This window comes from Mobula birostris, chromosome 26, assembly GCF_030028105.1.
Source record: "Mobula birostris isolate sMobBir1 chromosome 26, sMobBir1.hap1, whole genome shotgun sequence".
Taxonomy (NCBI): domain Eukaryota; kingdom Metazoa; phylum Chordata; class Chondrichthyes; order Myliobatiformes; family Myliobatidae; genus Mobula; species Mobula birostris.
Window position 1 is genome coordinate 13,413,948 of NC_092395.1, and position 72,089 is coordinate 13,486,036.

The following is a 72,089-nucleotide window of genomic DNA, read 5'->3' on the forward strand; positions in this document are numbered from 1 at the left end:
TCCACTTTCCTCCCTCTCTCCCTACCTCTTTCACTAAGTTTTAGACACTGGTCAGCAAAAATTACATGCGGCAAAGCTGTCAAATATTGTGCAATAACATGCCTTACATGCAAGAGATCGGGTGCCAGGGTGTATTATTCACAAAAGAATAATGTGCAGATGCAGCCAGTAATTAAGGAAAATAACAGAATGTTATCATTCCCTGTGGGAAAATTGGATTTAAAAGTAGGAACATTATGCCTTAGTTACATAAGGCATAGATGAGACCACATCTGGAATACTGTGTACTTGATTGGGCTCTCTCTTTAGCCAGCGACATAAATAGATTTAAAGCTGTTCCAAAGTGGTTTGTTAGACTAATAACCTTATGAGAAAAGTTTAAACAGGCTAGAACTTGCATCTGTCCAAAGTTAGAAGAGTGGCCACTGAACTCAATAATGGAACCATGTCCACTGTTTTCTATCCTTTTCCCTCACTAACGTCCCCAATCCTTTCCCATTCTCCTGCATATTTTTCCAGTTTCATTAGGAAAACATTGAACACAGAATGTAGAACAGCGCAACAAGAAACCCCTCAGCCCATAACGTCTGTGCTGAACATGATGCCAAAATAAACTAAATTTTTACTAACTGCACAAGATCCACGTCTCCCCCGTTACCGATCACTTATCTATCAAACAGCCTCTTAAACACAACTATTGTATCTGCTTCCACCACTACTTCCGATTCTTGCAATCATCCCATGAGGTCATCCCATATTCTTCTAAACTTCAACAAACACAAACTCAAAACTCTTTGGCCCTAGGGTAGCAGAAATCTTCACAGTACCAGTGACCTGGGTTCAATTCCCACCACTGTCTGTAAGGAGTTTCTACGGTTCTCCCTGTGACCACAAGTGTCTCCTCCGGGTGCTCCAGTTTCTGACAACAGTCCAAAGACTGTACCTCCTATGTCTACATCTACTCCACACTGTATTGCTAAATAAATAAATAAAATGACAGCGGGTCAGCAGTTTCTGAGATACTGCTGGTAGGTTAATAGGGGACTTGATAGAGGTGTTTAAAATTATGAGGGGTATTGATAGAGTTGACGTGGATAGGCTTTTTCCATTGAGAGTGGGGCAGATTCAAACAAGAGGACATGAGTTGAGAGTTAAAGGACAAAAGTTTAGAGGTAACATGAGGGGGAACTTCTTTACTCAGAGTGGTAGCTGTGTGGAACGAGCTTCCAGCAGAAGTGGTTGAGGCAGGTTCAATGTTGTCGTTTAAAGTTAAATTGGATAGATATATGGACAGGAAAGGAATGGAGGGTTATGGGCTGAGTGCAGGTCGGTGGGAGTAGGTGAGAGTAAGAGTTCGGCACGGACTAGAAGGGCCGAGATGGCCTGTTTCCGTGCTGTAATTGTTATATGGTTATATGGTTATTAATTGGTCATTGTCAATTGTCCCAAGATTAGGCCAGGGTTAAATTGGGGATTGCTGGGCTGCAAGGCTTAAAGAGCCAGATGGGCCTATTTGGTACTTTATCTCAATAAATAACATAATAAATAAAAAACACTCTCTCATTCTCAGGAATTAGCCTGGTGAACCTCCTTTGGGCTGCCTCTACTACATCTTTTGTTTTGTTCAGTTGCTTTATTTTCCCGACTAAAGCTAAACAGCAGGAAAGACGCATGGCAAAGACGCATCTACAGTGGAGCAGAAACGTTCCAACTAAATTATGAATAAGGTGTGAAAGGAAGAATGGTCTTCCTGAACACTTCGAAATGAATAAACAGCTTACTGTTTGAAAAGCAAATGTGAATTTGCAGAATAATTGGTTGTTGTAAATTACCCCTCAGAGTAATAAGAGGTAAAAGACTCAATGGAGAGTTCTAGATCGAGGCACTACCCAGCGCTTGGACAATTTAAATGGCGGCATAAATAGACTGGAAGCCCAGGTGTTGGCAATGGAGGTGAAGGTCAGGATGATTTTGCTCACTCTCCTGCGTATGCTTGAGCAGCACACACAAAATGCTGGAGGAACTCAGCAGGCCAAGCAGCATCTATGGCAAAAAGTACAGTCGACGTTTCGGGCCAAAACTCTTCGTGTGTGTTGCTTGGATTTCCAGCGTCTGCAGGTTTTCTCTTGTTTGCTTCCTGTGAATGTTCATTCCTTTCTCCACTGTGCTGAGACTGTGCTCTGCTTTTCTGCCCCGCTGTGGTGATCACCTGGGGCCGATGCTTGGGCCTACTCCAGCTGCTCTGGGAGCAGATTTGGGACTCAGTCTGGTTCAGAATGCTGTTGGCTTGCTTCTATTGTTTGCAAGATTTTTGTTTTTTTTCTCTTTCTTTCTCTACTTAGTGGTTTTTTTGTATTTCTTTTTTTTAATTAGTTATTCAGGTTTCTTGCTTTGTAGCTGCCTGTAAGCGGGCAAATGTCAAGGTTATAATTTATACATTCTTTAATAATAAATGTGCTTTGAATCTTGAATCTTGAAAGGAAATGTGAGGAATGAAATGATACAAAAGGAAATAAAGAAAGGGGGAATGGGGTGGTTGATCTGAGGGCCAGCATGGATCCACTGGGCCAAATAGCCTCCTCCTGCTCCATTGCAAGTGAAAATAGCAGCATCTGAATAAGAGGGGACACAAGACAAGACACAAAGGGCTGGAGGAACTCTATGTGTCAAGAGAGAAATGGACAGTCAATGTTTCAGGATCAGACCTTTCATCTGCACTCTGGAATATGAAACAGCAAACAATCTGGAGGAATTCAGTGGATGTGTAGCAACTGTGGTGATAGGACCCCATGGACCTACTGAACTCCCCCAATGGGTTACAAACAAGGGAAAATCTGCAGATGCTGCTAATCAAAGCAATACACACAAAATGCTGGAGGAACTCAGCAGGCCAGGCAGCATCTATGGAAAAGAGTACAGTCGATGTTTCAGGACAAGACCCTTCATCAGGAAATGTTGACTGTTTACTCTTTTCCATAGACGCTGTCCAGCTTGCTGAGTTTCTCCAGCATTTTGTGTGTGTTCCTCCAACAAGCTGTTCGTAGCAATAAAATAAGTAGCTTTTATATTGCGTCTTTCATGATCTCAGTAAACTCAAAGTAGTATACAATCGGTGGCCACTTTATTAGGTACCTTCCATACCTAGGCCAACTCAGCGTCGTATCACTTAATAAATAAATAAAATCCCCAGAAATCAGCAGTTTCTGAGATACTCAGATCACCCCATCTGGCACCAACAATTTCAAAGTCAGTTAAATCACATTTCTTCCCCATTCTGATGTTTGGCTGAACAACAACTGAACCTCATATTAGTCATATTAGTAAATTAGGATCACAAGCAGGCAATTTGCGAATTCCCATTTACTTCAATGCAGTAAGTGGCAGGTAATACATAGAGTAACATAGTGATGTGATATTCCTGCTTCTCTTTGAGATACTGGTTTAGACAGAGATCTCTGTATACATTCGGATTATATTCAAAAGAAGGTACTACCAACGGTTCTAAACAAAGCAGTCAGCCTCTCTTTCATTATTTATTTTATTTAGAAATATGGCAGGAGTAACTGGTTCCTATGGCCCAATAAGCCCGCACTGCCTGCCTACACCCATGTGGCTAATTGACCTACTAGCCCGTCCATCTATAGAATGAAAGTTAAAACAGAAGTGGCCAGAGGATACCCACACAGTCATGGACAGAACGTACAAGTTCCTGCGGAATTAAACCCGAGTTCTCTGACGCTGGAATAGTATTTTGCCAGCTGCTGTGCTACTGCGTTGCCCAAATGATCTCAGGACATCCAAAGCACTTTCACTTTCTACGTGTAGTCATGAATGAAATATATTAAACAGAGCAGCCAATTTGCACACAGCAGTTTCCATAAATTCGAAACACAAGGAAGTCAGCAGATGCTGGAAATCCAAAGCAACACACACTAAATGTTGGAGGAACTCAGCAGGTCAGGCAGCAGCTATGGAAACGAATAAACCATCGACATTTTGGACTGAGACCCTTCTTCAGGACTGGGAAGGAAAGGGGAAGATGCTACGATAAAAATGTAAGGGAAGAGGCAGATAGATAACTAAAAGGTGATAGGTGAAGCCAGGTGGGCAGGAAAGATAAAGGGCTGCAGAGGAAGGAATCTAATAGGAAAGGAGAGCGGACCATAGGAGAAAGGGAAAGAGGAGGGGAGGTGATAGACAGGAGAGAAGAGGTAAGAGGCCAGAGTGGGAGTACAAGTTCCCAGGAAAGGTATGTGGCTGTGGCAGTGACACTGGAAGAGCACATGGTCGAAGGGTCGGAAGGCAGCAGAGATCACAGGGGAGAGCACTGAGAGAGCATCTCATTGAACTCCCATTTAAACTTCTTCAGGGTTGACTTCCCTCAAGGAGACTTTGTAGTGCTGTGGTGTGATAAAGATGAGGTAACCTGCTGGGCAGAACAATGCGGGAAATCCACTCTCTCTTCATTGGGCCCAGTAACTCCCGTGCAGAGGCTCTGACAAAGTCACCACCCTTGTTCCTCTTCCCGCAGATGCAGGCCAATCCACTAGAATTCCCAGCTTTTTCAGTTCTTATTTCAGATTTCCAGCATCATTATTATTTTACCTTCTTGATAGGTGGTTGAGGGGTGAAAATTTGCAAGAATAGAATAGAACAGAGTAGAACTTTATTGACATTGGTCAAGATAATGTGATTTCAGGGCTACTCCAGTCCACGCAAAACAGATATTTACAATGCATGTGGTACAGTTTATTTCTTTTAATCCCACATTTACACGCAGCAAGTGACTTTGGAAGTCCATAACACTCAAAGGCCATTTGCAAGCCGGGTCTAGCATTATTCAGCTGCACAACAGCCCTCAGGGAGAAGCTGTTTTTCAGTCTGACTCTCTTACATATCTACTACTAGATGGCAGGAAATTGAGCAGACAGTGTCCAGTGTCGGGTCTTTAATGATATTACGAGCGTGCCATAGACATCCAGAGTTGTAGATTGTCACCAGGTCCAGTAGTTGAGTCCCAATAATGTGCTGAGCTGTCCTAATCACCCATTGGTTTGCTTTGTGATCTGTCTTGCTGCAGCTAGAGCACCACACTGTCATTCTGCATGTCAGTGTGCTCTCTATTGCACATTGATAAAAGTTGGCCTGCAATTTTTTAGGAAAGATTAGCTCTGCTTAAGTTCTTCAGGTAGTGTAGTCACTATTGTGCCTTCCCTACCACTGAGGTTGTGCTTACGGACCAAGAGGACCAAGAGAGCTCTTCGATGAAGTTCCTCCCCAAAAAACTGGAAACTGAAGACTCTTTCCTAGTTTCTCTTCAAAGAGTTTTACTTGATCAAAGATTTCACCTGAAAGACAAGACCTTCGACAATGCAGTATTCCCATTGTGCTCTGAAGAAATATCAGATCTGGAAGGGGTTTTACACGAAGAGCAAGGCCGACTGAGCCTATTCACAGTTTAAACTGAAGTCATTTACTGCAAAAAAGAAGTCATGCTAACTGGGTGCTGTTGGCAATAGAGTTTTTCATGATCTAATTTAGTCTCTGTGCTTTTGTTTCCTTTCAAATTCCACACTGTAACAGCCAGACAAACATAATTAGTTAGAGTTCAGCAAGCTGGCTCCACTGCTGTGGTTTAGTAAGCCCAGTTGCTAGTAGCAGCTGCCAGGGTATTTTAACAAGGATATCAATTGCATATTGCCCAGAAAAAAAAACCCTATGGCTTCCACACAACTGCATCCATATGCTATCCCAGGATAATCTGTCAATTTTTGATGCAGTCTGCAGAGAGAAAGCATGTTTGTTCCCCTGACTTTATCTACAGTCCTCATGCCTGGGTTAATCATGGGCAATGTCAAGACCCTGGCTTCTAGGCAAGCGGGGACAGCTGAATAACTTTAAACCAACTGGCAGATCCTCACTGTAGCACTCCAAAATATCCTTTGTAAATGAATTCACTGAGCCTTCATGGGTTCTAAGGAATGAGGGGAGAACCTCATTGCAGCCTACTAGATACTGAAAAGCCCAGACAGAATGGAGGTGGAGAAGATGTTTCTATTAGCCAGAGAGCCTAGGATCTGCAGGCACATAGAACACAGAACATAGAAATTTAGAGCACATTACAGGCCCTTCGGCCCACAATGTTGTGCCGACCGTGCAACCTACTCTAGAGGCTGCCTGGAATTTCCCTAGCGCATAGCCCTCTATTTTTCTAAGCTCCATGTACCTATCTAAGAGGCTTTTAAAAGCCCCTATTGTATCCACTTCCATCACTGCCACCGGCAGTGCATCCCACACACCCACCATGCTCTGTGTGAAAAACTTACCCCTGACATCCCCTTGGTACCTACTTCCAAGCACCTAAAAACTATGACCCCTGGTGTTAGCCATTTCAGCCCTGGGAAAAAGCCTCTCGCTATCCACATGATCAATGCTCCTCATCATCTTACACATCTCTATGAGGTCACCTATCATCCTCCGTCGCTCCAAGGAGAAAAGGTCAAGCACATTCAACCTTTTTCCATAAGGTACACCCTCCAATACAGGCAACATCCTTGTAAATCTCCTCTGCACTCTCTCTATAGTATCCACATCCTTCCTGTAGTGAGCTGACCAGAACTGAACACAGTATTCCAAGTGGAGTCTGACAAAGGTCTTACATAGTCGTAACATTACCTCACTGCTCTTGAACTCAATCCCACATTTGATGAATGCCAAAACACCATACACATTCTTAACAACACTGGCAACCTGCACAGCAGCTTTGAGTGTCCTATCAACATGGACCCCCAAGACCTCTCAGATCCTCCACTCTGCCAAGAGTGTTATCATTTATATTATATTCTGTCTTCAGATTGGACCTACCAAAATGAACCATTTCACACTTATCTGGGTTGAAGTCCATCTGTCACTTCTCAGCCCAGTTCTGTATCCTATTGATGTCCCACTGTAACCTTTGACAACCCTCCAGTCTATCCACAACACCCCCAACTTTTATGTCATCAGCAAACTTACTAACCCACCCTCTACTTCTTCATTCAGGTCATTTATAAAAATCACAAAGAGGAGAGGTCCCAGAACAAATTCCCGCGGAACACCACTGGTCACCGACCCCCATGCAGAATACAAACTATATACAACCATCCATGGGCAAGCCAATTCTGGATCCACAAAGCAAGGTCTTCTTGGATCCCATACCTCCTTACTTTCTGACGGAGCCTTGCATGGGGAACCTTATCAAATGCCTTATTGAAATCCATATACGTGGGGTGATTGATAAGTTCGTGGCCTAAGGTAGAAGGAGTCAATTTTAGAAAACCTAACACATTTATTTTTCCTACATTTACACACTTAGTCCAGCAGTCATGGAGCATACAGATCCCTTCTTTGTAGAAGTCAGCATCTTGGAACTCCAGAAGTGGTCCACAGCAGGGGTGATTGATAAGTTTGTGGTCTAAAGTAGAAGGAGATGAGGAGAAACTTCAAACTTTCTGCATTTTCACTCAAAGAGTTGAACTGCATGTGCATGTAATGAGAGCTGTATAACTCATCTCCTTCCACCGTAGGCCACAAACTTATCAGTCACCCCTGCTGTGGACCACCTGGAGGTCCAAGATGCTCTCATTATATGCATGTGCAGTTCAACTCTTTGAGTGATAATACAGAAAGCTTGAAGATAATAACTCATCTCCTTCTACCTTAGGCCACAAACTTATCAATCACCCCTGCTGTGGACCACTTCTAGAAAGAAGGAATCCGTATGCTTCACGACCGCTGGACTAAGTGTGGATATGTAGGAGGGGACTATGTTGAAAAATAAATGTGCTAGGTTTTCTAAAATTGACTCCTTTTACCTTAGGCCACGAACTTATCAATCACCCCTCATACATTAAATCCACTGCTCTACCTTCATCAATGTGTTTTGTTACATCCTCAAAGAATTCAATCAGACTCATAAGACATGACCTGCCCTTGACAAAGCCATGCTGACTATCCCTAATCAGACTATGTCTCTCCAAATGCTCATAAATCCTGCCTCTCAGGATCTTCTCCAACAACTTGCCCACCACTGAAGTCAGACTCACTGGTCTATAATTTCCTGGGTTATCTCTATTCCCTTTCTTGAACAGGGGAAAACATTTGTAACCTTCCAATCCTCCAGTACTTCTCCCATCCCTATTGATGATGCAAAGATCATGGCAAGAGGCACAGCAATCATCTCTCTGGCTTTCCACAGTAGCCTGGGGTATATCTCATCCAGTCCCAATGACTTATCTAACTTAATGCTTTTCAAAAGCTCAAGCACATCCTCTTTCTTAATGTCTATAGGCTCAAGTGTTTCAGTCCACTGTAAGTCATCCCCACAATTGCAAGGGTCTTTTGCTCTGGTGAATACTGAATCAAAGTATTCATTAAGTACCTCCGCTACTTCCTCCGACTCCATTCACACGTTTCCACTATCACACCTAATTGGTCCTATTCTCACATGGCTCATCCTCTTGCTCTTCACATATTTGTAGAATTCTTTGGAGTTTTCCTTAATCCTGCTCACCAAGGCCTTCTCATGGCCGCTTCTGGCTCTCCTAGTTCCATTCTTAAGCTTCATTCTAGCAACCTTATAATTTTCTAGAGCTCTAACAGTACCTACTTTCTTGAACCTTTAGTAAGCTTTTCTTTTCTTCTTAACTAGATTTTCTACATACTTTGTACACCATGGTTCTTTAACGCTACCATCCTTTCCCTGCCTCTATGGAACATACCTATGCAGAACTCCAGGAAAATGTTCCATGAACATTTGCTATATTTCTGCCGTGCATTTCCCTGAGAACATCTGCTCCCAATTTATGCTCCCAGGTTCCTGCCTAATAGCACCATATGTCCCCAATTTAATGTTTTCTCAAATTGTTTGCTCCTATCCCTCTCCTGCACTATTGTGAAGGAGATAGAATTGTGGTCACTACCTCCAAAATGCTCTTCCATCAAGAGATCTGACATCTGACCAGGTTCATTTCCCAATATCAGATCAAGTACAGCCTCTCCTCTGAGGCACAGCTTCAGTAAAAATGGACATCTTTAAAGCTGAGATGAAAATGAATTTCTTCAGCTAGAGTGTGTTGAATCAGTGGAATTCATTGCCACAGGAGACTATAGAGGAAAATTCATTTAGTGTATTTAAGTCAGAGATTGACAGATTCTTGATTGGTAAGGGGGTTAAAGATTATAGGGAGTAAGCAGGAGGATGGGTTAAGATTATCAGCCATGATTGACTGGTGGAGTAGACTCGATGGGCCAAATGACCCAATTCTGCTTCTAATAGCCAGCCAGTGGTGTAGTGGCATCCGCACCAGACTTTGAGGTGAGTGGTCCTGGGTTTGAATCCGGCCGACTGCTTGCACGCTTTCCACCCGTGCTGGGTTGAGCATTGAGCCCGCAACTCGGTCTCGAAAAACACAGACAAAAATGCTAAAAGAAACGGCGAGGTTGCTGCCCGATGCGCCACAAGGCGCGGAGAGGAACAACAATATACCTTATGCTCTTCTGGTTATGGCAGGGATCCATTCCTGTGAACTGCTCATAAATACCACCATGAACCAGGGTACCACATAGCAGAAGATGCCAGCAGTCCTGCAGCAGCGGACAGGCAAATCCCTTTCGCTGGTCTTCAAACAATTTTTTATTATCTATGTGCTGGACAGAGTCAGGCACTCCAAATCTGAGAAGACCTGTAGTTTGGAAAGAAACTGTTTTTTCATGATGAGGAGCTCTGCACTAATTAATAATCCAATGTTCACAGAGACCTTGAACAACCTTAAGCCTTCCATTAGATCTGTGCTCTGCTTATAATATTTGTTTAGAAAGTTTAGTGGATCTTTTTTTACCAGAGTTTAGAGGCAGTATTCTGCAATCTCTGGTTTCTCATTGTGTTTAAGTCTCATTGCTCTGACAGTGACATTCACTTTATTAATTCTACATTTACTTGTGAGGCAACGCCATTCTTCACTTTTTGTTTAAAAACCACTTGCTGTTCACAGAGCCATTCATATGTACCTGAAAATGATCTAAGCTCATTCATCAGAAATAAAAATCAATTAGACCTGACATGAGCTGGGGACCACCTCTGTGTGCTTGCTGTATGGAAAGTTAAGGATACGGCTAAGCCAGCAGTGAATAATTGATCCATTTATCTTTCTGTCCATCTACCTATTACTCTTCAGCATACCAGTTTATCAGTCCCTTCATCTACCCATCTTCCAGTTTGTCACCTTTTAGGATCTGCCATTCAAGTCCATGTGACTGAGGAATTGCAGTGGTTCTGGCTGACAGATATCTATTCATTATCTGCATTAGGAATGTAGCTAAGACATTGTCTATTATTTTTGCTTATGCTCAGCATTCAACCGTACATCAAGTTATTACTAATTTAAAACAGAGGATCTCTTTTATTGTTTGCAAGACCTAGAAGGGTTTTAACTAAATATTTTCCAAAGAATCACAGTTTTTCACAGTTGATTTTTATGATTTTGATTTTTTCAATTTTGTCAACTTTTGGCTGCATTAAATACGAGTCTAGTTGGAGCTTCCTTTTTTAATTCACAAGGAAATGTAAAAAGGTATAAACTGATAATGAACATAATATTTACAATTTGTGTATTGCCAAGCAGAAGATATAGTGGAGAACACCACACACAGAATGCTGGTGGAACTCAGCAGGTTAGGCAGCCTCTGTGGAAGAGGATAAACAGTCGATGTCTTGGGCCAAGACCCTGGTGAGGTCCTGATGAAGAGTCACTGCCTGAAATGTTGATTGTTTTAATCCCTTCCATAGATGCCACCTAACCTACTGAGTTCCTCCACCACTTGTGTGTGTTGCTCTGGATTTCCAGCATCTGCAGAGTCTCTTGTGTTTAAGAACTGGGAGAAGTGTAATATATTTGATCACAAACGAGAGAAGGTGCCCTCCCCCCCATCAATCAAATCTACTCCTCAGCTTTTTTTCTCCAGTCCTGCTGCAGGGTTTTGGCCTGAAATGTCAACTTTACTTTTCACAGAGATACTGCCTGGCCTGCTGAGTTCCTCCAGCATTTTGTGTGTGCGGCTGTAATATATTTGAGGCAGGATTTACCACCATTTTACTACCTAATCTGATAGAATTTTCCTAAGTGCGAATAAACATGCAAGGTGAAATGGTTTTATAAATAAATCTGGTGTAAAATGATGCATTTCCTGAAGAATTGGATGCCTGGAGAAGTGGGGTGGGGGTAAGGAAATGGGTAATGAACCATTCTCGGTGTAGTAGAAGATACAATATACAACGAGTATAGAGAAAATTTATAAGGATGTTGCCAGGTCTTGAGGACCTAAGTTATATGGAAAGATTAAATAGGTTAGAACCTTGTTTCTTGGAATGTTGAAGACTGAGAGGAGATTTTTCAGAAGTATACAAAATTATAGCGGGTATAGATAGGGTAAATGCAAGCAGGCTTTTTCCATTGAGGTTGGCTGGGACTCCAACGAGAGCTCATGGGTTAAGGGTGAAAGGTGAGAAGTTTAAGGGGGACATAAGGGGACACTTCTTCTCTCAGAGAGTCGTGACAGTGTGGCACGAGCTGCCAGCATAAATGGTGTGTGCAAGCTTGATTTCAACCTTGAAGAGAAATTTGGATAGTTACATGGATAATAGGGGTATGGACAGGCATGGTTGTGATGCAGGTCGATGGGAGTAGGCAGCTTAGGTGGTTTGGCACAGACAAGATGGGCCTAAGCATCTGTTTGTGCACTGTATTTTTTCTATGACTCTTTACAACACCTGATTAGGAAAATTATCCAAACAAGTTTAAATTGTTTAGATATAAGCTAATGTTAAGCTAATCATTAAAGATTAGCTTTATTTGTCCCAAGATATTGAAACATCAAAGCATACAGTGAAATGCATTGCTTGTGTCAAATCAAATCACTGAGGTTTTACTGGACAACACACAAGTGTTGCCATGCTTCCGGCATTGACGTAGAATGCCCACAATCACTAATTCGAACTGTGCATCTTCGGAATGTGGGAGGAAACCAGGGCTGCTACTACTACTACATCGACTCAGGCCTAAGAGGCCGGCGTCGGGCACGATGACAGACTCTCCACTTCCCCCTCTCCCTCATCAGTGTGTTCAGTTCATCTACATTAGCCGCGCCGCTATCTTCTAGGAGCGTGTTGACCATAGTCTTGGGAGGGTGCCCAGGGTTCATCCTCCCGTGCTTGGGCTCCCATATGATGACTAGGCTGGCAGGTAGCTCGGGGTGGTGTAGACAGTGCCCCGCTAGTTGCAATCTTCTTGCCTTGATTTTAGTGGAGAGCATCGGTAGGTTGTTATAGAACTCAGCGTTCGTCATGTGCTGTTGCCAACTCACGTCAAGAGCCATCCGGAGCCAGGCACCTGGAGGAAACCCACGCAGTCACGGAGAAGTGTACAAGCTCCTTGCAGGCAGCAGCAGGAATTGAAGCCCAATTGCTGACCACTGGACAGTGCTGTAAAGCTATCATGTTAACTGCTACATTACTGTACACCCTAGTTAATCAGTTCAAATTCAAGTTATTGTCATGGGCATACACACCCAGAGTAACATCATCACCATTAAGTACAGTGTCGTATGACGTAGGCGATCATGGTCTTTTACCATGACTGTTCTGAGCAAACTTTTCTTCAGAAGTGGTTTGCCATTGCCTTTTTCTGGACAGTGTCCTTACAAGATGGGCGACCTCCCCCAGCCATTACCATAGAACCATAGAACATTACAGCACAGAAACAGGTATTTTGGCCCTTCTTGGCTGTGCCGAACCATTTTCTGCCTAATCCCACTGACCTGCACCTGGACCATATCCTTCCATACACATCTCATCCATGTACCTGTCCAAGTTTTTCTTAAATGTTAAAAATGAGCCCGACTTTACCACTTCATCTGGCAGCTCATTCCACACTCCCACTACTCTCTGTGTGAAGAAGACCCCCCCCCATGTTCCCTTTAAACTTTTCCCCCTTCACCCTTAACTCACGTCCTCTGTTTTTTTTCTCCCCTAGCCTCAGTGGAAAAAGCCTGCTTGCATTCACACTTGGCAAACTAGCAACAGTGGAGCTGAAGGCAGTGTGGACAGGGCCAACGAACTTAACCTGTTCTTTAACAGATTTGACATTGTGGCCCCGGCCCATCCCCCACATGAGTCATCTGTTGCCGGCCCCCAACCAGCACATATTCCACTTTCCCCTCCTACCCCTCCTCACAGTCCCCCACCCTGCTCTCATGACTATACCCTTTTCCCACACGAAACCACCACGGTGGGCTTCACAGCTGAACATGTGAGAAGACAGCTGAAACATCTCAACCCAAGCAAGGCTGCAGGACCGGATGGTGTCAGTACCAGGGTGCTCAAAGCCTGTGCCCCTCAGCTATGTGGAGTACTTCACCATGTCTTCAACCTGATCCTGAGGCTCCGGAGGGTTCCTATGCTGTGGAAGACGTCTTGCCTCGTTCCTGTGCCGAAGACGCCGCGCCCCAGCGACCTCAATGACTACAGACCAGTGGCATTGACCTCCCACATCATGAAGACCCTGGAGAGACTTGTTCTGGAGCTGCTCCGGCCTATGGTCAGGCCACACTTAGATCCCCTCCAGTTCGCCTACCAGCCCCGACTAGGAGTTGAGGATGCCATCGTCTACCCTGCTGAACCATGTCTACAGCCACCTGGACAAGCCAGCGAGCACTGTGAGGGTCATGTTTTTTGACTTCTCCAGTGCGTTCAACACCATCTGCCCTGCTCTGCTGGGGGAGAAGCTGACAGCAATGCAGGTGGATGCTTCCCAGGTGTCATGGATTCTTGATTACCTGACTGGCAGACCACAGTACGTGTGCTTGCAACACTGTGTGTCCGACAGAGTGATCAGCAGCACTGGGACCCCACAGGGGACTGTCTTGTCTCCCTTTCTCTTCACCATTTACACCTCGGACTTCAACTACTGCACAGAGTCTTGTCATCTTCAGAAGTTTTCTGATGACTCTGCCATAGTTGGATGCATCAGCAAGGGAGATGAGGCTGAGTACAGGGCTACGTTAGGAAACTTTGTCACATGGTGTGAGCAGAATTATCTGCAGCTTAATGTTAAAAAGACTAAGGAGCTGGTGGTAGACCTGAGGAGAGCTAAGGTACTGGTGACCCCTGTTTCCATCTAGGGGGTCAGCGTGGACATGGTGGAGAATTACAAATACCTGGGGATACGAATGGACAATAAACTGGACTGGTCAAAGAACACTGAGGCTGTCTATAAGAAGGGTCAGAGCCGTCTCTATTTCCTGAGGAGACTGAGGTCCTTTAACATCTGCCGGACAACGCTGAGGATGTTCTACGAGTCTGTGGTGGCCAGTGCGATCATGTTTGCTGTTGTGTGCTGGGGCAGCAGGCTGAGGGTAGCAGACACCAACAGAATCAACAAACTCATTCATAAGGCCAGTGATGTTGTGTGGATGGAACTGGACTCTCTGATGGTGGTGTCTGAAAAGAGGATGCTGTCCAAGTTGCATGCCATCTTGGACAATGTATCCCATCCACTACATGATGTACTGGTTGGGCACAGGAGTACATTCAGCCGGAGACTCATTCCACCGAGATGCAACACAGAGCGTCATAGGAAGTCATTCTTGCCTGTGGCCATCAAACTTTACAACTCCTCCCTTGGAGGGTCAGACACCCTGAGCCAATAGGCTCGTCCTGGACTTATTTCCTGGCATAATTTACATATACTATTTAACTATTTATGGTTTTATTACTATTTAATTATTTATGGTGCAACTGTAACAAAAACCAATTTCCCCCGGGATCAATAAAGTATGACTATGACTATGACTATACCCATCATAATGTTATATACCTCTATCAAATCTCCCCTCACTCATCAACTCTCCAGGGAATAAAGTCCTAACCTATTCTACCTTTCTCTGTAACTCACTCTTGTAAACCTTCTCTGCACTCTTTCAACCTTATTAATATCTTTCCTGTAATTTGGTGATACTCTTTAGAGATTGCTTGCCTGGCATCAGTGGTCGCATAATCAGGACTTGTGATGTGCACCAACTGTTCATACAACATCCACCACCTCCTCCCACGTTCATGTGTCCCTGATCAGGGGGACTAAGCAGGTGCTACACCTTGCCAAGGGTGACCTGCAGGCTAGCAGAGGGAAAGAAAGCCTTACACCTCATTTGGTAGAGATGTATCTCCACCCTGCCATCCAACCTAAAGTATAAGTGCCATGAAAATTAGCTTTATGCAACAGTAATACATTACACGTTAACTAAAACTAACTTCTGCTTTAAGATATAGCACCATAGAGTTATAGAGAAGTTCAGCGCAGAAACAGGCCCTTCAGCCCATCTATTCCATGCTGAAGCCACTTAAACTCCCTACTCCCATTGACCTGCACTGGGATCATAGCCCTCCAAACCCCTACTATCCATGAACCTATCCAAACCTCACTTAAACGTTGAAATCAAGCTTGCATGCACTGCTTGTGCTGGCAACTCATTCCACGCTCCTTCGACCCTCTGAGTGACGAAGTTTCCCCTCATGCTCCCCTTAATCTTCTCATCTTTCACCCTTAACCAACCTCAATGGTAAAAGGCTGCTTGCATTTATCCTATTTTTAGCCCTCATGTATTTAATATATTATTGGAAAGTGTTAAGGAAAGAACAAACTCTTCACTAAATAGGAAAAGAAAGGATCCCGGGAGTGATTCTTTCTGGACAACTGATACACAACTTCCAATAGTCATTTGCAAAGTGACATCATAGACCTTAGGAGAATCAATGAAATTCGACAACCTTCATTGGGTTAAAACCTGTTATTTGGGATTTTAAAAGTCCATGAAATTCCATTAAGTGATTAAGGCATTTAAATTACAGATAGCTTTCATATTTACAGTGCCTTATTGTTTTGTTCTATCAATACAGTGATTCATCATTCACTACCTTTTTGCTAATTAGAATTGGAATGTCTCTTTATTCAGTCAATGGCTTTGGTATAGAGGAAACTGTCTGGTTTACTGTACACTCAGCAGCCATTTTATTAGGTACACCTGTTTGTTAATGCAAATATATAATCAGCCAATCATGTGCATAAATCATGTAAATATGGTGAAGAGGTTCAGTTGCTGTTCAGACCAAACATCAGAATAGAGAGAAAATGTAATCTAAGCGTCTTTGACTGTGGAATAATTGGGTGGTTTGGGTATCTCAGAACTGTAGAGCTCCTGGGATTTTCACACACAAGTCTGCAGAGCAGGGGTCCCCATGGACCAATACCATTAAACCAGAGGTCTGTGGACACCGGGTTGGGAACCCCTGCTTTAGAGTTTACAGAAAATGGTGCAAGAAACAAAAAAAAATCCAGTGATTCCACTCCTGTACCTAATAAAGAGGCCACTGAGTGCATATTCAAGGTTTGCGAAAGTGCTCAGTGTGTATTGATGTACTGGAACATGCAAATGTGAGAATTAAGTCTAATTAATACAGATCATTAGCGGTGAGTCTTTGGGCTACATGGAACTGAATAGGGCTTAGGGCTGAAGAAGGGTCTTGACCCGAAACGTCGATTTTCATTTCCACGGATGCAGCCTGACCTATTGCATTCATCATGGGAGCTGCTTTTGATTTCCTGCATCTTCAGAACTTCTCATGTTTAGAGTCCAGAACTAATCGTTTTATTGCTAGCATTCCAACGATATATGAACTTCTGGCCGTAAATAATAAAAACAGCACTTTGAAACTGCAGCCTTGGCTGAGATTGGGCCATTCTTGTTAAGCTGCAGTTCATTTTGAAGACAGAAAATTAATAATAAGTTTAGAGTGTTGTTTTTGCATAAAAATGCTGTTTAGCAGTAGTCTATATGCAGGAATTAGCATAACGGATAAGTGATCAGAGCATCCAAGATGGGGGCAGAAGAGCAAACTTGTGAGCCTCACAGATACAGGTGTAAACCAGGCGCAATATGTTCTCTCCTCTGGTAGCAAAGTCCACAGTGTTGATAAAATTCTGGTAGGTCGGTTTTAAGTTTGCATTGATTGAAGTTCCCAGCAGCAATAAAGAAACCATTGGGGTGTAAGGTTTCCTGGTCACTGATGGCACTACAGATCTCATGCAGTGTTTCCTCAGCTTTAGCATAAGAGGGGATGTATACAGCCACAATCCAACTGCAGCGAGCTCCCTTGGTAACTAGTAGGGGCAGCACTTCATGGTTAAGAATTCTACCAATGGCGAACAGTGGGTCGCTACAACAGGACAGAGATTAGGAGGAATGTCTTTAGCCAGAAGGTGGCAAACTTATAGAATTCATTGCCACAGATGGCTGTGAAGGTCATTAATGTTATTCCTAATATAAAGTAGAAAATACTCAGCAAGTCAGTCAGCATCAGTGGAGACAGCAACAGAGATGTTGTTATAGGACAGTGAACTTTCATCATAACTGAGAAAAGTTAGGGGATGTGGACAAGATATTTCCTATATTGGAGGAGATTAGGACAAGAGGAAGCAGCCTCGGAATAGAGGGATGTCTCTTTAGAACAAAAATGAGGAGGAATTTCTTTAGCTGGAGGGTGCCAAATCTGTGGAATCCTTTGCCACAGATGACTGTGAAGGTCAAGTCATTGGGTATACTTAAAGCAGAGGTTGATAGGTTCTTGATCACTAAGGGTGTCAAAGGTAACAGGGAGAAGGCAGGAGAATGGGATTGAGCAGACGCAATGGGCCAAATGGCCTAATTCTGCTTCTCTGCCTTATGGTCTAAAAAGCTGTAGGATTTACCTTACAACATTTCCCAGCTTGCTCGTGCATTTGGGACATTTAAATAGAACTACAATCCGTGCATGCTTGCTCACAGATCTACAGCAGAGTTTACAGTTCAAGATACAATCAGCCACTGTTCACATAGCCCTCACTGCAAAAACCGCACATCTTTCAAAAATGCAAATAGCAATCAGCTCCTCACCAAGAGGATGAGCTTTACACTTGACCTTAACTATGTGACATTAATGCTGTCTGTAATTGTAATTAACATGATTAATGCAAAGGCTCCTAGTCAATGGGCATAATAAGCAGAAAGGTAAATTAACACAATAGTTTTTTTAAAAAGGGTTGATTGCATGGATTAAAAAAATTAGCCTGGATTTCTGATTAGCGATGAGCTAATCACACTCCTTGCTGACTCGCGCACGGTCTTCAACTAGCTTGCATGTTCTCCAACTTTCAGTAAATGCTTCCCCTCTATCTGTTATCTTTTTTTCTCTCTCTTCCTGATCCATCTGCTCCCCATCATCATATCTCTTCCCCTTCCCCACCATTTCCATCTGCTCATCACCCACATACTCTTCCCACTGGTTGCCCATCTCACCTCTCTGCCTTTATTCCTTGTTCTGCCTTCTTCTCTTACCAGATTTTATCACATTCAGCCCTTTGTCACTTCCAAGCTTCTGATGCCATTCTCTCTCTCCCCTCCTCCGTTTGGAAGGCCTAGATAGATTGCATTTGGAGAGGATGTTTCTAATAATGGGATAGTCTAGGACCAGTAGGCCCAGCCTCAAAATAGAAGGATGTCCCTTTAGAACAGAGATGAGGAGGAATTTCTTTAGCCAGAGGGTGGTGAATCTGTGGCCACAGGCAGTTGTGAAGGATAGTGATTGGTTGGATTTAAAGCAGAGTTTGATAGATTCTTGATTAGTAAAAGCATCAAAGGTTATGGAAGAAGGCAGGGGAGTGGAGTTGAGAAGGATAATCAATCAGCCATGATGGAATGGCAGAGCACATTTGAGGGCTGAATAACCTAATTAGGCTCCATTGTCTAATTTGCTTATTATCCCCATCACTTGGATCCACCTTTCACCTGCCAGCTTGCTCAACAACTCCCCTCCACATTTTTTATACTGGCTATCTCCCCTGTAACTTCATTCCAGATGAAAGAATTTGACTGAAGTATCAACTCTCCATTTCTGTCCATGGTTCTAGCACCTGCAGTCTCTTGTGTCTCCAGTTACAAATCTTCTTTGGCAAAGCATCTAGATAGCAATGTGGTCACACAGAGAGTGGTGGACTGGGCTCAAGAGGGTCGTGACCACGCTATGGCAGCCAAACTACAGGGAAAACACGGGAGCCGAATAATTGGTACCTGCTGTTTAGCCATTTTTCAAACTCACTACAATATATTCAGTACATTTAAAAACTATTAAAAGTTAATAAAAACATTTCCAAAAATGCAGTTGAGTTAGCTTCGAAAATAAAGGAATCATTAATTAAAAATCAATGAAATTAAAACATGTAAATTGTGAGTAATCTATTATTTAGAGAGATGATTGAAATTGTTATTAGCTCACAATTAACTTCTTAAATTGCTTGTTAATCCTGCTTGACATGATAATGTCCAAGATCATGTGATGCATTCATATAATAGTAATTTTAAAATTACTCTTTGTTTATCTGCACTTCACATTTTCAAAGGTTTGGTACTTTGTAAATGAAAAATAGAATAATTTGCAAATTCACTGTTCATGCTTTGCAGGTGGGAATCCTGTGTGCAGGAACAAAGGGATAGAGATCTGAAAAAAACTCTTCTGCTGCATTCGATTGTTCACACTGTTACCTGTCCCTGTGAGGGCTGCTGATGGAGGGAGCATGGGGTATGGGCACTTTCTCCAGCAAAGTTCAAAGTTCAGAGTAAACTTATTATCAAAGTAGATACCCCAAGATTCATTTTGTTGCAGAAATTTATAGTGGAACAAAGACATACAACAGAATGAATGTAAAACTACATACGAAGCAAAGATTGGACAAACAACCAACGTACAAAAGGCAAACATGCAAGTACATATAAAACTAAAAGAAAATCATAAATAACTAATACTGAAAACTTTTTTTTATTTATTGAGATACAGTGTGGAATAGGCCCTACCAGTCCTTCAAGACGTGCCACCTAGCAATGCCCTGATTTAATCCTAGCCTAATCACGGGACAATTTACAATGACCAATTAACCTACAAATTGGTACATCTTTCCACCTACAGTCCAAACTGGAGCACCCAGAGGAAACTCACGCAGTCACAGGAAGAACGTACAAACTCCTTACAGACAGCAGTGGGAATTGAACCCAGGTCGTCTGTACTGTACTGTATGCTGCCGTGCTAGCTCAATGAGTTATAGAGTTCTAGAAAGTGAGTCCATACATTGAGGAATCAGTTCAGTGTCAAGTGAAGTTATCCGCTCTGCTTCAAGAGTCTGATGATTGAAGGGTAATAATCATTCCTGAACCTGGAAGTGTAGGTCCTTGCTTTTTAGTGAGTCGTTCAAATAAAGTTCCAATCTTGTATTGCCAAAGTTTGGTCTATTTCTTTCATGGATAAAGAAATAGAGGGAAAAATAAAATGAATGAAAGAAGGCTTTGAACAAACTTAAAATGTTTCCTCGGGCACAGTGGAGGATGAGGGGAGACCTGACAGAGATTTTTTTAAGATTATGAGCGTCAAAGACAGAGTTAACAGCAGGTAACCTTTTCTCAGGATCAAATCTTCTAATATCAGAGAAAATGCATTCATACATTTAATGTGGAAGGGAGCAAGTTCAAGTGAGATATGTGGGGCAAGTTCTTCGGACAGAGAGTGATGGGTGCCTGGAATGTAACACCAGAGGAGGTGGAGGAGGCAAACATAATGGATGCATTTAAAGGGCTCTTAGGCACATGAATGTGCAGAGAATAGAAGGGCATGAACGTTGTGCATGCTTCAATGGGAATCATCAAACATTCTCATTCAGGACTACAGCTGAAATACACAGTCACAGTCATGTGTACTTCAATAAGCAACATCATTTTAAGATGTTTAAAAGATCCATTGATAATCAAATCTAGTGGTATCGGCAGTCCCGAAATGCAGCCTTAGGTCCTTAGGTTGTGATGCACTCAACTGCACATTCCTTCTTAAGAAAATGGAAGTGTGGAAGGTGAGCTGGTCTTCAGACACGATTGAAGTCATTGGAATGGTTGACATTTTCAATTGAGACCAATAAAACGGTAGCTTGCTTTCTGAGCCTCATACCGATACCAATTGCTCAACAATTAAAAATAAAGCTTAGCTTTATTTGTTGCAAGTACTTCGAAAGATGCAGTGAAATGCATCGTTTGCATCACAAAGATGCTGGATGCAGCCTGCAAGTGCTGCCATACTTCTGCCACCAACATAGCATGCCTACAGCAGACTAACTCTAAGCCACGTCTTGTTGGGATGTGGGAGGACAACGGAGCACTTGGAGAAAACCCAAGTGGTGATGGGGAGAACAAACAAAAGCCTTAAAGACAGCAGTGGGAGTTGAACCCCGATTGCTGATTGGTGGTACTGTAAAGCATTGTGCTAACCTCTACTCTACAATGCATTCTCTTTCGAATGCATGCTCTAATTGTCATTAAACTGAAAAATATTGGATAAAGCATTATCTATATAGAGAGCTTCAGAGTGTAAAACGCACGCTATGTTATTTACGACTTATGTGTATTACTGCGAGCATGGGCAGTCTGTAGCTCCCTGTTTGTGCTCTCTACAAATGGTAGTACTGTTTTCATTTAATTTTTAGAGATACAACACAGAATTGGCCCTTCTGACCCTTCTAGCCGCACTGCTCAGCAACCACAAACATTAGAGTTTAAAAACTCACTGACTCCTTAGATGCTACAAATGTGCATTATTCCAAATCATAAGTTTGTCACTTTAAAAAATCTATTGATACTCATAATTGGAAGGGACCAGACTCCAGACTCAGGTTACAGTTCCCCTGTAAGAAAAAGGAAGCATGGAAGGTGAGCCTGTCAGCAGCTACGCTTAAAACACAGAGGCTTTAGACCACCACCCCCCCCAACCCCTCCCACACTCCCGACTATGCTGCTGGTGAATGTACAGTCTCTGGAAAATAACACTGTAGACCTCAGAACAAGATTGCAGTACCAGAGGGACATCAGACCCTGCTGTGTACTTTGCTTCACAGAAACATGGCTCACCCCCGCAATTTCAGACTCAGTGCTGCAGCCTGCGGCCTTCACCATCCATCAAAATGACAGGACAGCTGGGTCTTTTTAAAGGTATTGGAGATGGAGTATGCCTAATGGTTAACTCATTGTGGTGCTCAGACATTGCAGATTTGTCTCAATCCTGACCTAGAACACCCAGCAGTCAAGTATCATCCATTTTATCTCCTGAGGGAGTTTTCTGCGATCATCCTGGTAGCGGTGTACATTCCACCACATGCCAACATTAGACAGGCATCAGCATCAGTCACAAAACAGCACACCTGGATGCCTCCCTATTATTGCAGGGGATTTCAACCAGGCTAACTAGAAAAGTCTCTGAACAACTATAACCATCTGTGGAACCAGAGGAGCCAACACACCTGACCACTGTTATACCACCATCAAAAACACTTACTGTGCCATCCCATGACCACACGTTGGGAAGTCCGAGCACCTGGCTATACTTCTAGATCCGGTGTATAGGCAGAGACTAAAGATTGCAGCATCAGTGGAAAGGACCAAGAAGATTTGGCCAAGAGAGCTGGAGGAGCACCTAAAGGACTTCTTTGAGTTTGTCTGCTAGATAATATTTAGGGACTCATCTTCAAATCTGAATGAATACACCATATTTGTCACCAACTTCATCAAGACCTGAATAGATGAGTGAGTGTCGTCGAGAGCACATCGGACATAGCCAAATCAAAATCTGTGGATGGACCAGGAGATTCTAAGTCTACCGAGGGCTAGGTTTGTGGCATTCAAGACTGGTGATCCAGAACTATGCAATAAGTCCTAGTACAACCCTTGAAAGGCTATTTTAAGAGTTAAAAGAACAATTCTGATTGAAGTTAGAGACTGAATTGGGCGCAAGACAACTCTGTCAGGGTTTGCAGGCCATTGTTTCCTAGAAGATAAAACCCAACATCATGAATGGTTGTGATGCTTCACTCCCAGATGAGCTCAACACCTTTTATGCACGCTTTGGAAGGGAAATAAAACTATACCTGTGAAAATCCCCAAAGCATCTGGTAAACCTGTGAGCTCTGTCTCACAGAACAATATCAGAACATCTTTCAAGAGTGTGAATCTTCACAAGGCGTCAGGCCCTGATAGTGTAACTGATAGGCATTGAAAACCTGTGCCAATCAACTGGCAGGAGTGTTTATGGACATCTTCCATTTCTCATTACTACGTTTGGAGGTTCCCCCCGCTTCAAAAGGGCAAAAATCATACCAATGCCCAATAAATCAGGGTGAGCTGCTCAATGTCTGTTGCCCAGCTGCACTCACATCTATCGTGATGAATTGCTTTGAGAGGTTGGTCATGGCTACAATCAACTCCTGCCTAAGCAAGCGCCTGGGCACGCTGCAATTTGCCTACCGCTGCAATAGTTCTACAGCAGATGGCAATCTCATTGGCTGCCCACTCAGCCTTGGCTCATCTGGACTGTAGCAATACTTAAGAAAGGCTGCTCTTTAATGTCTACAGCTCACTATTCAACACGATCATACTCTCAGTTCTCATCAACAATCTCCAAAACCTGGAGCTCTCCCTGCTAGTGGATCGTTGACTTCTTCACCAAGACACCACGGTCAGTGCGGTTTGGAAATAACCTCTCCTCCTCACTGACAATCAACACTGGCACACCTCGAAGTTGTGTGCTTGGCTAACTGCTCTGCTCTCTGTACACCCACGACTGTGTGGCTAGGCACCGCTTAAATGGCATCTATTAATTTGCTGATGACACGACTCCTGTTGGCAGAATTTCAGATGGTGATGAGGAGGCGTACAGGAGCAAGATAGATCTGCAGATTGAGTGCTGACCTTGCACGCAATGTCAATAAGACCGAGGAATTGACCATGGACTTCAGGAAGAGCATGTCGGAGGACCACACACAAGTTCTCATCGAGGGATTAGCAGCGGAAACTCTACAGCCACACTCAGTTTGGAGGTGCAACACCTTATATTCTGTCTGGGTAGCCTCCAATCTGATAACATGAACATCAATTTCTCGAACTTCTAGTAATTGCCTCCCTCTCCTTCACCATTCTTCTTACCCATTTCCCTCTCTCACCTATCTCCTTACCTGCCCAAAATCTCCTCTGGGGCCTTTTCCCCTTCTCTTTCCCCATGGCCTTCTGTCCTCTCCTATCAGATTCCCCCTTCTCCAGCCCTTTACCTCTTTCACCAATCAATTTCCCAATGTTTTCCTTCACCCCTCTCCTGTTCTCACCTATCACCCAACACCTTGCACTTCTTCCTCCCTTCTCCCCACCTTCTTACTCTGACTTTTCATCTCTTTTTCCAATCCTGAAGAAGGGTTTCAGCACGAAACATCAACTGTCTACTCTTTTCCAGAGATGCTGCCTGGCCTGCTGAGTTCCTCTAGCATCTTGTGTGCATTACTAGTTTAATTAGTTCAGTACAACATTGTGGGCTGAAACATCTGCTCCTGTGCTGTACTGATCTACGTTCTATCATTGTTTTTATTGTATTGAATTACTGGAATCTGGAGCATACCGTCTCCAGATGTGGTGGAGTTAGGTTACATTTTGGCCTTGAAGAAGAAATTGGGGAAAAAAAAAGTACTTAGGGAAAGTTTGCAAAACTATAGAGAATGGTGATGATGTGGAACTAGTTAACCACTGAGCTAGAGGATTGGCGCAGATCCGACAGGTCTACTGGCTTCATTCTGTACCCTAAACATATTGTTGGAGTGCCACAGTAGTGAAGTGGTTAGCACAGACTATTAAAGCTCTGGGCATGGAAGATCGGAGTACAATTCCAACACCGTCTGCAAGGAGTTGGTATGTTCTCCTCATGACCATGTAGGTTTCCTCCAAATGCTCCAGTTTCCTCCCACAGTCCAAAAACATAACAGTTAGGAGGTTAATTGGTTATTGTAAATTGTCTTGTGATAAGGCTAGTGTCTAGTAGATGGGTTAGTATGGCACAGCTCGATGGGCCAGAAAGGCCTGTTCTGCACTGCATCTCCAAATCAATCAATCAATCAATGGAAGTTCAAACTCAGGTCACCAACAGGAGTTTTATGGAGTACTACAGGACAAATTTAGAGACATCAGCTCAGTCAAGTCAAATGCAAGCTTATTTTCAACTGACTACATATATCCAAACCAAACGAAACAATGTTCCTCCAAACCTCAGTACACACACAAAACATATATCACACGCAGCACATAAAACAAAAAAATAGCCTAAATAAATCAATAAAATGTCATTCAAAATGCATGTAGTGGGCAGCACATATAAATAGTGATTAGCTCACTATCCTAGTGACAAGGCCTCGGTGGTGGCAGGGTATTCATTAGTCTCACAGCCTGAGGGAAGAAGCTGTTACCCAGTCTGGCAGTCCGAATCCTGATTCTGCTGTACCTCCTTCCTGACAGCAGTGGGCTAAAGAGATTGTGGGATGGGTGGTAGGGATCCACAATACTTCGAGTCCTTTGTCTGCAATGCTCCCCATAAATGTCACGAATTGGGGGGGGGGGTGGAGGAGGGAAACCCCCATAATCCTCTCAGGTGGTTGGTACATATTTTCAGGTACACCATCAAGGTCTGCCGCCTTGCAAGATTTTAACCTCTTGAAAAACATTCTGACATCGGTCTCCGAAACAGAGACCACAGGGTTACCAGATGCTGCAGGGATTTGCACAGGTGAAGTTTTAGTCTCCCTTTCAAAGAATGCATAAAAGGCATTGAGCTCATCTGGGAGAGAAGCCATTCAAGGTGTGAGATTTCTCCTTGTAAGAAGTAATGGCCTGTAGACCCTGTGCTTCAGTACTTAACTTCAATCAGGATCATTTTTCCTTGGTCTTTAACAGGCCTCCCACAGGTCGTCTCTGGACTGCTTGTATAGTTCTGGATCAGCAGTCTTGAAAGCCACCGATCCAGTCCTCAGCCATATACAAATCTCCTGGTTCATCCATAGCTTTGGGGTTGGGTATGTCCAGTGCGTTCTCAAAGGCACACATTCATCCACACAGGCCTTTATGAAGATGGTGACAACTGTGATATATTCATTCAGATTCGAAGACGAATTCCTGAATATTGTCCAATCCACCGACTCAACATCAGTCCAAAGTGCAGGTGTGGGATGGCACGGTAAGCATTGTTGATGGTGGTCTAACAGTGACCAAGCTCCTCTGGTTCCACAGGTGATGTGTTGGTGGTAGTTGTTCAGAGATTTCTTCCAGCTGGCCTGTCTGAAATCTCCCGCAGTGATAAGAACAGCATCAGGTTCAATATCTAATATTTATGCTATGTTGTTGGGAATGAGAAATGCTCCTTTAGACAAAATTAAAAATCTCTGGGAACAAGACTTACAGGCTTCAATTTCTGAGGAAATTTGGAATGAAATTTTTAAATTGGTTAACACTTCTTTGTTATGTGCCCACCACTTTCTCCTACAATCTAAAGTGGTCCATAGGGCTCATATGACTAAGGATTAGCTATCTCATTTTTATTTGCATATATCTTCCTTTTGTGATAGATGTAACAATGGAGAAGCTTCATTAATTCACATGTCTTGGACATGTCCAAGTCTTGAAAGATATTGGAAGGAAGTATTCCAAACTTTCTCGGTACTTTTTAAGGTAAATTTTAAGCCTAGCCCTTTGACTGCCCTCTCTGGTATGTCATGTTTAAATTTAGAGAAGATCCGTTGTTCAATTTCTGAATGTAGCCAGGACTTTCAAACATTGTGAGGACCATTTTTGAACTATTTTCAAAACCTTTGACTTGCTGTTAAAGTACAGATGGTGGCTAATAACATTCCACTTTATGATAAAGGATTTTTTTTCCCTTTTTCTTTCTTTACCAAACAGCTTTGATCTTGGTAGCGGGTTTAGATATTTTTCTGTATAATAAAATTATTACATTTCAATATTACAATTTAATTTAATTTACATGAATCTAGGGTAATGTGATTGCAAGTGTGATTCTAATATAATGTATTTGGTATTATTTTATCTTTCTTTTGATTTATAATATATATCTTCTTGTACTCTGTATTTTTATATGTAGAAACTAATAAAAATATTGAAAGAGAGAGGAAGGCATCAGGGTGTGTAGTTTTGTGCCTGCTGATTACATTGCTCAACTCCACCAGTGCCTGCCTGACATCGGCCTGAGGTGGAATGTACACCGCCACAAATATGACGGCGGTAAAATCTCTTGGTAGGTAAAATGGACGACATATGACTGCTAGATGTTTCAGGTCAGGTGAGACAGAACTGCCATGTCTGAGCACCATAATGAGTTAATCGTAAAGCATACTCCACCTCCAATACCTTTAAAAGTTGCTCTGTCATTTTGGTGAATGGTGAAGCTCTCAGGCTGCAGCACTGAGTCCGAAATTGGGGCGGGGGGGGGTGTGGTGAGCCATGTTTCTATGAAGAAACGTATACAGCAGTCCCTGATGTCCCTTTGGCAGATATCCCACCTCTCCCGGAAGTTCCGGGAGTCTCCCGCATATTGATAGTGGCTCCCTGATGCTTGCAAATTATATATAATATCCTGGAAATAGATTTTATTGAGAGCGAACAAGCGAGAGAGCACGAGAGAGAGAGAGAGAGCAAGAGAGAGTGCAAGAGAGAGAACGCCATGGCAGTGTTCCAAAAAAAGAAAATATAAAACGTACGTCACCCCAGACTACACTAAAGTGTACCCCTGCCTTATAGGGGTCAAAAATAATGACAGTGTTGCTCACTGCACTGTTTGCAACAGTGACTTTTCTATTGCCCATGGTGGGTTAAGATTGTAAAAGACATGTTGAGGTGAGTTTAACAGGTGTCATTCATTCATTAGCATAGCTAACATTATTTAAACTAGCTGGCTAGCTGCTAAGGAGCTACTCTGTTGCAGACATACCACCTCTCCTGGAATCTCCCACAAAGTGCTACCTCCCTGAAATGAGTTCTTGCAGTGTGGGATGTCTGCTTTGGTACTACAATCTTGTTCTGAGGTCTTCAATTTTATTTTCCAGAGACTGTATGTTTGCCAGCAGGGTAGTCAGGAGTGGGAGTCTAAATGCTCCGCATTTCAATTGTAGCTGCGGACCAACTCACTTTCCACACTTCTGAAATAGTGCACTCACAAAGGACTGGACCCTGGTGTGGAGGAATGGCAGGATCCCCAGGAAGGGACAGAAATAAGAGGTTAAACATCGGGATCAGAGACTCAGAGGAATGACTGAGCGACACCACGAGGTAATTCACCGTCTCCAACACAACCCTATTCATCCCAGGAGCTGCAGACTGCAGGCTCATGACTCAAACCAAGAGCGGAGGAACAGCAGGCTCCCCAGGAAGAGACAGAAACAAGAAGTTAGACATTGGAATCCCAAAAGAGCCTCAGAGGAGCTACTGAGTGATACCACAAGACAATTTATTCTCTCCAACACAATGAACCCCTCAGGCACTTAATAGGAGACCTCCTTAAATAATCATAGAATGCAGGAAATGTGTGCCAGCCACAATTAACTTGACAAGATTAATCTGAAAACACAAGGGCTTAACAATGCTAGTTAAGATATTGATTAGTAAATAGAGGTACTCAAAAACCCTAGAAGCTCAATGCTCTATGGCATGCCACAGGGCCCTTGACAGCTTCCTTTTCCTTACAGGGGAATTACACTCGCAACCTGAGTCTGGTATCTGCCAATTATGAGTATCAATAGATTTTTTAAAGTAATGAGCTTATGATTCAGAGCAATGCATATTTGTAGTATCTAAGGAGACAGTGAGTTTTTAAACTCTAATGTTGGTGGTTGCTGAGCGGTGCGGCTTGAAGGGCCAGAGGGGCTGATTCTGTGTTGTATCTCTAAAAATTAAGTGTAAACAGTACTATCACTTGTAGGGAAACCAGACTAATGCACCTAAATCACAGGGAGCTACAGCCTGCCCACACTCGCAGTAATACACATAAGTCGTAAATAATATAGCGTGCATTTTACACTCTGAAGCTCTCTCTATAGATAATGCTTTATCCAACATTTTTTAGTTTTATGACAATTAGAGCATGCACTCTAAAGAGATTGCATTGTAGAGTAGAGGTAAGCACAATGCTTTACAGCACCACCAATCAGCGATCGGGGTTCAACTCCCACTGCTGTCTTTAAGGCGCAAACAACAGGAATTCTGCAGATGCTGGAAATTCAAGCGACACACATCAAAGTTGCTGGTGAACGCAGCAGGCCAGGCAGCATCTCTAGGAAGAGATACAGTCGACGTTTCAGGCCGAGACCTTTCGTCAGGACTAACTGAAGGAAGAGTTAGTAAGAGATTTGAAAGTGGGAGGGGGAGGGGGAGGGGGAGGGGAAGATCCAAAATGATAAGAGAAGACAGGAGGGGGAGGGATGGAGCCAAGAGCTGGACAGGTGATTGGCAAAGGGGATATGAGAGGATTGTGGGACAGGAGGCCCAGGGAGAAGGAAAAGGGGGAGGGGGGGAGAAAAACCCAGAGGATGGGCAAGGGGTATAGTCAAAGGGACAGAGGGAGAAAAAGGAGATAGAGAGAGAGAATGTGTGTATATAAATAAATAACGGATGGGGTATGAGGGGGAGGTGGGGCATTAGCGGAAGTTTGAGAAGTCAGTGTTCATGCCATCAGGTTGGAGGCTACCCAGACGGAATATAAGGTGTTGTTCCTCCAACCTGAGTGTGGCTTCATCTTTACAGTAGAGGAGGCCATGGATAGACATGTCAGAATGGGAATGGGATGTGAAATTAAAATGTGTGGCCACTGGGAGATCCTGCTTTCTCTGGCTTCTGTTTGTTCTCCCCACCACCACTTGGGTTTCCTCCGAGTGCTCCAGTATCCTGCCACATCCCAACAAGACTTGGGTTAGAGTTAGTCTGCCGTAGGCACGCTATGTCGGTGGCAGAAGCAAGGCAGCCCTTGTGAGCTGCATCCAACACATTTGATCTTAAATACAGATTGAAAATGTCATCCATTACTGTGACTGCTGGATATTAAGTCTGTCAGAAGTGGAGATAACACTTGGGAGTAGAGATCTCCACCTGGTGCAAGAAATTAATCTCACTCAACAGCTTTTGAGTTGGATTTATTTCCTGTTTAGTGAAGTGGCCATCATTTGTAGCAGGTTCCTGTTGTCTGCTGTAGCCTGGTTACTCACAATGCTGATGAAACAAATTGGGTCAGTCCACTGTCTGAGCATTAAGTCGCATTCACAAGGGGCTCTTTTCTAAAGGTCAGAAAATGAAAGGGACAATGTGGTGTCAAATTTGTGCCTGGTCTTTATCAAAAAAGGCTAGCAGGTATGCAAATTTACTGTAAATTTAGAATAATTTGGCTTCTGACTAGTTTTACAGGAAGCCGCATGACCTTTAATTGCGTGAGAATGTGAGCGAGGCTAATGCTTGACCCGCTTATTTGGTAAGATCTGATTTATTATCTGCCAGAGGCTGACTGTGGCCGGGAGAGCCCAATAACATGCTGATAGATAAAAGTGCTTCTTTGTACCACGGACAACACAAAGGAAATCAAATGACGATTACAAGGATCAAGGGTCAATTTTTTTCACCTTATATATTTATTAGGAATTAGAAATGTCCTGTGGTGTGCTGATACAAAATGCTAGAAAAAAAATCAACTTTCAATAATTATAAAGAATAATGAATTATATAATAATAAAGTTGAATACAGATATGGAATAAAATGTGCATAAATGCATAAATATCAGCATGTATATGCAATGTAAACAGCATTATAAAAAATGTTTTAAAGTATTTGCATTGCAGTGCCTGAGCTAATAGATAGAGGTGGGCGGGGTGGCTAATTGGAATGGTTGATCAAATTAACTACCTGGGGAAGAAACTTTTAAAATAGTGTGAAGATTTTATTTTAATAGCCCTACAGCATTTTCCAGAAGGGACCTCCGTTAGCCAATGCACCTTCTAGAGCGGCACTGAGCTAAGTTTAATCCTCTGATCCAGAGTCTACCAGTTGTAACGCCAGAAGTAAAAGTGTTGCAATGGGAGATTAGAGAAATGATTCCAAATACTGCTCTCCTTCCCTGTGGATATGAAATAGAGGGGGAAAATAGAGTGATATGATTAAACTGAGTTCTTGTTGGAATCTGGGCTGCACGTCCTGAAGATGTGAAAATATAAGATTCAAGGTCAGATTTATAGTGCACTAAAAGACACAATGAAATGTGTCATTTGCGCTAACAACTAACACAATCTGAGGATTGTGCTATGGGCAACCTACAAGGGTTACTGGTGTAAACGTGAGCAAAGTCACCAGACAGACATACAGCGGCTGGCAGTCTTTCTATTCAACAACGTGAGACATGGCAGGCATCATATTGAGAAGCTTTCGGAGCAAGAGACCTGCTCGACCCAATATTATATGACATTTTATATGCTAAAGATCAAAGGACAATTCTATATTTACAATGTAGCTGCAATGCTCCCTTTGAATTATATATAACTTTCACACCTCCTACTTTACACCCACACTCCGTACAATGTTATTCAACTTTTTCTGGTTTTTCAATTCACAGCTCTAGGAAACCATTGTTCAGAGTAGCATTTTAAATTTTATCTACAGTCCATATTCAGATCTGAAGATTGGTGGCTGAAGTTAGTTGATGAAGTTATTTGCTGTATGTCCTAACCCCAAAAACGCCCTAATATTCCACACTTTCAGCACCAACATAGCTGCCTACAATGTTTAGCAGGACCACACACAGCTAATATCCAACAAGACAAAGACAACAACAGCAAAACAGTAGGTTCCAATGTGGCCTTAGAGAGGGAATTGGTAACTATAAGGAGAAGAAGGCTTTGCAAGGTTACAGCCCTGGAGGTGTAAACAGAAAATTACTCTCATGGAGAGCTAGAATAGAAACAAGGGAACTAATGATTTCCTTTGGGTGTTGCAAACTTTCTGAGATTCTGTTATTCTACCAAATTTGAGGATGTTTAATTGATCTGCAGTCAAAAGATCAAAAGTCTTAAATACACACCCATGTTATCACAATGACTACATTTCGGATGGAATGTCGCTCCCCTGAAACAGGTGGGAAGTCTGAAGGACTCACAAGGTGCACAAGTATGGTGAAGTTCAGGTGCAGTGGAAAGCTTACTACCAGTGGCATCACAGGCACACGGATTCAGACAACGCACAAGACACAAAATTATACAAGACAGTGAAGAGAGAAGAAGAATTCTGTGCAGAACAAGACATTTATGTGCAAAAGACACAGAGAGCAGTCCAGAATTGTGCAAGCAGAGGTCTGCAGTGTTCTATTGTTGAGGTTGCGTTAGGGTTGTGAAGGCCAGTTCAAGATGCTGATGGTTATAGGAAAGTCTCTGTTCCTGAACCTGGCGCTGCAGGACGTCAGGCTTTTGTACCTCCTTCCTGATGGCAGCAGTGACAAGAAGGCATGACAGGATGTTGGGGTTCCTTGATGAGGGGGTTGTTACCTACCTGAGGCAGTGTCTCCTGCACAAGCTGACAGTGGTGGGGAGGGCTGTGCTGTGATAAACCCGGCTCTAAACCCTGCAGCCTCGTGCATATCTGTACTTTAGAATTACCTTGCCAGGCCACGATGGCAGCTGTAAGGGTAATTTCACCAGTGCATGTGCAGCAGTTTGTTTTGAGTATTAGGTGAGATATTGAATCTCCTTAAGCTTCTAAGAAAGTAGTCAGCTTCCCCTCTATGGACTCTGTTTATACTTCTTTCTTCCTCAGTAAAACAGCCAGTGTTCCCCCCTCCCCACCAGTATAATCAAAGGTATTCCCCCCCACCAGTATAATCAAAGGTATTTCCCCCCCCCCGCCAGTATAATCAAAGGTTTCCCCCCCCGCCAGTATAATTAAAGGTATTCCCCCCCCCCCACCTACCCTGGACATTCTGTCTCCTCTCCTCTCCCAAATGGCAGAAGAAACAAAGCCTAGCAGGCTCAAGAATGGCTTCTATCCCATTGTTACCGGGCTCTTATCCAACAGAATAGACTCCTGGCCTCCCAAACAACCTTGTTATGATCTTACACTTACCTAAACCGTACTTTCTCTGTATCTTTTATACTTTATTCTGCACTGTTATTGTTTTACCTTGTACTACCTCAATGCTCTGTGTAAGACAAGCTTTGCACTGCAGCTTGGTACACGTGACAATAATACACCAATACTAATATCAGTAACAAAGATGCAGACGTGCCTTCTTCATGATTGCATCTGCTGTATGTGCTGGGCCCAGGTCATCTGAGATGTATCACCAAGGAAGCTGAAGTTGCTGACTCTCTCCATCTCTGAACTGCCAATGAGAACTGGCCAATTCCTGGACTTGGTTCACTAATATCAGACCTCAGGATACAGTGTCCACCGCATGCAAAACTAAACAAGGTCAGGGCCAATGTTTTCAGAAATACGTAAACTCAGTGCTAAAGTTTCTGGTTCTGGTTTCAGGTTTCTGTCTTTTTGTAATTTTAATTAATAGTTCCACCTCCATTCTGACCTTTTGAGGATTACAAGAAGCAGCCAAATGAGTAGGCCAAATAGCCCCTTGAGCCTTCTCCACCTTCAAAAACATTTTGGCTGATCTAATCTTGGCCTCAACTCTGCATTCCCCACCTGCTTTCCATAATGATTAACTCCACCTGGGTCAAAACTCTGCCAGCTACAGCCAATAAAGGATTTCATCCACCGTAGTTCCATAGGATAAAAAACACAAGGATCATAACCCTCTTTGAAGAAATTCCTCCATCATAAGTGGTGATCCCTGATTCTGAAACTAGGCCTCTGATTTCTAGATTACCCCAGAGGAATCAAAATCTAAACATGAGAAAGTTTGCAGATGCTGGAAATCCAAAGCAACACACACAAAATGCTGGAGGAACTCAGCAGTTCAGTTTGCATCTACAGAAATGAAATGTCGACATTTAAGGCTGAGATCCTTCTTCGGGATGCATTTCAATAGGCCTCTCAATCATCTCAATGTTGAACTTCTCACTCATTCCTGAGAAGATAATCCTATTATTCCAGGCATCAACTGAGTGAACCTTTTCTAAACTGCTTCCTCAAGGCCAAAATACTATACACAGGAGTCTCGTTGTGGCTGTTTACAACTGGGATGAGGATAGATCTCTTTCAGAATCAGAATCAAATTTGAAAAAATGATCTCGTGCTTTCCTGTAGTATATGACGAATAAACTCTTCTTGGGCTTCCAGCCAGGCACAGGTATCGATTTTAACCAACTTTTCAATGACAAACTCTGCCATCTTCATCTGGGATGATGCCTGGGGATGTCTAGTCTGGTGGTATTTCAAAGGTTCAAAGGTACAATTTAAGGTCAAAGAATTTAATGTCGGCAGTAGCAGAACATTGCATTAACAATTGCCATAGGATTGGCTTCGCCCTGCTGTGCTGTGCCAATTGCTTTAGGGACCACCTGATAAAGGAAGCCATTAAAGTAAAACTAGAGGAAAAGAATTTTAACAAAGATGAAGGTCTCACTCTAAGTACAAACTGGAATTCGATAGTAAACAAGGTAGGACAGCAGAAACCTGATTGGATGAGGACTCACCAATCAGGAGGGACAAGCAATGGGGGTATAAATACCACTGGACTAGATACGCCCAGGCATCCTCCCTGATGAAGATGGCAGACTTTGTCTTCAAAACATCAGTTAAAATCAATATCTGTAACCGACTAGAAGCCTGAGAAGGGTTTAAGAATCAGATTTATTATCGCTCTCTTACAGCTCGTAAAATTTATTGCTTTATGGCAAAAACATAAAATTGCTATGAATTATTTTGGTACTGTTCATGGGTTCATGGACCACTCAGATATCTGATGAGGGAGATGAAGAAGTTGTTCCTGAATCATTTGGTTTTACAGGTTACTCTATTTCCCCCATAATGGTAGTAATGAGAAAAAGTGCATCTCCTACATGGTGAGGGTCCTTAATGATGAATGACACCTTCTTGAGGCCCTGCCTCGTGAAGACGTCCTCAGTGGTTGGGAGGGTTGTGATGGAGCTGGCTGAGATTACAGTCCCTGCAGCCTCTTGCAACCTTGGGCATTGGAGCTTCCATACCAGGCTGTGATGTAACCAGTCAGAAAACTTTCCGTTGTACATCTACTGTGCATGTCTTTGGTGACATACCAAATTTGCTCAAAATCCCAGCGAAGCAGAGCGTGGTGTGTTTTTGGAATTGTCTACTCCAGAGAGCTGAGGAGTCTCAGTAATTGTATTCCTCCAAAACAGAGACAGATTTATGATATTATAGGACATGGGATTGTGCAGAAAGAGACACCAAGATAATTCACCCATGACAGTAATGAACGGTGGAGCAGGTTCAAAGTTGCAAATGGTTGATTTTTAGAAATACAATTTTTAAAAATGATTCACATCATCCCTTTGTTCTACTCTCCTATTTTCCCAGAGTCTATGCTTATTAAATTGTGAACCTTTTTCAGTTCTGTCAGGAGTAACTGACCCTCTCTATCAGATGGTGCTTTCCTGCTTTCCAGCAATTTTTGTTCTTGTTCTAGTTTTCCTCAGCACTTTGAGATTCAGTATGAATCAATCAAGTTATCTGGTTTCATGGGAAAAAAAGCACAGAAAGCCAACAAAGAGGCAGCCCAAAACCACCCATCAAAACATTCAAAATTTCTCCAACAATCTAGAATTTGCAGTAGGAAAAGTTAAGTCTGTTGAATTGCAATTGAATGGAGAACAGCTGTCATCGGGAATTAGTTATTATGCCTCAGCCATCAGCCTCCTGAACCAGCATGGATAACTTCACTCACCCTAACATTGAATTGATTCCATAACCTGTGGACTAATTTTCGAGGATTCCACAGTTCATTTTCTCAATATTACTTACTACTTCAATTTATTATTATTATTATTTTGCTTATCTCATTGTATTTGCACAATTTGTTGTCTTTTGCACTTCAGGTGTTAGCCTGTCTTTGTGTGTAGATTCTCATTGTTTCTATTGTGTTTTTTTTTGTATCTACTGTGAAAGCCCGTAAGAAAATGAATCTCAGGTAATATACAGTGACATACATGTACTTTGATAATAAATTTACTTTGAACTTTGAACATGGGAAACGAAATGGAAATTCTATGTGAATGGATGGGGGTGGCAGTTAAATGTGTATTTTTAAAGTAATCTTATAGCATACAGAATAATTATTAGAATGAAAGACCACTGGACAATAAGAGCAGGAGCAGGCTGTCTGATCTCTCCAGCCTGCCTTGTCCTTTAATCTGATCATATCTGACCTGCCACAGGCCTCATCTCCTCCCCATTGGCCGCGATTCCCAATCTTTCTAAAGTTTATCTACTTTCTTCAAATACCTCCAATAATCAAGCTTCTCCAAGCATAGTGAATTCCAGAGATTCACCAACTTCTGTGAAAAAAAGTTCCTCTATTCTTGAGTTTTAAATTACATCCTCCCAACTGCATATGCATCCAGACCCTAAACACTCTCTGTGTGAATATTTTCTCCACATGTCAATTGCCTTCATTCATTTCCCCCTAATTTATCTCAAGCACTCTATCCTTACCCTTCCTGATTTTAAATACATCTGTCTGATCCCTCACAACCTCCTCAGTTCCAGGAACAACAAATCCAGGTTTTTTTTGGTCTCTCCACACAACTAAAACCCCCTTTCTCTGGAATCATTTGAGTAAATCTTTGCTGTATGTCCCCTGGAACCTTTCCTAGTTTCTAGCTTTCAGTGCTACTGAATCAGTCGATGTTTAGAAGATTAGGGCCGGGGCCTCCGTACTTCACACCCCTTTTGTATTCTGCTAACAATCTAAAATGCATTTCATCTGCATCAGATTATTTATCTACTTTAACCACTGCGCTTCTCCAGTACCTCTTCTTGATTAACTTTATTCTGTACACTTTAATCTCAATTACACTTTCCTTTGCTGAGACTCTGGCATTTCTTCTCCCTTGGTGAAGACTGATCTAAAGTATTCATTTAGTACCTCAGTAATATCATTCATGCCCAATCACTAATTGCCTCATTATTGCCTTCAGAATAAAAATGATTTTGTCATTATTTTTAAATGTGAACTTCAAAGGGCAAAATATTCTGATTTAGTGACGAATCCATCATGTTGAGTTCATATGTAGATCCCCCAGTTGTTATTCAGGACATTACTGGGGATAATTGGATTTATGCCAAGTTAGGTAAAGGAGAGAATACTTAATAGAACATAGAACATTACAGCACAGTCAGGCTCTTTGACCCACGATGATATGCCAACAGTTAACCTATTCTCAAATCAATCTAATCCTTCCCACCTACATGGCTCTCCATTTTTCTATCATCCATGTGCCTGTCTAGTGAGTTTCTTAAGTGCCCTGAATGTATCTGCCTCTACCATCACCTACCACTCTCTGTGTTTAAAATTTACCTCTGACATCTCTCTTATACTTTCCTCTGATTACCTTAGAAGTATGCCCCCTCTTATTAGCCTTAACACTGCGGCGACCGATTACAATCATGGTGCCACGGTAGTATAGCGGTTAGTGTGATGCTATTTGGAGTTTGGAGTTCAATCCCAGTGTCCTCCCTGTGGAATGCATAGGTTTTCTTCAGGTCGTCCGGTTTCCTCCCACTGCCTACCCATTGTGCTTTCCCCTATTCCTTCTTCACCTTTCCTGCCTATCCCCTCCCTTCTTCCGCTCCCCCACCCCTTTATCTTTCCTCTTACTGGTTTTTCACCTGACACTTACCTGCCTTCTCCTTTCCACCCACCCCCCACCTTCTTTATAGGGCCTCTGCCCCTTCCCTCTTCAGTCCTGACGAAGGGTTCCGGCCCGAAACGTTGACTGATCGTTTCCACGGATGCTGTCCAACCTGCTGAGTTCCTCCAGCGTGTTGTGAGTGTTACTTTGACCCCAGCATCTGCAGAGTATTTTATGTTTACCAGGGAAGTTAATTGATCATTGTAACTTGTCCCACGATTAGGTTAGGATTTAAATCGGGGTTGTCAGGGGTTGCTTGGTAGTGCAGCTTGAGGGGCCAGAAGGGCCTATTCCACACTGTATCTCTAAGTAAAATGAAATAAATAGATAGTCTAACTATATCACCAAAATATAAGGAAGATTAAATTTAAATTCAAGTGTCAGAAAGTTTTGCTTAGTTGACGCTTATTTGTCTCAGAGACAATTTATCATTCAACAGGGGATTAATTAGTCTCTTGCATAAGACAACGCAATGTATTTCAGGCCATGAAATTATATATAAATGTTTGCTTTGGAGCTCAATGCCTTACCACAAACACATTACAAATTCATAAAAATATATCATGCATTTCAAATAAGAATTACCTGGGTTGATTGGGAAAATATGTCAAAATATTTGGATTTTATTTTTGCATTTTTTGGTACCAATTAGATTTATTGCCTTAGTTCAAGATACATTTTAATACCTGCAAATGATAATTCATTTATTAAGTGATTTTATTAACTATAGGTGATGAGGAGTTTTCAATAGCACAGTAAAATTAACAAAAAGTAAATAAGATACCAATCTTTTGGGACTACAACACACATTCTAATTACAAGCAGAATCAAGTGAACTCACATCCCATCTAAATTCTGCATTTCTGGAATCTCCAGGTCATGAATGTTGAGGGACCAATAAGTAGCTAGTGGGAGAAAATCTTTGCATAAGTATTCCAATTCAGTCAGAATATATGCATGTAGCACTGCCACAAGAAAGTAATACTCATCAGCAAGGATACCCCACCATCCAGGTCATGCTCTCTTCTCAATACCACCATTGGGAAGGAGGTACAGGAGCCTTAGGTCCCACACCACTAGGTTCAGGAACAGTTATTACCCTGCAACCATCAGGTTCCTGAACTGGCGTGGATAATAACTTCACTCACCTCAACTGATTCCATAATCTTCAGACTCACAACTCATTTTCTGAATATTATTTATTTTTATTTACACAATTTGCCTTCTTTTGCATATTGGTTGTTTTTCAGTCTTTGTTTATATATAGCTTTTCATAAATTCTATTTTATTTCTTTAGTTGCCTGTAAATGCCTGCAAGGAAATGAATCCCAAGGTATATGGTGATGTGTACATAAATGTACTTTGAACTTGACTTTGACAAAAGACAATACTGAAGCACTTGCCATAGATAATGAGTGAATAAGCCCTAATCATGATGCTCTGTGATCTCTACCATCATAGGTGCCGTTCATTAACTCAACATGATGTCAAGAAAAGACCGAACAGAGCTAAGGTCATGTTTCCATTAACAACTCAGATGACCTGTGCTCGGGAATTGGCTGCTCCTCCAGCCAAGCTGTTCCAGAGCAACTACAACCTGGCATCTGGCCAGGAATGTCCAAAATTAACCAGCATTGTCTTATCCAGAGGATAAATGAAACATGGCCAATTACAGCCTCATGAGTCTGTCAACCAAGTTGCAATTAGAGTTGCTGCCTTGCAGTGCCAGAGGCCTGGGTTCAGCCCTTACTATAATGTTGACTATCCCCTCAATTTTACAACAAGAAGGGTGTGGGGTAGAGTTCATGGTCTACCTTGTCATTCCCACCTACTAATGTTATACATTTATACATTCATAAAGCATGTATACATAATCAGCATGTGGTAGAGTAGGTTATGGAAATGAACCTCGGAGAATTACATTTTCAATTGATTGCATGCAGGAGAATAACCATCCTGGTGACATTCAGTGGGCAGACTTTAATCAAATAGCGACGACAAATAAGCCTCGATCTTTTCACTTTAAATTGTATTTCATGGCAAACTCACTGTCTAGAGAGAAATCAAGGGCCGATTTGGGAATCTCGTTAATTATAAACGCAAAACCAAAGCTGACAGAATCTTGCAGCTGTCACAATGTACGTACCAATAAAACTGGAGACACACACCATTCCTAAAACAAGAATGCCTTGGCAGAGCGCGTGGGAGGTGAGTCTCTTGATTTACCACTACTGGGATTTAAATGAAAAATGTCAGCCGTGTCTTTGAGTGTTAAACTCTGACTGAGGTTGATGCATTCTGAACAAGTCGAACTATTTGTGGATTTTTGACTGAGCACAATGAGAGAAATTATTTCCAATACCAGGAACATTGGCAAACGATGCAGATCGAGCTCAGAGTCACAGAGCAATATAATATATGTACCAGGCCATTAAGCCCAATTGGTCCATGCTGACTATATATAAGAAAAAAGTCTAAAGTAAACTTATTATCAAAGTATGTATATCATATACAACTTCAAGATTCATTTTCTTGCAGGAGCCCACAAGAAACAAAGAAATTCAATAGAATCCACGAAAAATCACAAGTAACAACTGCTGACAAACATTCATTGTGCAAAGAGGACAAATTCAAATGGTTTAATTTAATATCAGAGAATCTATACAGTATGCAACCTGAAATTCTTACTCTTCACAGACATCCTTAAAGCAAGAAACCCCATAGAATGAATGATAGAAACATTCTATCAGAACTCCAAAGATACTCTCCCCCTCTCCCATCGCATAAGTAGAAACATCGACCCTCCCTCTCTCTCCCCCATCCCCCAGGAGAAGGACCAACCCCCTCCCCCCAACCCCACCTTATAAGAAATAGCAAAGGCTCCCCAAAGAGACCTTGATCTAGAATCCATCAAAAGCTGCAGCCCATGTCCCAGCACTTCAGTACCTCAGACAGGCCTAATGTTTCAGTATCCCACAACACTTGAGTCGACAAATTTGGCAAGCAACCTGGTCGTGTACAAGGCACCTCCCTGAAGGCACACATCTTCCAGGCCATTCCTGGAGAAGGCAAATCACCAAGCCACACAGCCAGTCCGAAAACCCACCGCTCGCAAAGAACCGTAGTTTTGAACTGTAGATCACAGGCTTCAACCCTGAAAAGAAAGAAAAGACATGCGAGAAGAAGAATAAGCCGTTTCGTGGTTGAACTGGAAGACGTCACCTGAGTCTGCAAAAGCCGCTAGTGGCATCTTTCCCAACCCCTCCCATGTGTATGTGCAAATAATTAAATAAAGAAAACAAATAATATGGAGACCATGAGCTGCAGTGTTCCCAGAAAGTGAGTTGAAAGGCTGCGGAGAAAATTCAGCAGTGACACAAATGAAGGGCTGCAGGGCAACAACAGCCCCCCAACCTGGCAGTGTGCCACTCCGGTATCATCAGAAATCCAGATGATGAGAATGTTTGTATTGCTCAGAGAATTGTTATTATCCTGGTAGAGCGGTGGAGAACAGCTTCCATAGCCAGCATCAAAACAGAAATTTAAAAAAAACTACACCCTCCTCCCAGCCAGTTGCTCAGCAGGACGCAAGGGACTGATGTCCTTTTCAGCCTGCATCTTACAGGGAACTCAATGTTCCAAACCAACATACAAGAAATTCTGTAGATTCTTATCATTCCATGTTAAACACTGCAAATATATTGGGAAACATTGTAGGTCACTGCCATGGGGTCACTAACAATGACGCAACATTTATTCTGGAAATTTTCTGAGAACTCCTAAAAGTCAAAGTCTGTTATTGTTCCAATTTATTAGCACATCATGCAGGAGAAAGATGTTTCATTATGCTGATTTTACTCAGAGGGGAGAGGAGACTAAAGTTCAAGGTACATTTATTGAAAGACCATAAGATACAGCAGCAGAAGTAGGCCATTTGGCCCATCAACTCTGTTCCGCCTTTTCATCATGGCTGATCCATTTTCCCCGAAAGCATTTTTTTAAGGTGTGTGTACATTATACAATCTTGAGATTCATCTCCTTACAGGCAGCCACAAAACAAAGACACCTCAAAAGAACCCATTATAAAGGGTCAACAAGCACCTAATGTGCAGAGAGAGAAAGAAAAATCGTGCAAACAATAAAAGTAAACAAATAACTTCAGAACTGAAGTTTTCCGAAAGAGACAAAGCCAGGCGTCACTGCTGTTTGAGCAGTCCACAGCCTCAGTTCATCGCAAAGCCACGTAAATGTTGTGAGACCACAGACACGAAGCCAGACATCAACGCAGCCAGAGCAGGCCATTGCCTCAGTTCAGCACGGAGCTGTGTAAACATCGTGGAACAGCAAGCTGAACTCCCGTTCTGCCAGAGATATTCTTCATCTGCATTGCTCCTCGTCTAGGTCCCCCCACCAGAATTTCCATTTTAGTGTCCACAGAACCAACACATCCTTGAGCCAAGCACAAGATCTACTGCACATTAGATTTCAGATTCAGAATTAGATTACCTTTATTTGTGACACCTACATCTAAAACATCGAAACATGCAGTGAAATACATCGTAAGTGTCAAATAAAATCAGCGAGGATTGTACGGGACAGCCCACTTGTGCCGCCGTGCTCCCGGTGCCAACAGAGTAGGCCCACAACTTACTAGATCTAACCCGTACATTTTGGAATGTGGCAGGAAACCAGAGGTTACTGGGAGAATGTGTAAACTCCTTATGATTAGATTAGATTCAACTTTATTGTCATTGTGCCGAGTACAGATACAAAGCCAATGAAATGCATTTAGCATCTGACCAGAAATGCAAAGAATAATGTTATTTACAAAATAACTGCGAATAAAAGAAGTGCTACAGCTCACAAATATAAAAGTAGTGAGACAGTACAATACGGATGCAATACTGCTTAGCGCCGTGAAGAGAGGTTCAGTGGTGTCACAGCCATGGATATCGGCATGAATTGTACCTCGATCAGTAATGCTGGCACTAGCCGCTATGCTGCCATGCCTCCCCTATAGGAGACAGCATGAATATTCAAAGAAAGGTTTATCTAATTATCGGTTCAGTGTTACCTACGGGTGTCTGATTTCACATCTCCAGATAAATTCAATCTAGCTATCAGAGGTGGCACAATGTTGGAGCAAATAGAACCCACTGCCTCACTGATGCAGTGATCTGAATTCAATTCTGACTTCAGATACGGTCTGCATGGAGTTTACATGTTCCTTTGTGACTGTATGAGTTTCCCCTTGCTGCTCTGGTTTTCTTCCACAAACTAAAGCATGTAAACAAATAAGCTAACTGGTTGATGTTTTGGACCGAGACCCTTCGGTCCTGTGAAATGCTGGCTGTTCACTCTTTTCCGTAAGTGCTGCCTGGCCTGCTGAGTTCCTCCAGTATTTTGTGTGTGTTACCTCAGGATTGGCAAGGACATAGTGTGTTAAAGAATCTCCATGCTGTAGGACTATGAGTAGGACCAAAACTGTGTTTGAAGCACAAAAGATTAAACACACTCACTACTCATCTCTCATCCCCATAGAACATAGAACAGTACAGCCCAGGAAAAGGCCATTCAGCCCATGATGCTGTGCTGAACTAATTAAGATAATAATGCCTAATTACACTGATCACTTATGCTTGCATAAGATCCATATCCCTCTATTCCCTGTATCTTCCCTTTACACAAAACAGTCCTTAAATACATTGTTCATAAAATATTAAACATTAATAATATGGTTACAATTGTCAATTAGTAACAATTTTAGAATAATTAACATGAATGATAACACAAAAGCAATGAATGAATTAATAATAAATAAATTAATATAAATAATACATTAATAATAATAGTTGAAAGTTTAACCTAAATTCATTATCAAAGTACATGTACTGTATGTCACTTTATTTATTTACTTATTGAGTTACAGCGTGAAGCAGGCCCTTTTGGCTGTTCGAGCCACAATACCCAGCAATACCACAATTAATCCTAGCCTAATCACAGGACAATTTACGATGACCTATTAGTCGACCAACAGGTAAGCATTTGGACTGTGGGAGGAAACCAGAGCACCCAGAGGAAACCCATGTTGTCACGGGCAGAATGTACAAACTCCTTACAGGATATACTACCCTGAGATAAATAGATAAATAAATAAAGAAATTTTTTTTTAAATCAACAAACACAGGATAATATCCCTCGTGCCAATGGGTTATGAGAACTTGCTCGACACTGCCTTGATGTTAGGAGCAGCACGGGGTTGACACACAGGGGTTTTCAAATGGGCACCCTCCTTTCTCAATGTTTCATCAATTAGTCCACTATATCTCCAGAGGACTCAACGATGACTTCTGGCATCCCAGAGCCGTTCCCCCCCACCCCATTGTGTCTTCCCACTCTCTTGATGCTATCTTGGAGCCCAAGCAAGGTCTTTTCACTTGATCCAAAGCCAGTGACTGCTTCTTTCTGCTGCCTCTGATGTGGCTCTGACGGTTTGCAGTAGAGTCTGACCATGGATTCCCAGCTCCTTCAACAGTTTGATGGTGGATGTGGCTATAAATCCCCTACAACCCACTGCCAGAGGACAAGCTTTGGTTTTCCTGCCCCTTCACTGAGCTTCAGCTGCTAGGTCTGCATAGCATAGCCTCTTGTGTTCAAAGCCTTCGGCCACTAAACTCTCCCTCAGGACTGTGATTTCCACGATGTAAATGGTCAGTAATGAATTGGACCAGAGAACCAAGCCTGGTCTAAGGTTGGTAGTAGCAATTTCCAGTGGAAAGGTGAGTTGTTATTGACATGCACCAGCATTTTTCAGTCACAGGCCACGTCCATCTGTCCTGTTTCTGGTTTAGGAGGGAGATTAGTTGGTCTTTTCCCTCCCTCCTGGACGAATGTTGCTGATGTGAGAGCATTAGTCATTCTGGGGGTGTAGGGGAGGAGTTGGTTGCTATCCTCTTGGTCTTGATTGCCGCTGCCAGAATCTTCAAGACCTGGTTGTGACGCCGCGTGTATCTGCCTTGTGTGAGGCTTGTTTTGCAGCCTGCCAGGATATGCTTGAGGGTTACCCGAATCATGCACAGGGCACAAGCTGGGTCTCCACCGAATCGCTGGTGGAGGTTTTTTGTGAGGGAAGCACATCATATGTTGCTCTGATGAAAAAGCCAAGTCTGATTGCTTCCATCTCCCATATATCCTTCCAACTGATCTTCCTCCTCTCAATACTTTCCCACTGCATCCATTGCCGCTGCTTAGCCAGGGAGACAGCCTTTGCACTTCTGTCTGACTCTTCTTGTCACTGCACTTCCTCGACAACCATCCTCCTTCGCTCTGGAATTGCGGCCTTGTGCCAGCTGGTCCGCTTACTGCCAGACTGAAGCCGCCCCTGCCCCTGCCCCGTTGGACTTGCCCCACAAAGTCCCTATGTCTAAAGGCTGCTGCTGCTTGCTGCACCACATAAGCTGGGGTCCATTTCCGCCCAGTCTGTGCAGCGTTACTGATGGTCTTGTCACGAGAGTCTTTGAGTGTCATCTGTAGACGCACCTTAGAACACTTGAATTCCTCTGTAAGGCCAGAGAAAGGTACTTCAAGGACTCCTTTACCATAGAGAGTGACGTTACTGATACACCTTGGGGCACCGAGCCACTTCTTTATGAACGACGTGACGGTTTGCTCGAGCTTCTTTACGGTTGTTAGTGGGAACTCATTGACAGTGAGTGACCACATCACCCAGGGTAGGAGTCCAAACCGTAAGCACCAGAGCTTCAGTTTTCCGGGCAGCATGGTCTTGTCGGTGTTATCCAGGCTGTGGCGATGTGTTGCTTTCGTTGTGGCACCTGCTCTTTGTCATTGAGGCTGGCGTTGTACCATCCACCCAGGCTTTAGACAGGCTGTTCAGACACTGCTGGAATTGGGTCATCACCGATGAAGAACTTTATGCCTTGCAGTCTTCCCTTGGCTATGGAGGTGGTTTGTGACTCGCTGGCATTCTCGCCCACTTGACGTTTTCCTGCAGCTTTCCAAGTAGTAGTGGTCAGTGTTGTAATATTGTCCATGTACGTCTCAACAGGGGGAAGATGAAGTCCAGCACTTGTTCTTTCATCACATACCACCCATCTTGATGCCCTGATAATGACCTCCACGGCCATTGTGAAGACCAGGGCCATAATGCCTACTTCCAGACTCTGCCATGTTGTGGTAAAACCTACACAATTGTAGGTCCTGAAAGCACAACCTTACCAGTTTTGTGATGGGCTCTGGTATCTGGAAGAAGTCAAATGATTTCCCGAGAAGTCCATGGGGAATTGAGCCAAATGCATTGGTGAGGTCCAGGAAGATCACAAAGAGATTTATTTTATCCTTCCTAGCTGCTTGGATCTGGTGCCACATCATGCTTGTATGTTCCAAACACTCGGAGAACCCTGGAATTCCTGCTTTCTGTACAGATGTATCAATGTACTTGTTCCTCTCCAGGTAGCTGGCCAGCCTCTGTGCTATTACAGTGAACATGTTCCCTTTGATGTTCAGAAGGCAGATTGGTCAAAACCGGCTGATGTTTTCTGCATCCTTTCCTTTTGGACTCAGGGCACCTCCAGCCCTTCACCATACTTTGGGTATTATTCGCCTCTGCCACACTACTGTCATGAGAAACCACAAGATATCCGGTGCGTGCTTATAAAGCCTATACTGTACTCCATTAGGCCTGGGAGTAGATGTCGCTGTTGCCCGTCAGACTGCCTTCTCCACTTCTCTTCATTTTTGAAGGTCAAAATCCAGGTGGTAGGTGGGGGGCTGAATTGGTAGGATGCTGGATGGAATGATCATATGTTCCTGCCTTTTTAAGTCCTTATGAATCTTTTCCAGCTGCTCTTCTAGTTCCTGCTTTGATGTTTTCAAAGTTCCACTTTTTTCCAGTGTGAGGAGACCTTTAATGAATACAAAAGGGTCTTTGAGGAATTGTGTTCTTGTTTGTTCTTTCTTTCTGCGCAGCTTCTTTAGATTCTCAGCTCTTCGCAATGTTAACAGCTGGCTCTTGATGTCTGCTTGAAGCTGGTTGAAGCATCCCCTCTCACTGTCTGGGGCTTTCTTCCACTGTTTCCTCAGCTGTCTCCTTTCTCAAACTAGTCACTCAATCCGCTGCTGTCTCCTGGACTTTATTGCTGGTGATGAAGTCTTTCCACTCTTCCTTGCGCTGACTCCAAACCGCCCTTCCCCCGTAGCAGTAGGTAATGTCTCCCATTTCATCCAACTTCTTTTCCGCTTTTCCTTTTAACTGCTTCAAAATTTTCATCAAGTCGTTGTTGATAGTTTCCCAGTCTTTCTTATCAGCAGTTTTGGGCCACTTCACGAGCGATCTGTGCCCTTTGATCTTTCTCTCCGTAGGTTGTGTTGGTAGTTGGGTGTGTCCCTCAGCTGGGATTTCTGTGCTAACCTCCTCAGTGACAGGGGTGCTGATGCTCCGAGAAAGTCAGCTTGTGTCCAGTTGCTGCTCTTCACTCAGCTCAGTTGATTGACTTTGCAAGAAGTACTGGTCAATGCGAGGCCCCTGTCTCTGCTTCCTCAAGCACCCTTTCCTCCCTTGATGAATCTTCAATCCCCTTTCTGATGTTACCTTCTCCCACCCACAGGTGCACATCCGACACTTGTATCCCACTACTCATAGATAAGTAGGTAGAGAGAAAGAAAGATAGATAGATAGATAAATAAATGGATGAATGATTGAATAGATAGATAAATAATTAAATAAGTTGAATGAATAAATAAAGAAATAAATGGAAAGATAGGTAGATAGACAGATAGATAGATAGATAGATAGACAGATAAACATTGAAGATATAAGTTGTGGAATCCTTGAAAGTAAGTCCATAAGTTGTGGAATCAGTTCAGTGCTGAGGTGAGTGAAGTTATCCATGCTGATGGTTGAAGGGTATTAACTATTTCAGAACCTGGTGGTGTGGGACCTAAGCCTCCCTTACCTCCTTCTGATGACATCAGTGAGAAGACAGCATGGCCTGGATGGTTGGAGTCCTTGTTGATGGGTGTTGCTTTCTTGTGGCAACGCTCCTTGTGGCTTAGATATATCTTCAATTCAAAAGGGACTCTGTGCAGTTGGAAATAAATGCAATTTATAATACAATTGTCTCTATTTTAAAGGTGTCTGTCCCTTTAAAGGTAAACTGGGATGCACAAACAAGTTGTAAATGTTGGAAGCAATGTAGGGAAAGGGAAATGTCCAATTCCTGGTAGCACCATAACATTCGTGAGTTGCAGGAAATGAAGTGGGGAGGTGAAGAGATATGCAGTTCAAATACATCTCTGTGAAGTGCACTCAATAATTGATCTTTTATTTAGATCAATATTTGGAATCAAGTTTTTCACAGATTGTTTCATCTGTGACTAGATAGACTCATTCTTCACTCTGTTCTGGGACATCAGCTGTCAGTTTGCCTTCCAACATCCAAAGACTAAACCCTTCCTACCCCACACGTACAGACAGGAGTCCTGATGAAGGGTCTTGGCCCAAACCGTCAACTGTTTATTCATTTTTGTAGATACTGCCTGACCTGCTGAGGTCCTCCAGTGTTTTGTGTGTGTGCCATCCCTCTGTGCATCTCAGAAAACACACACACACACACACACACACACACACACACACACACACACACACACACTCATTTTAACTTTAAGAAGCTTACACTTTAATCTGAAGCCAATCCTCACCTCATCAATGTTCATTATTGAACAAGAATTTGACAAATATGCCAAAGATAGAAAATACAGCTATTAACTCTTTACTTGCTGGAACAAGGAAGCTTCATCACAGAAGGCCAAACAACTTTTCATTAATCCCCTCAATCCACCTACCTTTTTCCACCCCCACCTCAATAATTGTATCCAACCCAATTTCCTTACAATATCACCAATATCATCTGCCCCAAACCCCTGCTTTTCCCAGATCTTCCAATACTTCCTGCCTGATCTCCACTTCAGCCATGCCCATGCACACCCATCTGCCTCACCTCAGTAGAGATTTATTCAGCCTTCTCCCTAATCCCGATACCTTTTCCAATCCTCACAGCCCCTACACCCTCTTACATACCTGTCTCCGTCCTCTTGTGTTCTCCATTCCTCCCCCCCAACATCCCCTCCCCTGTCATCTCTTTGGTCCATTCACTTTTATAGGAACTTGGCTCCATTGTTCTGTGCAACACCTCTCCCAACATTTCCCCCTCCACCCAGCTCTCAGACTATCCACGGTTTTGAAAAAGGCCACCCAATCGAAGATTAGAGCTTTCCGTCTGTCCCCGGTTTCTAGCCTAAGCCATGTTCCTTCACCCGGGGAGAATGCCAGCATCTCAGTCTGGAGGTTTCAGAACAAAAGTCAAACCAAAGGTTTTGACTGTTAACTACTCCTGTTTCTCTGTAAATATTGCGAATAACTTTTCTCAAATTGTAATGGAAAACCATTTCATTAATTCTAAACAAAAACACCTTTGGAAATAACAGGGACCCAATGTAGCAAAGAATATAAAAAGTTCCTTTAAGTTCCAGTGACCCAGGTTTAATCCTGATCTCCAGTGTTATCTATGTGGAGTTTAAATGTTCTCCTCATAGAGTTAGAGAGGCATAGAAAACTACAGCACAGAAATGGGCCCTTCGGCCCACCTAGCCTATGCTGAACCATTTAAACGGCCTAGTCCCATTAACCTGCACCCGGACCATAGCACTCCATATCCTTCCCATCCATAAACCTGTCCAAACCTCACTCAAATGTTGAAATTTAACCTGCATCCATTATTTGTGCTGGCAGCTCTCACCACTTTCTGTGTGAAGGAGTTTCCTCTCATGTTCTCCTTAAGCATTTCACCTTTTCCCCTTAACACCTGACCTCTAGTTGTAGCCTCACAGTGAGAAAAGCATCTTGCATTTATTTATTTATTGAGATTCAGCACAGGGTAGGCCCAGCCAGCCCTTCAAGCCACATTGCTCAGCTATCCCCCAGTTTAATACTAGCCTAATCACGGGACAATTTACAATGGCCAATTAACCTACCAACTGGTATGTCTTTGGACTGTGGAAGGAAACCCGAGTACCCAGAGGAAAGCCACGCGATCACGGTGAGAACGTACAAACTGCTTACAGGCAGCAACGGGAATCACCTGTACTGTAAAGCGCTGTGCTAGCCATTACGCTACCATGCCGCCCCATCTATACTTCTCATAATGTTTGTACGCCTCTGTCAGATCTCTCCTCAATCCATGGTTTTATGGGTTTCTCTCTAGTTCTCTGGTTTCCAAATTCCTCTCTTCCATCAGCCATGACAGAATGGTGAAGCATTTACAATGGACCAAGTTACCTAATTCTGTTCTTATGTCTTATGGTCTTATGATTTTTTCAAGTTAGAGAGGGAAGGTTTAAAGGGGATGTTTAAGGCAAGGTTTCTACACAGATGCCTAGATTCCTAGAACATCTTGGCACCTCGAACACAAGAGATGCGAGAAGCAGTGTTCAACTTTTAACATGCGAACAGGCAGAGAGTAGAGGGGTGTGGACCATGCCTAAGGAAATAAGATTGGTTTAGAGAAGCATTTTGACTATTGCAGGTATACATGTAGACTTGGTCTGTAAAAACAACTTCTGTAAATCAGAATTGGAATCAGAATCAGGTTTAATATCATCAGCATAAGTCGTGAAATGTGTTGTCTTTGAGACAACAGTACAATGCAATACATAATAATAGAGAAAAAACTGTGAATTACAGTAAGTGCATATGTATACTTAAATAGTTACATGAGTAGTGCAAGAATAAAAAATAAATAAGCAGTGAGTGTTTATGGGTTCAATGTCCATTCGGAAATTGGATGGCAGAGGGGAAGAAGCTGTTCCTGAATCACTGCGTGTGTGCCTTCAGGCTCCTGTACCTCCTTCCTGATGGTAACAATGAGATCAAGGCATGCCCTGGGTGATGGGTGTCCTTAATAATGGATGCTGCCTATTTAAGGCATTGCTCCTTAAAGATTTCCTAGATACTATATCCATGAGGGAACTGACTTTTTACAAGTCTCTGCAGTGTGTTTCGATCCTGCGCAGTAGCCACCCCCCCCCCAAAAATAATCTCCTCAAACTTCTAATGAGATATAGCCTTCTTTCATATGTTGAGCCCAGAATAGATCCTGAGAGATATTGACACCTAAGAACTTGATATTGCTCACGCTTTCTAACTGACTCTAGGTAATCAAAATCAGAGGTTAATGAAGAGCAGTTTTGAAAGCAGCCATAATCCTGGGATTTTCACACATTCTGCAATGCAAGCAACGTCATCTGAAAATGTTTCATATGATGAAATCAAATACATGTTGTCCTTTGCATACAGATAAATGAAAGCCAACGAGCTGTCAGTTCCTCCGTTCCCAACAACCATTTCAAACACATAAGTGAGGAGTCATTCAGTTATCCTTAAGGGTAAATGCATTCACTATATGACGTTAATTGATGCAATTCAGATAGCTCGGTCTATATTTGTTGACCTCAACAGACAAATAGTTGATATCTTGCAGTTATGGATTTTGGAAGCTGAGCAAGAGAAATGTCAGCCAGGGTTCTCGTCAATAATTGTCATCCCTTTGAAAGTTCTGGTGAAAATTATTCTGTTGATATTCACCATCTGGCTTCTCATGAAGGAAACAACCCAGAGCAAAACACAAAATACTGGAGGAACTCAGCAGGTCAGGCAGCAGCTATGGAAATGAATAAACAATCAACACCTCATGCTGAGACCCTTAAGTGAATAAACAGTCAATGTTTTGGGCCAGGTTCACGAGGGAAGTCAGAAACAATGCTGTTAGACTTCACGTGTTATTGTGACTCAGTGGTAGTATTTTTGCTTCTTAAGTAGTTTGCGAGTTCAGCTCACAATCCTTTATGTTGCTCAGAAGTATGCCACATTTTGCTAACATAAAATATTACAGCAAGTACAAGTCCTTTGGCCTATGATGTTGTTCCGATCTTTTAACCTACTCCAAGATCTATCTAACCCTTCCCTCCCACATAAACCTCCATTTTCCTTTCATCCATGTGCCTATCAAAGAGTCTATTAAAAATCCCTGATGTGGCTGCTTCTACCACCCCCTGGCAGTGTGTTCTACGCTCTGTGTAAAAATCCTACCTCTGACTATACTTTCCTCCATTTGCCTTCAAACAATGCCCTTTCATATTAGTGATTTCTGCCCTTTAGAAAAGGTTCTGTTTGTCCATTCCTTTATTCCCCTTACCACTTTATACACTTCTATCAAGTCACCTCTCATCTTCCTTCACTCAAAAGATAAACGCCTTAGCTCGCTCAGCCTTTCCTCATAAGACATGATAGTTAATCCGGACAGTGTCCTGGTAAATCTCCTCTGCACCCTCTCCTAGGATTCCATATTCTTCCTATAATGAGGTGAGCAGAAATGAACACAGTACTCCAAGTGACACCTAGCCAGAGTTTTATGGAGCTACAACATTATCTCGCAGCTCTTGAATAGTCCCCAACTAATGAGGGGCAGCACAGGATACACCTTCTTAACCAACGTATCAAGTTATGTAGCAACTTTGAGGGGTCTATGGACGTGGAAAACAAGATCCTTCTGTTCCTCCACACTGCTAAGAATCCTGCCATTAATCTTGTACTTTGTCTTCAAGTTTGACCTTCCATAGCGTCTTAATTCATACCACTCCCTGATTGAACTCTACCTGCAACATCTCAGCCCAACTCTGCATCCTGTCAATGTCCCATTGTGACCCATGACATTATTGATGGTGCTTTATCTAATGTTTAAACAGTGAAATCAACAAAGTTATTCTAACAAGGAGACAAAGGTAAAGATTAGCTTTATTTGTCACATATACATCAAAGCATGCAGTGAAATGCATTGCTTTTGTCAAATCAAATCAGCAAGGACTAAGCTGGGGCAACCCACAAATGTTGCCACACTTCCAACACCAAAATAGAATGTCCACAAATCACCAACCCTAACCATACGTCTTTGGAATGTGGGAGGAAACTGGGGCACCCAGAGGAAACCCACACAGTCACAGGAAGAACACACAAGCTCCTTACAGAGAGCAGAGGGAATTGAACACCAATCAGTGAAAGCTGGCAGAATGAAGCATTATGCTAAACGTTGTGCTGCCATGCCACCTACATGTTACAGCTCATTCCAGTTTATTCTTTTTTTATTGGTCCAGAGATCATGAATAATAACCAAACCTGTATTTTATGCTGTCCAGCTCAGGGTTGCCAAAGTTGACTTGATGAAATTTGAGATGTCAGATTGGGAATGGAAGCTGATACCATCTCATTATCACTTCAATCCTTTGTCAGACTATGACAGAGGAGTTATTGATCTTCGCCTGCACTGGTTATCATTTTGAAGACCAAATCATTTTGTTATAGTTTCTATTATTTACCCTGTGAATTGGGCTTTGCACTTTAGTTCACATTCTTAACAATTCTGTCCAAACTTTGTTGAATTTTTAACTAAAATTGGATAGAACAAAACATGGACAGTATAGCACAGGAACAGGGCATTTGGCCCACAGTGTTGTGCCAGACCAACTAGAAAACAAATCCAAACAACCCAGACACTAAATCCTCCTACATAAACCAGGTCCATATCCCTCCATCTTCCTTACATCCATGTGCCTATCCAAACATCTCTTAAAAGCTTGTAATGTACTTGCCTCCACTACCATACCAGACAGCGCATTCCAAGCAGCCACAACTCTCAGAGTAAAAAACTTACCCCTTACATCCCCGTTGATCCTATCCCCTCTCACATTCAATGCATCCTCTCTGGTATTAGACATTTCAATCCCATAAAGCAGATACTCTGTCCCCACTCGTTCTATGCCATATAGTAACAGCTTCAAATGAAAGTGATCCCTTCCATGGAAATGGCTGTTTTATAGACAGTACTAATCATATTTTAATTTTAATTTCTTCACTGTCTTGTAAATATGTGATGTTTGCACTTCATATATTTTTATGTGAATAAACTTCTGTAGTTTCGTAAAAATGAATGAAGGTGCTGTGACGTGGAGAAGTGGGAAGTGTACAGAACAGACTTCCCCACCTCCATCCCACTAAACAACTGAAAATTTTGACATCTGGCTAAGCCATATGTCTGCCTTAGTCAACTATTGAACCATAGATATTTCTATATGTCTAAAGCACTCGCTGGGGAATCTTAGATTCATTGGCACTTACAAGGAGAAATGCTGACAGGCTGGCATAGAAGTGCCAGCATTTCCCTGCAAAATCCATTCCTACGGTTGGTTAAATAGAATTAGAATTTATTCATACTGCTGAGGCATAAAACAAATAGTTGAATATTCCCTGAAAGGAATTGGACCCAGGACTAAGTAGAAATGAATCCATTGAAAAATTGGGTCAATGGTATGACAGGCAACCTCTGCTCAAGTTTATCAAGCTCCTGAATTTGCGGTCTTTGCTGCTGAAATAAAAAATGGTGATTGATTTCGTATAAGTCTGCTTGCAAGATGAAAAATTCTCCAGAGTCCAACACATCCTGCAAGTTTTCCCGAGAATTGCTGTGAGCCTGCCAAACTTCGCATTTTCACACAGCCTGGTGTGAACTCACAGTCCCATAAATACACAAAGGTTCATAGAAATTTCATGTGGGGGTTCCCAGCTGTGAGACTTTGCTCTGCATGTGAAGAAGATCAGACGGAAAACAATTGGTTTGTAAACATACCCGAAAATGTAAATGGTACAAACTGACAACCCTTTATCTGTTGGCTATTTTTCCTTATTAAACGATGTTCTGTTTCATGATGAGGCTTTAGATATTTATTTAAATCTGCTTTGGTTGTCTATTGTGCCTGGAGCTCCCAATGCAACATCCTCTACATTACTGACCTGTCGTATATTGGGAACCGCTTCACTGAGCACCTCTGCACTACCCAGCACAAGACTTCTCGGTGACCAACAATTTAATTCCCATTCCTGTTCGGACTTATCGGTCCTTGGCCTCCTCTTGTGCCAAGATCAGACCACAAACAGGGTGGAATTGCAACAACTTATACTCCATCTGGGTAGCTTCAAATCTGATGAAATAAATATTGATTTCTCCTTCCAGCAAACAAATTTCCATCACCCTGCCTTCCTCTATTCCTCACTGACCTTTTACCTCTTCTCACCTGCCTATTACTTCCTCCTCCCTTTTCTCCTATGGTCCACTCTGCTCTCCTATCAGATTCCGTCTTCTCCAGCCCTTGCCTTTTCCCACCTACCTGACTTCACCTATCAACTTCCAGCTAACCTCCTTACCCTCACCTTTTTATTCTGGCGCCTTCCCCCTTCCTTCTCAGTCCTGAAGAAGGGTCTTGGCAAGAAATATCGAATACTTATTCATTTTCATAGATGATGCCTGACCTGCTGCGTTCCTCCAGCATTTTGTATGTGTTGCTTTAGATAAAGGCATCTGTTAGTCTTGCGAGACCATGGATCTGCACCTGGAAAGTCTTCACTCTCCAGGGCGCAGGCCTGGGCGAGGTTGTATGGAAGACTGGCAGTTGCCCATGCTGCAAGTCTCCCCTCTCCACAACACCAAGGTTGTCCAAGGGAAGGGCATTAGTGTCGTTGCAGAGCAATGTGTGATTAAGTGTGCTCAAGGACACAACACATTCCCTCGGCTGGGGCTGGGACTCGAACTCACAACCTTCAGGTAGCTAGTCCAATGCCTTAACCACTTGGCCAGGTGTGTCGCTTTAGATATTTAATGCTTATCTGTTTATTTTCTTCCCCTATGCTTCTCTATACTTGATGCTCTAGAATTCTAAATAGAAAACATTCCTGGTGCATTCCTGTGTTGTGTAAATGAAGTTACTTAAATACCCTATTTCAAGGTTATGGTGAATGTCCCATTGTTCTGATCACCTCAATGAACAAGTGGGCCATTCACAAACAGATAACCACCATAAATGAGCACCTCCCAGATGTGGGTACATATTTTTATCTCTACTTCATCTTTGTCATTACTTGTACAATTTTCCCATGTTTTATCATTCTTAACATTTTTATCATTTAATAAGATCATTCTTGAGGCTTTGACATGCTCAAGTTAATTGGCTTGTCTGTCTAATGGTATTGATTTCAAGGGTTCTCATTCTCCTACTTATATTCCATCTGGTATTCAGTAGTCATTTCACTTCTCAGGGGAGTCAGACCATGGTGGCTCCCAAAAACCTACCAAAATCGATTGTAAAATATCCAATTTCATTCAACTCAATCTTTCCTTCTATCCACATCACAACAGGCCATTCCTGCTTATCCTCATTTGACCATAGGACCACAAGACCTCGGAGTAGAATTAGGCCATTTGGCCTATTGAGTCTGCTCCACTATTCAATCATGGCTGATCCTTTTTTCCCCTCCACAGCCCCACTCCCCAGTCTTCTCCCCATAACCTTTGATGCCGTGTTCAATCAAGAACCTAGCAAGCTCTGGTTGGAATATACCCAGTGACCTTGCCTTCAAGCCACCTGCGCCAACAAATTCCACAAGTTCACCAACCTCTGGCTGAAGAAATTTCTTCGTACTTCTGTATTAAATGGACATCTCACTATCCTGAGGGTGTGCTCTCTTGTCCTAGACTCCCCCACCATGTGAGACATTCTTTCTACATCTACTCTGTCTATGTCTTTCAACATTCAGAAGATTTCAATGAGATCACCCTAAACTCCTTCTAAATTGCAAAAAGTACAGATCCAGAGCCATCAAATAGTCCTCATACGATAACCCTTTCTTTTTGGTAATCATCCTTGTAAACCTCCTCTGGGCCCTCTCCAATGCCAGCAAATCGTTTCTTAGTTGAGGAGCCCAAAACTATTCACAATACTCAAAGGTGAGGCCTCACCAGTGTCTTATAAACCTCTATCTCACATCCCTGTTCTTGAATTGAAATGACTTTATTACTTACATCCTTCATATACACGAGGAGTAAAAATCTTTATGTTGCGTCTTCATTTAAATGTGAAATGTTCAATTTATATTAATTTATAATAAATAGTATGTACAACAGGATAGTCAATATAACATAGAATTACAGTTGTGTCAGCATAAATTAATTGATGGAAGAGGCTGTCCCAGAGCCCGTTGGGCCAGGCTTTTATGCTGCGGTACCGTTTCTCAGATGGTAGTAACTGGAACAGATCCTTTGGGTCCTTTTTACACATCTGTCTTTGTAAATATCCTGAATAGCGGGAAGTTCACATCTACGGATGCGCTGGGCTGTCCACACCACTCTCTGCAGAGTCCTGCGATTGAGGGAAGTACAGTTCCCAGACCAGGCAGTGATGCAGCCAGTCAGGATGCTCTCAATTGTGTCCCTGTAGAAAGTACATAGGATCTGGGGGCGCGTACCAAATACCAAACTTCTTCAACCGTCTGAAGTGAAGGAGGCGCTGTTGTGCCTTTTTCACCACACAGACCACGTGAGATCCTTGGTGATGTTTATGCCGAGGAACTTAAAGCTGTTCACCTTCTCAACCCCAGACCTCTTAAAATGATTGCTAACATTGCATTTGCCTTCTCACCACTGACTCAACCTGCAAGTTAATCTTTAGGTTGTTCTGCACTAGGACTCCAAAGTCCCCTTGTATCTCAGATTTTTGGATTTTTTCCCCATTTACAAAATATTCTGCACATTTACATCTACTACCAAAGTGCATTATCATGCATTTTCCAACATTGTGTTTCATTTTCCACTTTCTTGCCCATTCTCCTAATCTGTTAAGTCCTTCTACAGCCTACCTGTTTCCTCAACACTACCTGCCCCTCCACCAAATTTTGTATCATCTGCAAACTTAGCAACAAAGCCACCTGTTCCATTATCTAAATCAGTGATATACAGCATAAAAAGAAATGGTCCCAACACCAGCCCCTGCAGAACACCACTAGTCACTGGCAGCCAACCAGAAAAGGATCCTTTTATTCCCACCTGCTGCTTCCTACCAATCAGCCAATGCTCCAAACTTGTTAGTAACATTCCTGTAATACCATTGGCTCTTAACTTGGTAAGCAGCCTCATGTGTGGCACCTTGTCACGAGCCTTCTGAAAGTCCATATATACAACATCCATTGTATCTTCTTTATCTGTTCTACTTATATTCTCCTCAAGGAATTCCAATAGATTCGTAGGATAGATTTTCCCTTAAGGAAACCATACTGACTTTGTCCTATCTTGTCCTATGTCACCAAGTACTCCATAACCTCATTGTTAAACATTGACTTCAATATCTTCCCAACCACTGAGCTCAGGCTAACTGGTCTACAATTTCCTTTTTTCTGCCTTCCTCCTGTCTTAAATAGTGCAGTGACATTTGCAATTTTTCAGTCCTCTGGCACCAAGCCAGAGTCAAATGATTTTTAAAAGGTCATTACTAATGCCTCCACAGTCTCTACTGCTACATCTTTCAGAACCCTAGGGGGCAGTTCATCTGGTCTGGGTGACTTATGTATCCTTAGGTATTTCAGCTTTTTGAACACCTTCTCCCTTGTGATAGTAACTGTACTCACTTCTCTTCCCTCACACGCTTCAACATCTGGCATAACTGCAAGTATCTTCCATAGTGATGCAAAATACTCACTTAGTTCATCTGCCATCTCCTTGTCCACCATTATCATTTTTCCAACCTCATCTTCTAGCATCCCTATATTCACTCTCATCTCTCTTTTATTTTTTTACATACTTCAAAAAGGTTTTACTATCTACTTTGATATTGTTTGCTAGCTTGCTTTCATATTTCAGCTTTTTCCTCCTAATGATTCTTTTAGTTGCTCCCTGCATGCTTTTAAAAGCTTCCCAATCCCCTATCTTCCCACTAATTTTAGATTTGATGACTGCCCTCTCTTTTGTGCTTACATTAGCTTTGACTTTCCTTGTCAGCCAGAGTTGTACTATTTTGCCCTTTGAGTATTTCTTTGTTTTAGGAATACATGTATCCTACTCCTTCATTTTCCCCAGAAACTCACGTCATTGCTGCTCTGCTGTCATCCCTGCCAGCATCTCCTTCCAAGCTGAACTCAATCATATTGTGATACCTGCCTCCGAAGGGATTTTTTTTACCTTAAGCTCCCTAATCACCTCCAGTTCATTACATAATACCCAATTTCTCCCTTTCTGTTAATCAAGTTTAGTCGGTTGGACATGTCCCATAGTCTTGTTATTAGCAAACCATGACACTGACAAAGAAAGACTTCTAATTCAACAGGCCAAGCAGCATCAATGGATTAGACTTCTAATTCAACAGGCCAAGCAGCATCAATGGATTTTCCATCAGTGCTGCCTAGGCTGCTGAGTTCCTCCAGCATTTTGTGTGTGTTGCTTTGGATTTCCAGCACCTGCAGATTTTCTCCTGTTTGCTCATCTTCTAACTTTTGTTTTAAGACATTTGGTCTGTCTGCAACAGAGATATTCCTTTGTTCTACCCTTCCTTTTCCCATCTCTTCTATGACAAATTTGACTAACTTGTTTATTTTCTCTCTTTCCCTGTTTTGATGAAGGATCTGGGACCTGAAACGTGAAACCTTTTTTCTCTTTCCACAGATGTTGCCTAAGCCATTGAGTGTTTCCAGCTTTTCCTATTTTCAAATCCAGTCTCCAGCATCTGCAGTTTTTTTTATTCTCATCAAAGTAATCCCATGATCCCATTTAACTCATAGTTGCCTCTATATTTTTAACTTATTCTTTCTCATTCTAGTTAATTTACTTTGACTCTTTTTCCATGCAGATAATCTATATTTGGTTTATTATTGTCACAAGCACTGAGACACAGTACAAGGCTTATGTTTGCATGATATCCACACAGATCATTTCATAAGTACATTGAGGTAGTACAAAATACAAAGAAGAAAGAAAGCAGTGTATAGAGCTACAGCTATAGAGGAAGTGTAGTACAGGGAGACAAAGTGCAAGGGCCATCATGAGGTAGCTTAAGGGTTTTTATCTAGTCTTCATTGTATAAGAATTTCACTAAGGGGTAATTTACAGCAGCCTATCAACCTACAAGTGCATTTTTGGGGCATGAGAGGAAAATGAACCAGCAGAACCTCACACGGTGATAGGGAGAATGTGCAAATTTCACACAGAATTAAATCCAGGTCCCTGAAGGTGTTTGGATGGAGGGTTGCAGATACGTCTCCTCCAAAGGAGGTGTAAGGTGCTCCTTCTCTCCACTAGCCTGCAGATCACCTTTGGCAAGGTGTAGCACCTGCTTAGCCACCCAGATAAGGGTCACGTGAAGCCACATGAGCAGGTGGTGGATGGTCATTTGAGCAGTCGGTGCATATCACAAGTCCTGGTTATACGACCACTGATACCAGGCAGACAATCTCTGAAGAGTGTTGATAATGGTTGGGGTCACCCATCTTGTAAAGACATTGCCCAGAAAAAGGCAAAATTAGCAAGATTTTCTGTAGAAAAATTTGCCAATAACAATTATAGTCATAGAAAGACCATGATCACCCGCGTCATATGACACAGGACATAACGGCAATGTCCCTGAAGGTGTAAAGCAACAGCTGTACACTTGTGATTAAAGAAAGATAAGTATTATTTGTCACATGTACATTGAAACATTGAAACATTCAATAAAATGTGTTGCTTGCATCAACGGCTAGCACAGTCCAAGGAAGTGCTGTGGGCAGTCCATAAGTGTTGTCATGTTTCCAGCACTAACGTAGCAGGTCTACTACCTACTAACCCGAATCTGTACATCTTCCAAATGTGGGAGTAAACTGAAGCACCTGGGAGAACCATATGCAGCCACAGAAAGAACACACATTCTCCTTACAGATAGTGGTGGGAATTGAACTCTGTTTGCTGGCACAGTAAAGGGTTACACTCGCAGCTATGCTGCCGTGTTGCTAGTTGGTAACTAGTTGTAATACACTCAGAGGTGTGGGCATGTGGCCAAGTGGTTAAGGCATTGGACTAGCGACCTAAAGGTTGTGAGTTCGAGCCCCAGCCGAGGGAACGTGTTGTGTCCTTGAGCAAGGCACTTAAACCACACATTGCTCTGCGACGACACTGGTGCCAAGCTGTATGGGTCCTAATGCCCTTGGACAACATTGGTGTTGTGGAGAGGGGAGACTTGCAGCATGGGCAACTGTTGGTCTTCCATACAACCTTGCCCAGGCCTGCGCCCTGGAGAGAGAAGACTTTCCAGGCGCAGATCCATGGTCTCACAAGACTAACAGATGCCTTTATTTATTTATACACTCAGAGGGTGGTGAGCGTATGGAATGAGCTGGTGGATGTGGGTTCAATTTCAACACCTAAGAGCACTTTGGGTAAGTACATGGATGCGGTGCGTGTAGATGGCCTTGGTCCAGGTGCAGGTCAATGGGACTCGGCAGCATCCACCATTAAGGACCCCCACTATCCAGGCCATGTTCTCTTCTTGCTACTGCCATCAAGAAGGAGGATCAGAAGTCTTGGGACCCACATCACCAGGTTCAGCCACAGTTACTCCCCCTCAACCATTAGGCTTGACTCAACTTCTCTCGCCCCATCACTGAACCGTTCCCACAATCTATGGACTCACTTTCAAGGACTCTTTATCTCATGTCTTCCATATTCTTTGCTTATTTATTTAACCATAACCATATAACCATATAACAATTACAGCACGGAAACAGGCCATCTTGGCCCTCCTAGTCCGTGCCGAACTCTTACTTTCACCTAGTCCCACCGACCTGCACTCAGCCCATAACCCTCCATTCCTTTCCTGTCCATATATTTAACCAATTTAACTTTAAACGACAACATCGAACCTGCCTCAAACACTTCTGCTGGAAGCTCATTCCACACAGCTACCACTCTCTGAGTAAAGAAGTTCCCCCTCATGTTACCCCTAAACTTTTGCCCTTTAACTCTCAACTCATGTCCTCTTGTTTGAATCTCCCCTCCTCTCAATGGAAAAAGCCTAGCCACGTCAACTCTATCAATCCCCCTCATAATTTTAAACACCTCTATCAAGTCCCCCCTCAACCTTCTACGCTCCAAAGAATAAAGACCTAACTTGTTCATTTATTATGATTCTTATTTTTTCTCAGCTCAAGCTGGTAAAATCTGAGCGACGGGTACAGCCAAGCACACTCATTTCTCAATTGCTAGAACCTTTTGGACTTTTCTAGTGGGGTTTTGTATTGTGGCTTTCTGGAGATTTACATAAATATTGCTGTGTACGTCTAATTGTATAATGCAATTGTGTAATGACTTCAGGATGATGAAGTTGTAGATATTATTACTGGGACAATATATACCCTGATCATGTTTCATAGTCTTTCACTTTACTCTTTTAATTCAGCATATTTCTGGTGTTTTTCACTTATTGATATCTATAAATTATATGTGTTTGGAATGGCAATATCTATTAAGTAAGTTTTTCTTGCTTGTTTATCCTGTAATGTTATATCCAGACAGTTACTATGGATTGTCCTATCTGCAATTATAGAATGTTCATAATATAACTTGTAGGACTCTGACTGTAAAATAAGATCAGGCTTGTATTTGTAGTAAGGTATGGCATCTTTTATGAGTTTGTGTTTTAAATCAAGATTTTGGTGAATGATGTTTGCCATTTGATTGTGCCGGTGTAAGTAATCAGATTGAGTTAAACTGCTCCAGGATCCTGTAATGCTTCTAGTTTTGCTTGACATTTTCTGCATTTATCATCTTGAATTTGTTGGTCTTTTATTATTTAATTTTGATATCTTTTGTGTTAACTGCCTGGTCCCATATTGCCACAAGGAACCCCTTCGTTTCCGGGAAGAGGTCTCCAACTCTGCGTCCGATGTTCAACACTTCCTTGTCGACATCTAGTCTGCTCTGATCAAGGGGCTGTTTCCATGCAGGGTCATGCTCTTCTATTGCTTAACTTTATATTCTGTAGTGATAATTTCTTCATTTTCCTGGGTTGTGCTCAATGGTGTGTACTTCTTATCAGAATTGCATATGCTTGCATGGAGTGCTGAAGCCTGTTTTCACTGAAGAAAATATATCTTTTGAGGTTTTAACTGACTGTAGTGTAGTTATTTTAAGTCTGTTATTTCTCTTCTTCTCGGTTCTTACTTTTCTTTGTAAATTTTCCAGATCAGTTTCAGACCAAGATATTATGCCAAAAGAATATTCGTATTAATATGGACATAGCCAAAATGTTTATTGCCTTTGTTATATTTTTACTATTCAGTATCAGAATCAGATTTAATATCACTGGGATATGTCATGAAATTTGTTAACTTTATGGCAGCAGTACAACGAAATACATGATGAAGAAAAGTAGAGAAAAAAACTCAGTTGCATGAAGTATTAAGTCTTGAGCTCTGTTTGGCAGATTTTCCTAAGCCTAAAAGTAAATTCTTTTGAAATTTATTGCACTATGATCTATTTTCTTTTCTTGTTGATATTCATCCATCATTTGTATTGTATCCTGCTGCTCTGTTTTATATTCGACTGGATCTATTGCTCCTTTATTTACATTTAATGATCTGCTCTTATTTAGTCCAAAGTTCATGCTTATATCTTTAGAAAATAGTTCTACTGTTTGAATTAATTGCTTTAGCTTTACTGATGGAGCATATAATTTCAAATCATCCATATATAGGTGTGTCGAAGTATAAATCATTTGGTTGTTTTTGATTTGATATCCTATTTTCCTCCAGCTCAGTAAATAGAGAGCGGGTTTAAAGCTAGACAAACCACAGTGGACTTAGAGAGTTGTCCTGGAAAATGCCTCCGTTTATTTTGATAGTGGTAGTTGTTAATAGATAGGGTGATTATGGGATGCCAATGCTTCATCAGATGTTGCAGGAATTTCACAAGCATTGGGTGCGATTTATATATATTAAGAACTTATATTAACTATGGGTGTGGGACAGAAACAAATGCTTTCTCGTAATCAATATAACAAAATGAAAGGATTTTGTTTTTCCACCAGGCCTGATTTAGAATTACAGAGTCTATTATCTGTTGTTCTTTATATCCTTTCATACACTTATGGCATCCTTTCTGCTCTTCTGTAAGTATATTGTGGTTATCTAAGTGAGTGGTGATTAGTTGTGAGATGCATGATGTTACAATTTCATATATAATTTGTAAACAAGAAATAGGGTGATATTTTGATGGATCATTTGTGATTTCACCTTTAGGTAAGAGATATCAGTTATCTTCTGTCAAAAATTTGGTTACTTTCAGGACTTTATAGAAAATTGTTGCTATGTACATATGTACTAATAGGTATGGATATTTTGTACCAACTATTATGAATATTATCACTGTCAGTACTGTTCCAATTTGGGGAATTTTTTATACCCACTTTTGGCATATCCATTGTAACTTCAGGTGTGCACAACTTCCATTGCGTGTGTGTGGTCTTTTTCCTCCTTAATCCAGCTTGCTTCTTGATTGAGTGTCACCCTGTTTGACCAGATAATAGACCAAAAGTTCATTGTCTCTGTATCTTTGTTGGTAATTCTGTGCTAGGGTTGGTGACATTTTGGTGCATCAAATTTAGTTCAGGATAAACCTTTTTCATCGATCCTGAACTGATAATTTTGTTTACTTCATCTGGCACATTGCATGTATCTTTTTAGTCTGACTTTGTGTGCACCAAGCACTTGTTTTAGTTTATGTATAAATTCTATAATGCTTTTGTTAGGTTGATTATATCATGTATGAACCTTATATTTCCTTAGTATTTCTCTAGTTCTTCTCTTAACTTTCTTGCTCGGGTTATCCATTTTATACTCCATTTGGTGGGCTATTTCTGCTATTAAGATTGCAATTTTGTTCCTTAATCTCTTCTGCCTTTTCAGTGTTCTCATTTCATTACACAGGTTTGAGTTTCTATTAATGAGAGCATCTATTTTGGAGCCATTGCACTGCACTGCTATTAATGCTGCAAAGCATGTTATTGGGTGTACTTCTTCAATTGTTACAAGTTTTCCTAAGAATTGTGGTAATATAATATAATTGAAAGTATGAACAATTTTTGCAAATTTTGATAATGCATTTTGTTTTGGTATGTAGGATTGTTTTGTTGGGCCAGTGCCCATGTATTCTGTTAGTATGGTGTTAAATGTTAGGATAATTTTGTCTGTAAGCTCAGCTTCATCATCAGCATTCTGCAGAGGCTTTTTGCCTCTGTTGTTGCAATCACTGTCAGGTTGTGGAACAGTGGCTGAAGTAATTCTATTTTAATAATATAATTTAATTCTAAAACTGTTGACACAATCTCTGGACTCACTTCAAAGACTCTTAATCTCATGTTCTTGGTATTTATTGCTTATTTATTTACTATTATTATTATTTTCTTTTTGTATTTGCACAGCTTATCGTTCTTTGCACATTGATTGTTTATCCATCCTGTTGGGGACAGTCTTTCATAGATTTCTATGTGAATGCCAGTAAGAAAATGAATCTCTGGGTTGTATATGGTGTCATATATGTACTTTGAAACAATCTCTGGACTCACTTCAAAGACTCTTAATCTCATGTTCTTGGTATTTATTGCTTATTTATTTACTATTATTATTATTTTCTTTTTGTATTTGCACAGCTTATCGTTCTTTGCACATTGATTGTTTATCCATCCTGTTGGGGACAGTCTTTCATAGATTTCAATGTGAATGCCAGTAAGAAAATGAATCTCTGGGTTGTATATGGTGTCATATATGTACTTTGATAATAAATTTACTTTGAACTTTGAACTTTAATCAATGGACAATTTACAATGATCAATTGACCTGCTAACCGGTAAGTCTTTGGACTAAGGGAGGAAACCACAGCCCCCAAAAGAAACCCCACAGGGTTCACAGGAGAACATACAGACTCCTTACAGATGGCACTGAATTGAACTCTGAACCCCAGAATGCCTCAAGTTATAATTGCATTTTGTGTTTCTTGCTCAATGTTTCCAGCATCTGCAGGCTCTCCAGTGGTACTGAGGCTACCCCTTTGAAATCCACAATGACGCTTATACTTCAAAGAATATCCAAGCATGAAAACTTAGGTGAAATTAGTAGTGCTCAGACGAGAAAGAGATTTATGATATCCCTGCTAAGATTTTTCCTCCCATTACAGCAAAGTAAACAGTGTAGAATTAAATCTAATAGATTTAAATTAAGTACATTCCTTAATTACTGATTTGATTGCTGGTTCTAAATAAAGTTGCTGAATTGAAAATAATTGTCAGTGGACAACATGTGGAAACCTGTCTTGGATAATAATGCCACACTAGGTACTGTCAAAAGTTGTGTTGTTACAAAGTATAAAATGTCATTATGATGGGCAGTAATCAACAAAGTAATAAAGAGATTAAGCCTCATTATTGGAGAGAAATTCAGCATTAGTCAGAAGCTCTAAACATGATATATATTTATTCATACACTCAGTGGCCACTTTATTAGGTACACCTACTCATTAATGCAAATATCTAATCAGCCAATCATGTGACAATACATAAAAGCATGCAGGCATGATCAAGAGGTTCAGTTGTTGTTCAGAATAAACATCAAAATGGGGAAGAAATGTGATCTAAGTGATTTTGACAATGGAATGATTGTTGGTGCCAGGCGGGATGGTCTGTGTATCTCAGAAACTGTTGATCTACTGGGATTTTCATGCACAACAGTCTCTACAGTGCAAAAAAAACAAAAAAAAATCCAATAAGCGGCAGTTCTGTAGACAAAAACACCTTGTTAATGAAAGAGCTTTGAAGAGAATGACCAGGCTGTTTCAAGCTGATAGGAAGGTAGCAGTGACTCAAAAAAAACTCACTGAAAGAGTGGTGTGCAGACCAACATCTCTCAATGCACAACACATCAAAACTTGAAGTGGATGGATTATAGCAGTAGAAGACCATGAACATACACTCTGTGACCATTGCGTTAGGCACAGGAGGCGCAGTGGTCACTGCATGAAAGTATTTGCTTGTAACCTACCTTTGAAGTTCATTCCTTTTGAACGCAGTGGGAGGAATTTCAGATGCAGAGCACAGTGACTAACTAGCGCTAGGCTAACTGGAATGAATTTCTAGACTTCATCTATTAAATGTTTTCTGTCTAGCATCTGATGTCAAAAATGTCACAATGATTGAATACTTCTATTGAATATTTTCATTGGTTTAATTTTCCAAGAAACAGCTATGGACATTTTACTACTATCTATTGAACTAAGTTCATTCAAATTTCCCAGAAGCCAATCAATAAACACTTTTCACTGTCTACCTACTCCATTGAGCCAGGTCAGACCCAGCAGGGACCATGTCTCACATTCACTTCCTGCAGATCTGCTACAACAGCATTAACAGTTTGCAGTCTTACTTACTTACTGTCCATTTAGGGCAGCCACGAAGATCCTCCATCTCTTTCTGTCCACACGGTTGCATGCAGATATAGAAAAATTCCTTATTGTTTTTTCCATAACAATTTTTTTTATCAGTCAGGGTTGTTAGCCCTGAGCTGAACCCCTAAACCTGGAGGACTGATGGGCTGCTCTTAGTCTGGCCTCTACCTTTTGGCAAATACCTAATCAGCCAATCATGTGACAATGCTCAAGGCACTGACTCCAGCCAACATAACTCTCCAGGTCACTGAGGCACAGAAGCCTCCTAATCTTATTGTGTGGTTGTGATCCTCTTGAAGCATTTTGCAGGCACACGACTTCTAATGTCCTGGGGCCTCCACGACCACATCTGTTCTATGTGCTGGAGCTCTGTGTAGCGGTGAATTGATCACAGGCAGCAGATCTCAAAGCCAGGTTGCGCAGTAGCATAGTGGTTAGCACAGCAGTTTTACAGCTGCCTGCGATCAGCACTCGGTGTTCAATTCCTGCCTCTGTCTGTAAAAAGTTTATATGTTCTCCCTGTGAGGGTTTCCTCTCATGTTCATAAAATGTTTGAGGTAGGGTTAGTCAGTTATGGGCATGTTATGTTGACACCAGAAGCATGGTTAGACTGGCAGGCTCCAGAACACATTCAGACTGTGTTCAAACCAACGGGCATGATGCTATCCTGAAGTAAAAGATATGAAGTAAAATGGCACTGACCGTTCATGATTTTATTTTTAAACAAAGCTTCAAGAACACAAGGATGTCAGAGTGAGAGTAGATCACCATACTCATCAAGCTTGCTCCAGCATTCTGTACAATCTTCTTTTATCTGCATCAATTTCCCATAACCCTCCCAGATCTTTTCAAAATCTACCTACAGGTCACAACAGCAACATACAGACTCTTCAGCCCTTCGGCTGACGGAGTTGTGCCGCCCTTATAACCTACTCTACGATCAATACAACCCTTCCCTCCACCTCACTCTCTGTTTTCCTATTGTCCATTTTGCTACCTAAGAGTTTCTTAAGTGTCCTTAATGCATCTAATTCTACCACTGCCCCTGGTTCCATTCACCCACCACTGTGTGAAAAACATACCCCTGACATCCACCCCATACTTTCCTCCAATCACTTTAAAATTACGTCATCTTAGTAAAATCAGTGAGGGTAATTCTGGGGGCAGCACTTAAGTGTTGCCATACTTCTACCCCCAGCATAGTGTACCCCAACTCACTGACCTAACCATATGTCTTAACCCTAACCAAATGTAGGAAGAATCTGGAGCATGCGGAGGAAGCCCACGTGGTAATGAGGAGAAGGTACAAACTTCTTACAGTCAGCGGCAGGAATCGAAACCCAGTCATTAGCTCTATAGTGTCGCTCTCCCTCCTGCAAAGCTCAAATGTCTGCAACTTTCTTCCTTCTACAATACTCCAGGGTAAAGAATTTCAGAGAATCATCACCATTTACAACAAAGAAACCTTCCCGTAAGATGAGAAAATGTAGGAGCAGAATTAAGCCCTTTGACCCATTAAGGCTGCTCTGCCATTCCATCATGGCTGATTTATTATTCCACTCAACCATATTCTACTGACTTCTCCCTGCGACCTTTGACATCCTTACTAATTAAAAACTTATCAACCTCTGCTTTAAGTATATCTAATGACCTGGCCTCTGCAGTTGTCTGTAGCAATGAATTCTACAGGTTCACTGGCTTCTGTCTAAAGACATTCCACCTCATCCCTGTTCTAAAGGGATGTCTTTCTATTCTGAGTCTGTGCTCTCTGGCCCAAGACTACCTCACAATAGGAAACATCCTCTCCACATCTACTCTATCCAGGCCTTTCAGTATTCGATAGATTTCAATGAGATCCTCCCTCATTCTTCAAAACTTCAGTAAGTACAGGCCCAGAGCCATCAACACTTCTCATGCAGTACGTTAACCCTTTGTGATCAAGTTCAGGTGTTTATCTTATGACGTTGCTCATTCATGCTTTTCATTCAAAAAGAAAGACGCCAATAGCTAGATAAATCTGGCATATGTTATTCAATGAGTCATTCCCTGTTACCTCACACGACCTTTGCATTCTTATCTCCAGTCCTTTAATTTCTTCATTATGATTGTGATTTGAAGTTTTAACTAAATATTTTTATTCATATAACTGTTTAATAAGTCTTCGACAAGCTTCTACATCTCTCCAAAACAAGCTACCTAGCGCAGAAAATAAAAGGGATGTTGTCGATTCATTTCCTCATCACTTTCAACGTGAGTGATGATGGATGCGCTTCAAAGCATCTTTAACTCTTTTCAGATGTGGGTTAGCTTCGCCATGGATGGCCCCAAGCCCAGCTGTGAAAGGAGGAGAGCTGGGCATGGGCTAAGCAGCACAGTAGCGTAGTGGATAGCGCAAAGCTTTACAGTACCAGTGACCCAGGTTCAATTCCCGCCACTGCCTGCAACTTTGCACATTCTCCCCATGACCGCGTGGGTTTCCTCTGGGTGCTCCTGTTTCCTCCCACAGTAAAAAGACATACCAGTTGATCAGTTGATTGGTCATTGTATATCGTCCCCTGATTAGGCTAGGATTGAATCGGGGGATTACTGGGCAGTGTGACTTGAAAAGACTGAAGAGCCTATTCTGCGCCGTGTCACAATAAATAAATAAATATTTTTTTACAGCTATTCTATAAAGAACCAGAACTGCAGACACAGTAAAAGAAAATGCAAGGCTTTCATGAGTCCCATTTGCAAGTTGCTTCAGTTACACCTCACGTAATATTGTCAGTGCAATATGTGTTCTGGAGCGTGCCAGGGAAATTGACTTCTAGGGAAATATCATTGGTTATCCCAAAAGATCCAACAGCCAGGAAGGGTGTACTGCAACGCTCCGTGGAAAGCAAAGGGCATGACAAGGCACAGAAGACGTCATGGTAATCCACTGCAACCAAGGAAGACTCCAGTTTGTGATGTTTGTTTGTACCACTGGATCCGGACTTCTGCGGTTGAGCGGGTGGAACTAAACTCTCTTGCACAGGTTTCCTGTCATCGTCAGACACGATGGACAACCATCACCATTCCAAGAAGAGTTTGGCCTAAATGGTGTTGTGCAGGATTGGTTGAGCCCTACTATTTACCTATTTTCTGGACCAATCTGTCACTGATACTAAGCACACTCTACCTCACCTGCTCTTATCACCCCAAGCCCCAAATGACCCTCACACAATCAAACTAATCCCATCCACCTGCATAAGGCTCCTGTCCTCTACTTCTTGTCCATCCATATGGGTGTCTAAATCTTTCTTAAATAGCCCAATAATTTTTGTTTCTACCACCCGCCCTGGCAGCAAATCCCAGGCACCTACCACTCTGTGGTAAAAGAAAAGTTGACTCACAAATCTTCCTTAAACCTTCCCCCTCTCACTCACCTTAAATGTATGTCCTCTAGTATCTGAGGGAATTAAAAACCTCTGGCAATCTGCAGAAGACTCCAATTATCGTAAAAGCATTCTCGTAATCTACAAGTGCCCTCATCTTTCAATTCCTTGCTCCTTCAAGCTCCAAGCAGAGTGGCAAAAAGGTCTTGTTTTGCTACTGTTGTTTTGTTGCTTGTTGTGTTCTGTGTTGGTCTGCCAAAAACTGTGGGCATGCTATATTAGTGCTGGAATGTGTGTCCACACTTACAAGCTGCCCCCAGTGCAACCTTAGGTTCAGCTGGCAGAAGCGCAAAAGGTGCACTTCACTGTATGTTTTGATGTGCATGTGATAATTAAATATGAATCTAATTCTGAACCTTCCAGTTCTCCCAAAGCTTGCTCCTTCAGTCATCAAACGGCCTCCTGAGGCTCCATAATTCCAATCACCACTGGACAAGATATTCTGAGGCCCAAATTGTCTGCTGTTGATTCTCTGATACGATAAACCCGCCACTGATCCCAGCTCCCTTTTATTGCCAAACCCCACCACTATTCCCTCAAACACGCCCCTCCCCAGGCCCCGACTGACCCCCCAGTCCCAAACAAGGCAGATTTCTTTGCACACTTCACAGTGAGCAAATTGAGTACCAGAATTCCATTTTAGTAGCCTTTGGCTTCAAAAACTACTAATGTTTACAGTGGCGGCCCTACACTGAAAGAGCAGTTGGCACACCTCACAGCAACAGTGAAACCCATCTACAATAGTACGCTGCAATTTCCTGGCCAGTTCCTTAAATTAAGACTGGTTGCAGGATTGGCAATAGCCCAATCTCCAAGTTTATACTAGGAGGAAACTAAAATTTCTAATTTTAATATTTTCAAAGAAACACCTTGAGGATTTATGTGATACAGAAAAGGAATCATGCATTTATGTGCAATAAATGTGGGGCAGTTCACCTGTTACTTGGCAAATGCATTTACAGACACTACATTTAGTTACAAGTCTAATTATTCAGATTCAGATTCATTTATTTATCGCTTGTACATTAAAACATACAGTGAAATGTGTAGTTTGCATTAACATTCAACACAAGCTAAGGATATGCTGGAAGCAGTCTGCAAGTGTCACTACACATTCCAGTGCCAACGTAGCATGCCCACAATGTTCTTTAGAACAACACAGACAGTAATGGTAAGAGAACAACAGTAACAAAATAACAAAAGCAAAAACAAGCCCCTTTAGAGGTTGTCTTCCAAAGTAAGCAATTAGGAAGGGTTCCCTTATGCACCCATTCAATAAAACTCACTGATCTCTTCTTGCATCCTTCTGACTGAGGAAGATAGTAATGTACATTGGATATCTGTCCCACACAGAGTATAAGATCACAAGGCATAGGAGCAAAATTTGGCCATTCAGCCCATCAAGTCTGTTCTGCTATTC